This window comes from Rana temporaria, chromosome 4 (genome assembly GCF_905171775.1).
Source record: "Rana temporaria chromosome 4, aRanTem1.1, whole genome shotgun sequence".
Lineage (NCBI taxonomy): Eukaryota > Metazoa > Chordata > Amphibia > Anura > Ranidae > Rana > Rana temporaria.
In genome coordinates this window covers 140,118,099-140,190,187 of record NC_053492.1, presented here as the reverse complement: position 1 = coordinate 140,190,187, position 72,089 = coordinate 140,118,099, and positions in this window count along the sequence as shown.

Sequence of the window (72,089 nt, the reverse complement as noted above, 5' to 3'; positions counted from 1 at the left end):
GAGTGGCTATGGGACTCATCTGTGAATGTCCTTGAGTTTCCCAGCCAGAGCCCAGACTTGAACCTGTTTGAATATCTCTGGAGAGATCTCAAAATGGCTGTGCACTGACACTCCTCATCCAACCTGATGGAGCTTGAAAGCTCCTGTCCCTGGTGCTGCAGGAATGGTGAGATGTGGGGGAATTGCATATGTGATGGGGAGGGAGGTATCTGGGGAATGTGATCAGAGTGGAGGGATCTGGTGGGCGATCTTTGGGTGTCAGGGGCCGTGATCAGAGTGGGGGGTATCTGGGGGTGTGATCAGAGTGGGGATATCTGGGGGGGTGTGATCAGGGTGGGGGTATCTAGGGTTTGATCAGGGTGGGGTTATCTAAAAGTCCACAGGTTAGGGGGTGCAAATTATTTGCCTTGCCCTGGGCGCTGACAACCCAGGCTATACCACTGTCAGGGACAGCCTGTGTGAGCATGGACAAGAACACACTCTGTGCTGGTAATTTTTGCCATCTTAGGAGATAGCAAGAGAGGATGGCTAAGTTTCTACATACAGGGAAATTATGGGGAACAAACACAGCCACACCCTAAAAGAAAGTAAAAAAAATAAAGAATTTTGAGATTTGGAGGCTGAGAGCAATTGGAGATTTTTGTTTGTTTAAGGAATACAAGCTTGAACAGCATTTGTTTTTGCTTTTTTTAAATCAGACTTTAGTTTCACTTTTAGGACTCTGCACACTTCAGCTCAAAAAAAGCTGAAACTTGTACTTTTTTGGACTCTTTTGTACATTTTTATTGAACTTCTCTGAGCTCCTTTGAGCTTCTTTGAGTTTTGTTGAGCTCTTTTGAGCATAAGTGTGTTTTTTTTTTCACAAATCCTCCCCTCAACTAATTTTTTTTTTTATTTACGTTTCATGCTCTTTTGCGCTTTTTTTGCGAATTTTTGCGTGTTTTTGGGCACTTAAGCGCCTTTACTGCTCGAAAACTCCTCTCAAAAATTCAAGTTTGGTGGGGGATTTTTCTGCCTGTAAGGGCTCTTTCACACTGCAGCACAAAGAAGCGGCTCCTCAACTTTTTTTAGCTCTTTTTTTTTGTCTGAAAACTCCCTTTCATGTTAGATCACAAAATTAGTCAAAAAGACACCAACACAGGATGGACTGTGGGTGCATATAGTAATGCAGTGCCGTGTCCTGTAATTATATTTGGTCAAATGTTGGAAGTGAAAAAAATACTTTTTAGGCACCAATTATATGAAAAATAGAAAATATTTTAATTAACAAATTAATACAGAACATAGTTTAAAAAGAAAGAAAAAAAATCCAGTGTAGCTACAGTGGCAACAAGATTTTCCAATAAGGTTTCAAAAAGTATCAACACACATCACAAAGGGCGTGTGTGACTGTATTGAGTAGTAGGAAGATTGTTTACCTCTACATATTTCGCAAAGACCACTTCTTCAGGAGCTAGTATAATCTCTAAAAAGAAACAGACCATTATTGATTTTCATTAAAAAAAGGAAAATAAAAAAATGAGAAAGACAGTATATCAAATACATTGTAGTACATCAAAAGAATGAACTATTCAGGATATTTGAGTGACCCCAGAGGATACCCATGCTAGCAGTCCAGAAGAACACTGCATGCAAAGTACAAAGTAGGGAGGATGTGGGGACACACCAGGTAGTATATAGTAGGAAAAGAATATCCCATAGAAAAAGTGTATGGGTGTTTATTGGTTATGAAAGGGAGCCCACATCAAAAATGTTTATACTGAGCCCGCAACTTATGAGACGGGAGGAAAGGACCAGGGAAAGTGCGTGTGCATATGGCAGTAACAAGCCAAACCAGCCGCTAGACATGCAAGAATGATGTGGAAAATATAAATGTCTACCGTGTCCAAATGCACAGCGTGCTTAAAAGTTTAAAGTGATTAATAGTACGTGGCTGTAGCTTCCAAATAGAGCCTTGTATAATGTTTTAATAATAGGATTCTGTCATCTAGAGAACAATATAAATTAAATTATGCAGAGAACAGGACCCATTGGTTGATAATAGCTGTCAATGTACACGTTTTCACCTATCGAATGGCCAAAAATTGTATAGATAACGGCAATACCAGGGCTTTTTTTCAGCTGGAACTTGGTGGAACTCAGTTCCACCACCTCTGTCTCAGGCCCTCTGCTCACCACTATAACTTGTAATCACAGAAGTCCAGCTTCTGCGTTTATAAGTGACAGCTTGTCGTCCAATGACTCCAACAGATCTGATCTCCTAAGTGGCTCCCACTGAGTGCAGGATGAGGACAAGGGAGATGCAGGTGCCTGGGGTGCAGTGCAGATCCTGAGCCCTCCACTGGATGATCTCCTTGCAAGTGAGAGAGGCAGAGCCACCTACAATGTGCAGGGAGGTACTAGAGCCGGCTGGGCGTTTCAGCCTAATACAGCAAGACAAAATATGTGGGAGATGGTGGAGCTTTTAAGCAGGAAGGGTGAAGATGGAGGCAGTGGCGGTGGGGGGTTACATGCAGAGGTCAGAGCTGAAGAGGGGTTAAAGTGAGATATGAATTGGGGATGCAGAGGTAAGCATCTGTGGAAGAAGACTAAGCTCTGCACTCTGTGTGTTACGCACCCCTGAACTCTGCATTCTGTGTGTCACGTACCCCTGAATTCTGCACTCTGTATGCAGCGCACCCCTGAACTCTGCACTCTGCTGAAATAAAAGCTTGCATGCTTGTAAAAGTAGCTTTTTTTTAGCTGCAGTGTGCATAAGCCCTTAGTACATATCCCTGTAAACTCCTGAAAAAGCGGTCGTTTTTCGGCATGAAAAAAAAAGACATTTTTCAGCATGTCCAAAAAACGAAGTTTTTCCAACTTCATCATTAAAACGATGTTGCCTACACACCATAGTTTTTAAAAAATTATCTAGCAAAGCGCGGTGACGTACAACACGTACGACGGTACTTTAAAGGGGAAGTTCTATTCGACTTTGGGCTGATTTAGCTGATTCCTTGTTAGTAAAAGACGATTCGCGCCTTTTTGTCTGTTACAGTGTGATGAATGTGCTTACTCTATTATGAATGGTAGTTTTACCAGAACGAGCGCTCATGTCTCATAACTCGCTTCTGGGCATGCGCGGGGTTTAAACGTTGTTTTAGCCCACACACGATCATTTTTTACAACCCGAAAAACAACATTTTAAAAAAGCGTCATTAAAAATGCAGCATGTTCGAATTTTTTTTTTGTCGTTATTCAGAAGCCGAAAAACGATGTGAAGCCCACACACGATGATTTTAAATGACGTTTTTAAAAATTTCATTTTTTTTCATGCCGAAAAACGTGTGTATGCGGCAATAGTGTGTATGGACACATTGGCTAACATGAAGGGGTGTTTCCAGGCAGAAAAAAATTTGAGCTCAATAAAGTTTAAAAGCCTGTAGGAGCCGCTTCTTTGCGCTGCAGTGTGCATGAGTCATTTTGCTGTGGTAAGAATGATTGGACAAAATGGTTGGACATTTGGCAGAATGAATTTTTAAAAAGCAATATCGGGGAAAAGATAAATATATTTGCGTATCAGCAAGTAAAGGTGAGTGCACACTATAAGAAAATTGGGCGAACGATCTTCTGGTTTTCCTCGATGTTTCACAACAAGTCAAAACTAAGGAAGATAATACTGTATGAAAATTCTTGTACAACAAAGGCTTTTTTTGTTGTTGTATGAAAACCATACAAAAACAGTACACATTAAAGTGGATGTAAACCCCTTTCATTAATTTCTGACAATAAAAAACAGCTGGAAGTTTATATCGGAGTGGGTGCATAGAGGTAGATTAGCAGAGAGCGTGTCTATTCACAGCACAGCTCTGCATTTTTCTTCATTCCTCTGCCTATGTGGAGGGGGTGCCTTTCCTTAAATCATCTGTCACACAGTGTAAGCCAAGACTCCACACCCAGTAGTGAAACAGGAAGAACGATTTCTATCACAATGTTCACTTTCTAAACAGTGTATAAAGCTGAAAACAGCAGATATACATGTAGCACTATCCCCTTAGGAGCTGCTGGATTAGATTTGGGCCTTGCTCGTTACCTCAACATTTGTTGTCCAGGGGAAGAAAGTCTGTAAAGAACTCCAATGTCTACACAAGTTGTAACCTTTAGCTGTTTTATTTTTCTCATAACTTGCAAGAAAGTAGAAGGATGGAGGAGCAGGGAAAGGTTTAGGAGCATAGTACAGATCACTGGGGAAAATTCTAAGTCCCAAAAAGGTCACTCACCACTTCCTCTCGAGTGGGTTTGGCTCACCCGGATAGGCCCCTCTCACCTGGCCTAGCAGCCGGAATGATGCACGAACAATGATCCGTAACAGTCTCTGCCACAGACTAGTTGCAAGCAAAAGTGAACAGTCCGGAATCCTCTGTCACAGGATTTGGTACCCGAACTTCCAGCTATACAGTTTAAGAGCCTTTAAGTCGACCCGGGGAAAATTGTAGGGTAACATGGATTGTAGATCATCCCTTAATAGAGTCACCAGGCCTATCCCGAGTCATCAGCCTTCCGCTTGATCCCATCCTGGGCAGGTCCTCCCCTGGTTTTCTCCATTAAGTAGCTTCCTATCGTGAGATGGACAGCTCAGGATTACTCAAAATCATAGGCACCAGTCAGAATGGCTGAGCCTACATGGTAGAAGTACAGCCTCTGGCCCACAAGGCCCCGAGGCTAAACGACCATCACAGACCTCGAGCCAGGAGGGCCTCAAGGCAGAGCCTCTCACAACAAGGCGTCTGCCCCTTAAGTATTCTTCCCCAGCATGCCCAGCGGGGAGACCACTCCCACTGGGCTGCTCCCAGGAAAAGACACCTAATGCACCATAGCCTGCCTGAATTCCAACATTGGGCGGTGGTGGTATCGACACCTACATGCAACAGTGGGAAAATCCCTCCAAGCACAGCCACAGCCAGAACAGAGGCTGATTTTGTATCAATCATCAAAGTCTGAGCCAATTATCAGCTCAGATTTAACATAGCATCAGGAACAGGGCACTACATACAAATAAAACGTATGTAGGGAAATTTGTCTCTGCGTTTAACCACTTGACATCCGAGCTATAGCTGAATGACGGCTACAGCGTGGACCTATATTTCCGGGAGGCCGTCAATAGATGTCCTCTCATTTACACGTGCCCCCTGCAGGGAGGAAAAAAAGCTGATCACAGCTTTTGTGTAAGGGACATCGGTCCCGAAGAGGAAAGAGGCACATCCGCCTCATCAGTGCCCACCAGTGCCTCCTTCCAGTGCCCACAGTGCCCACCAGTGCCATAAAGTGCCACCTTTCAATGCTCAAGAGTGCCACCTATCAATGCCCACCAGTGGTCCCAATCAGTGCCTCATTAGTGACACCTAGCAGCGCTGCCTATTAGTCTCACCTAACAGTGCTGATCAGTGACCATCATTGCCACCTATCAGAGCCCATCACTGCCAACTCTCAGTGCCCATCACTTCCAGCTATCAGTGCCACCTATCAATGCCCTTCAGTGCCACCCATCAGTGCCACCTCTCAGTGTCACCTTTCAGTGTCCACCAATGCTGCCTCTCAGTGCCCACTAGTGCCGCCTATCAGTACCCACCAGTGTCGCCTTATCAGTGCCAATCAGTGCAGCCCATTGGTGCCCATCAGTGCAGCCTATCAGTGCCCATCAGTGCAGCCTATCGGTGCCCATCAGTTCAGCCTCATCAGTGTACATCAATGAACTAGAAAAATTAACCGTTTGCAAAATGTTATAACAAAATAAAAAAAGGTTTTGTATTTTTTTTTGGTCTTTTTAAAAAAAAAAATACAAAAAATTAAAACCCTATTTGTAGGGATTTTTTTTTTTTCATTTGGGTACAGTGTGCAATTGTCATTAAAAGAGTGACTGAAAGCTGAAAATTGGTCTGGGCAGGAGGGGGTTTTAAGTGCCCAGTAAGCAAGTGGTTAATCTGAGGCTATTCACTTCACTGGGTATATGAAAGGGTTTACACTTTAAACAAAAATTGTTTGTTCTGTTCACATACATGAACATTTTTGGAATTTGTTCCTTTTGAAATTTTGCAGCTATATGACTTTTGGTCTTTATACACATATAATGAAGAACAATAGAAGGGTGCTTTTATTATTACAAAAATAAATAGCAAGATGTTTACGAGTAGTATCCTCTTATGTCTTTCTGACCTGAGCTTGCCCATTCCAATAAATAAGCATTATTACCAAGGTGCATGATTAGCTGCTGGATGGTTCTAGAATATGTATTTTCATGTCAATACCTATAATATTGTTTTCATTTTTCATTAAGTTGAAAAGATCACATGAAATCACAGTCATGTCATCACTGTCATGGTTAATGGTCTCACATAACAAATAATATGCAGTAATTATTATCCAGCTTCATGTACAGAAGTTCATTAAAACATAGATTTCCATTTCCCACTCCATTTCATATTATTATAATTAAATAATTAAACTATGAGATGCATTTTAATAAGAGCAAATGTACCTGAAAGAAACATTTTCTGCTATGTAATTATCATCAGTAGAATTATGATAAAATAAAATAAAATAATGTTTCCCTATGCAGAAAACGACTAAATAAGATTAACATTTTAATGTACAGTTTCACACTGTGGTAACAGCAACCCTACACTTTAGGTGTCAGTTTATTTACTATTATTACCTGTTACATGGCCAATGATAATATCACTGGAGTGTATCTAAGATGTGAAGAGTTTTAAAATGTATGCATAAATTCTATTACATCCAATGCTACCCCAGCATCCAGTCTCCATGATATGGTCTGTGGGATCTTCAGCTTCTGGGGGACGCCCGTTTACCAGTAATTATCCTTTCTGGGTGCCTATCCATGGCAGTATACCTGTGATAGAGCTCCACCTCGACTCCTCTCTCAGGACTAGTTAATAGCATAAATTAAAGGCACAGACCCTCCCCCAACAGTCTCCGTTCTAATTATACGCGCTTAACGATCCCCTGTCATAAGGGATCAAGGAAAGTCGGTAAGGAGCCATCATTATTCACTGGTGGAGGATTCATCACTTTTTTGTTTGGACACGCTGTTTTCATCAGATTTTGGATCTTTGCACAGAACACGGGTGTACAGCATATATTGACATAGCATTTATGGACTATAATTTTGTATATTTTTTAATATAGTATTCATATATACTGATTTCTATGCCAATTTTTTGTTTTCTGCAACATATCACTATTGACATATGTTTATTATTTGGTATTTTTTATGGCAATTGATGTTTTTCACTACTAATTCATTTCATGTTATCATAAATCATTGGTCACATATCTACATATCACTGTTTTGTTCCTTTGACACTCTTTTGGTGATTTTTGATTTTAGTTTTCACTTGGTTAAGGGGTAGCGCAATTTTTTATTTTCCAAAATGGCATTAGTTGCAGGCTTCCTGGCTTTTAGAAGTGTTGATATGACTCCTGGGGAACACCCTAGGGACTCGAACCTTTGCCTCTCAACCTCCAGATTCGAAGCTTCAACTTCTGAAAGTTTGGATGAACTAGACTGCCCTGCGACAGAAGTTGAGGGAGAGGAGGGATCCTGATTGGAGAGCTCACACTGAGGCGCATTGCTAGAGGAAACCAGGGTCTCTTCGGCCAATACGGAAGTACTGCCACCACCTGGACCGACTCCCTGATGAGCCTCAGGAGAAACTTAAATATTAATGGCTGGGGAGGAAAGGCATATGCAGTGTTGAACCTCCAGGGGCTCGACAGGGCATCCACTGCCTCAGCTTGTAGATGCAGCAGCCAAGAGAAGAACCCGTCCAGCTTGGCGTTCTTCGGGGAGGCAAACAGGTCTACCTGAGGGGATCCCAAATGCTAGCAATCTGATGGAAGACATGGGGGTGGAGAGCCAGGTTTCTTGACAACTTGTCTGCTTCCTTGTTCAACCTGCCCAGAAGATACATCGCTCTGGGGTCCAGGAGGTTCTTTTCTGCCCAGAGCATGATCGGCTCTACCTCCTTGAGGAGTGACCTGCTGCAAATGCCTCCCTGCTTCTGCAGATAAGCGATTGCTGCCCTGTTGCCTAGGCATAGAAGTATTCTCTAGCGTCTGATTTGGGGTGCCAAAGAGGTCAGTGCCTAGAAGGCTGCCCTCATCTCCAAGACATTGGATACCACTCCCTGGGTGGAACAGGACCATCTCCCCTGTATTCTGGTTTCCCCACAATAGGCTCGGATGCAATTGTGATCCAGGGAAGGGAGCCTAGGTGACAAGGCTTGGAGAGGTTCTCTGGAACGGTCCACCAGTGAAGACTCCTGCGCATTACTCCCGTCAGCAGGATCATCTGAGATAGTCGTTGTTTCTTGCACTGCACCAAGAAACCCGTCTGAAAATCACTCAAGTGCCAATGGGTCCAAAGGACCATGGGTATGCAGGAAGACATTGTGCCAATGAGGCTCGGGTATTGTGAAGCCATCAGATACGGGATCCGGATGACCTTGATCATTCTCTCGATGGCAATCCTTACCTTCGGTGGTGGTAATGACACTATCCCCTCCTGAGTGTCGAACATTGCACCCAGTTAGATCATCTGCTGTGTTGGTGCTAGTTGACTCTTGTTGGAATTTATCAGCCACCTTAGCTCTTTTAGGGACTGTAGAAGAATTTCCCGGTGACATACCAACTGATCTGGATTGCTTGCTAGGAGGATGGCGTCCAAATAGTGGTATATCCTCAAGCCCCTCTCCAGCAGGGGAACCAGAGCAGATATTAGTATCTTGTTGAACACCCTGGGAGAGGTGCACAGGCCCGAAAGGCAGGGCTTGAAACTGTAGGTGGTTCCGTCCCACTGCAAATCTCAGATATTTTTGAAATGCAGGTGAATTGGAACGTGTAGGTACGCATCCTGAAGAACAACTGAAATCATCCAATCAGATGGCTGGACTGCCTGAATAATTGTCTGCAGGGACTCCATTTTGAAGCTTTTGGGGCAGATATACCGGTTGAGCCTCTATGGATCTATCACAGGCCTCCATCCACCTGTCCTCTTTGGGACCAGAAATAGGGTGGAGTAGAAGCCTGCAAAGCGCTCTGCCAAGGGAACCTGAACAGCCGCCCCCTGAAGCTGGAGTGACGGTATGAAGTGTTTCAAAGCTTGAGCCTTCAGCGGAGAGGATGGAATCTCTGTTCTTTTGAAAGAATTCCAAAAGTGCCCCCATTGAATTGTTGACAGAACCCACGGGTCCTGGCAGTGGGTGGCCCAGACTGGAACAAAGAACTTTAGCCTGGCTCCCACCGGGAGCGCCTGGGCTAGTCTGGCGTCAAAAAGACTGCTTCTGCGCCGGTGGAGCTGGAAGGGCCTTCATCTTCCTGTTCAGAAAGGATGCCTGAGTGCCTTACCAAGGTCTTTTGTTGTCTCTGGGCTGCCTTGATTGTCTAAAATCCCTTGGATTTGACTGGCGGAATTTAGAGGAACCGCCTCTGAATCCTCTCATTCTTCTGTCCTGGGGGAACATACCAGACTTTCCTCCTGACAGCCTGGAGATATTGTTATCCATTTTGTCTCTGAATAGTGCTTTCCCATCAAATGGGATCTTGCACCAATTGTGTTTGGAGGATAAGTCAGCCGTCCAGGGTTTCAGCCACAAGGCCTTCTTTGCCATTACTGAGTGCAAAATGGATCTCGCCGAGCACCTAATTGTGTCAATGGCTGCTACCCCGACAAAGTCTGCCGACAATCTAAGCTCTTCCAAGGCTTTAATTATATCCTCCTTGGGGACGTCCTGACGCAAATCTGTCTCAATATTTTCTGTCTAAGATCTGATGACTTTTGACACAGAGGTGAGGGTGATAGCTGGCTTACATGCTGCTCCCGTGGCTAAGTAGGTCCTCTTCAGCTCCAAGTCGATTTGCCTCTCTAGAGGGTCCTTGAAGGAAGCAAAGTCCTCCATTGGTTGAGTTATATTCTTTGAGAGTTGCACCACTGACACGTCTACCATGTACACTACTGAGCCCTCTGACCCACTCAGAGGGATCGATGCTGCAAACTAGGAGTACTGAATAGCACTGGCATTGGACTCACAAGGACTCAGAACAGCAAGGTGAGTAGGGGATCCACTCAACAGCAATGTGAGATGTAAGACCGCTGGGCCAGGACATAGAATGCCAGACCTCCAGGGGTATAGACCGCTGTCAGCGTGTGAAGCTTCCCTCTGCACTGTTAGGAGAGAAAAAAGTCATTGGATTGAGTGGGCTGACAAACATGTTTTTGGGACCCGCCCCTTTGCCAATGTCATCTACACTGATTTACACACATATTTAGCTTAACATAAGATTAATTTTGCAAATAAATCTGGTGTTTTCAATCGGTAGCTTGTGCTGGCACTGTCACCTTCTGTATTATACATTCATTGAAAACATTGTGACAATTACTGTTGTAAAGTTTTCTGTGGCTGCATAAGTCAATTGAGCTGCATGGAACAGACATTTTTAAATTAATTTCAACTTTAACGCTGTATTTTTATTTTTATTTTTTAGACAGGAGCGTCAATACTGGACAGACAAGAAAAAAACATGCTAACAGTCAACTGTTTTTTATTCCACTAATGTTTTGTTTAGTAAATACGGGACAAAGAGACCCCAAGTAATACAAGTAATTTGTAGTAAGAAGTGAAGAATACAGCTCATTAATTGGCTCAGCTCACCAGACAGTAAGCATTTGAATATGGTAAAAGTACCGTATGCAATTGTAATTCCACATTGTAGGCATGTTTTTGTCTACTAAATTTTAATTAACTTGTGCACTTTTCTTCTCTGATTTAACTCTAAATCAGTAAGGCCGAAGAGTAGCTATGAGTGGCACAAATTCAATTTTGCATCTGGAGAGTTTCATTAAAATGAACGTTCCAGGCTGAGTCATGATTAAAATTACTATACTGTTGCACTGCAGACACAAAATATATCAGAAAATACTTCTGTTACAATAAAAAAAAAAATCAACCCTTTGTGCAAAGGGAGTCCCAATTCCAACTGAACACTGACTAAAAGCTTTGAGTACCCCATCAAGAAACTTTACTCCCATAATCTTACTAATCTCTTCCCCACCACCTGCAAAATACTGGTAACAGAGGTATATGGTTGCACTAAATGACACATGCACATAAGCATTACCTTATAGTTGTTGTTTTTTTTTTTTTAAATACAGTTTTATTAGTATTAAAATGGGCATAAACATCAATGCTGATGAAGGCATGTGCCTGGGTTGTACATATTCAGTGAAGAAATTGATAAGTCAAGGCCTTTTCAATATAGCATGCACACAAAGTATTACAAAGATATTTGGTAGGTATCACAAACTAAGTAAGACCCCATACACACTATTATATTTTCTGCAGATTTTTGTCTTCAAATTTACCAAAACCATGTAGTGCAAGGGCCTGCCTGATTGCATACAAATTGAAACTCTTATGCCGTGTACACACAATCATTTTTCTCGTAGATAAAACTGTCATGTTTTCTCTTGGACGAGAAAACCAGCCGTGTGTAGGCTCTCCAGCAGTTTTCCCAAACATGTTCTAAATTTTCTCGTCGCTAATCTCAGCATTTTTTTCCTCAGGAGGTTTCCCATAGGGAAACACTGCTAGGCAGCCTACATACGGCCGGTTTCCTCGACCAAGAGAAAACCTGTCAGGAAAACCGACCGTGTGTACATGGGGAAAAGGGACCAAGCCGATCCTCGGTTTTACCACCGCCGAGAAACCCAATCGTGTGTACTCGGCATTAAGGTTTGACCTCATATTATATGGTTTTGGTAGATCTGAAGACAAAAATCTGCAGAAAATATAATAGTGTGTATGGGGCCTTAATCACAAACTGTCCACAGAAATAAGTGCCAGATAATGTAGAAATCCCATATAATTAGATTGCAATCAATTGAGAAACTATAAAGACCTAAAACAATAGTGTTGTGTGCTGTCTGAAATATAGGGATGGAAGGGTTCCCTACTGCATTACAGTTCCAATCCTCTTGGATAGGATAGTCATCTACCTATCATTTAGGAGATACCATATTGTGTCACACTTCACCTTTTGGCCTATAATCCACCTCCTCCATATTCCCAGCAACAGGCCCATTACCTGGAATAAACAAATGTCCAGTTAATTTGCATTTGAAACCCTTTACTGCAGAACTCAGACACCATGTCAGTACATCAAATGTAGACCGTCAATAACACAACATCCCGACAGAAGTGCAGAACACACTATCTTGTTAACCACTTCACATCCCACATATTGTCATATGACATCCGCAGGAGGGATCTCCCGTCCTGGGCTGGCATCATATGACGTCCTGGGCTTCCCTGCCATTTAGGGGGCGTGCGCGCATGCCCACCGCGTCGCTCGGGAGCTGGTATGCAATGTCTGCTGGGCACCCGCGATTGCTGGTGACACAGCCAAGGACGTGGATCTGTGTGTGTAAACACACAGATCCACGTCCTGTCAGAGGAAAGGAGACTGATGGTGTGTTCCCAGTACAGAGAAACACTGATCTGTCTCCTCCCCTTGTGAGTCCCCGCCCCTACAGTTAGAATCACTCCCTAGGATACACATTTAACCCCTTGATCGCCCCTAGTTTAACCCCTTCCCTGCCAGTCACATTTATACAGCAATCAGTACATTTTTATAGCACTGATCGCTGTATAAATGTGAATGGTCCCAAAATAGTGTCAAAAGTGACCGTTGTGTCCGCCGCAGTCGCAATAAAAATCAGATCAGATCACCGCCATTACTAGTAAAAAAAATGATAACAATTTTATAAATCTATCCCCTATTTTGTAGACGCTATAACTTTTGCGCGAACCAAACAATATACGCTTATTGCGATTTTTTTACAAAAAATATGTAGAAGAATACAGGGATGCTCACTATCCCCACTACTATTTGCCCTCCTTATTGAACCACTTGCGCAAAAGATCAGATCTGACCCCACTTTTACAGGTATAGAATTAGGAGGCCCCCAACACAAAATATGCCTATTTGCTGATGATATCCTCCTATTTCTCTCATCCCCTCAAGTGTCAGGCCCTAATCTCATTCCAATCCTTAATCATTTTGCAACATTTTCAGGCTTAGTAATCAATCCAAAAAAATGTCTAGCGCTGAATATATCTCTTTCAAACATAGAACTGAGTTCAGCCAAAATAGGTCTCCCATTTGCATGGCCAGAAAGATGCATCCCTTACTTAGGGATACGTCTTACTGCATCCATATCAGATTTATTCTCATATAATTATCCCGCAATTCTAAAACATATATCGAATTTAATGAATTCATGGACCCATCTCCCATTGTCATGGTTTGGAAGAATCAATGCAGTCAAAATGACGATATTACCAAAACTTTTATATCTCTTTAGAGTGCTACCCATCCCATTACCTGCATATTACCTGAGGATAGTACAGAAGAGAGTTTCATCTTTTGTCTGGGGTTCTTCCAAACCGAGAATAAAAACACAAACGTTATACCTCCTCAAAGTAAAAGGTGGACTCGGGTATCCCAACTTTGCGCATTACTACAGAGCTGCACAAATAGCAACACTCACTAAATATCATGCACAACAGGAAACACCACTCTGGGTATCAATAGAAGCAATTGAATGCGATCCCATTCCACTATCCAATGTGCTGTGGGTCTCCCCCAAAGTGCGCAGAAATATACGAAACCCCATTATTAAACATTTACTTTCCCTTTGGGATAGATTAAAATAAAAAAACAACTACAATCTCCTCACAATCCATTGTTATTATTCTATAAAAATCTGGCATTTTATCCTGCATGGGTCTCTCCCAAATCTTTTAAGGAATGGGCTTCTAGGCATATCCTGTGCATGTACAAATTTGTAGACTCCACATCTTTCATCCCATTCCTGACATTATGTGAATTATATGGTATACCGCAAACGGAATTATTCAGATACCTCCAAATAAAAAACTTTTTTATGCCTCTAATAACTTCTTCACCTTTGTTAACCCGCTTGTCTATTTTTGAAAATATTTGTAAAAAAGATCCGCATGCTAGGGGTACAATATCTGCTTTATATCCTCAGTCACTATACAATTCAACATGGATAAACTATCCTATGTCCGAAAATGGGAAGAGGATCTAGAATCTGAACTAAATGCTGCTGATTAGAATCAAATATGGTATAACACAAAAACAGCCTCCCCAAACGTACTCGCGATGGAGGCAAATTATAAAGTATTAACAAGATGGTACTTAGTACCGGCTAGGGTAGCAAAATATGTGCAAAATTATTCTGCACAGTGTTTATTTTATGCCAAAATGCTTGCCACACGACTGATCAACATCATGCCCACATTGATTCATAGAGACCAATCTGGATTTACATCGGATAGGCAAACGTCAGACACCACTAGGAGGCTGATTGATATCATTCCCTATGCAGAATCCACCAGAATGCCTTCTCTGCTCCTATCGTTGGATGCAGAGAAGGCGTTTGATAGAATCCACTTTTTATACGTAGAAACTAAACACAGGTGTGTCACGAGAATGAGGCCTACAGTACATTGTAAGGAATTAGTCAGGAAGAAGCAGAAGCGCATAAAATCAGCCTTTGCTAAAAGAGTTTTATGAGATGTAAAACACGGGTAGAATATCTACTGGCTACAGAGAAAAGCACAACTTCCACATGTGAGCAGTATCCATTTTTACTGCATGAAAATACCTTCCTTTGACTGGATTTACTCTGTAGCAGTGCTGTTTGCGGTACAATTCTGATATCTTCAAAACCGTGCCACTTTGTGTTGAGAGAAGTTATATAGGTGACTGTGCTGTGTCTACAATACATAATTATGCCAGCTCAGCTGACGGGGGAAGAATTTGTTGTGATTTATCTGCAACAAAAGTATTCATACGATGACTAAGGCACCGCCAGGAAAGGTATTCTTATGTAAATATATGTGTTAAAATTCTGAATAACATCTGCAGAGACCTAGAAGAAAAATGACAGAGCTTTAAAACTTTGTGGGATTTGTTCAGAAAGATAATTTTATTAAAATATGTCAGAGCAATGCCTCTCCTATAGTCCTGAAACAAGATGCTGTGTATTTCTTGATAGAAGTTTGTGGAGTGCTGAGAAACGCAGAGGTGTAATAATGTTTGTCAGGTTCCTACAGTTTAAACCCTTTGGCTGTTTTTGTTTTCAACTTGAAGGAAAATATATGCAGGCAGAGTAGCACTGATACATAAAATGAAGATGATAAGCCACAGGCAATAATGAGCATATGCTAATAACAATAAGATGCCAGGCAAATCATTTGTCAAACAACTTATTGTCTTGCTCCTAATTGATCCAAGTAATTTTGGCAGCTGGGATGTAAACCAATTTCAGAAATAGGTACCTTTATTATATTGATAGTCTCTATGCCTGGCCAAATCTCATCGGAATTCCGATGGAATTCCATCAGAGAAAAATAGAACATGTTCTATATCTAAACTCCGATGGAGTACATCAGAATTTCCAATGAAAAAACTCTGATGGGGCTACACACGATCGGAATATACGATGGAATAAGTCCGTCTGACTTTTTCCATCGGACATTCCGATCGTGTGTACAAGGCATTAGGTTCACAACCACTATATATGTACACCACTTTGCAAAAGTCTGAGGCAGGTGTGGAAAAATGCTGTAAATAAAGAATTATTTCAGAAATAGAAGTGTTTAATAGTTTATTTTTAGCAATAAACAAAAGAGAAATCCAGGTCAAATCAATACTTGGTGTAATCACTCTTTACCTTTAAAACAGCATCAATTCTTACACTTGCACACAGTTTTTGAAAGCACTCAGCAGGTATGTTGTTCCAAACCTCTTGGGTAACTAACTGCAGCTCTTCTGTGGATGTAGGCTGCGTCAGATCCTTCTCTCGCTTCATGTAATCCCAGACAGACTTGATGATGTTGAAATCAGGACTCTATGGGAGCCAGACCTTCACTTCCAGGACTCCTTGTTCTTCTTTACACTAATAATAGTTCTTAATGACATTGGCTGCATGTTTGGGGCTGTTGTCCTGCTGCAGAATACATTTGGGGAAAATCATATACCTCCCTGATGGTAAGGCATGATGGATAAGTATATTCCTGTATTTCTCAGCATTGAGGACACCTTTGACCCTGACCAATTCTCCAACTTTATTTAAAGAAATACAGCCCCAAATTTGCAAGGAACCTCCACCATGATTCACTGTTGCCAAGGAGACTCTCATTATTGTACAAAAGTTTTTTTGCTACAGCCAAATATTTCAAATTTTGACTCTTCTGTCTACAGCATAGCTGCCATTTTTCTGTTCCCTACTTTCTATGTTTTCATGCATAGGACATATAAACAAGGTTAAGCCACTCAACAATGTGCTACTCTCTGCGAAGGGCTGAAGAACAGTACACTAAGGCCCCATACACACGGGAGGATTTATCCGCGGATACGGTCCAGCGGACCGTTTCCGCGGATAAATCCTCTCGAGGATTTCAGCAGATTTGAATGCGATGGAGTGTACTCACCATGGCATTGAAATCCGCGCCGAAATCCTCTGGCGATGACGTGTCGCGCCGTCGCCGCGATTATGACGCAGCGACGTGCGCGACGCTGTCATATAAGGAATTCCACGCATGCGTCGAATCATTACGACGCATGCGGGGGATCCCTTCGGACGGATGGATCCGGTGAGTCTATACAGACCAGCGGATACATCCGTTGGGATGGATTCCAGCAGATAGATTTGTTTGGCATGTCAGCAAATATTCGATCTGCTGGAATCCATCCCAGGGGAGAAATATCCGCGGAAACAGATCCGCTGGAGTGTACACACCATAGGATCTATCCGCTGAAACCCATTTGCTGGGATTTTTCAGCGGATGGATTCTATCGTGTGTATGGGGCCTAAGGAGAATAAGCAGGCAACAGTGAAGCATGGTGGAGGTTCCTTGCAAATTTGAGGCTGCATTTCTGCAAATGGAGTTGGAGGTTTGGTCAAGATCAATGGTGTCCTCAATGCTGAGAAATAGAGGCAGGAATACAGGGGACCCTTTGTAGTAGCTACTATCCCATCTCTCTCCTAAACATATATTTGACATGTTTCGCTAAAGCTTTGGAAAATCGTTTATCGCTACTATTACCTGATCTCATCCACAGAGATCAGGTAGGTTTTGTCCCTGGTTGGGATGCCAGGGACACCACCACCAGGACCCTTCATCTTACTTTATATGTTCATAAACATCATATGAAAGCATGTCTCCTCTCATTTGATGCTGAAAGGCTTTTGACAGAGTAAGTTGGGGGTTCCTGCGCCTGTTTCTTTTATTACTGATCCCTTTATTCTCATCCTCCAGGGTCTGTACTAGTGATTAGTTCTCTATCAAATCCTTTCATGATATCTAACTGTACCAGACAGTGATGCACTTTATCACCTCTACTTTTTGTTATTGCTATATAACATTTGACACATCCCACCCTGATTGCTTTGCCATTTCCAGACAGTCCCTATCCCTTCCTAAATGTTTTTTTTTGTACCCTTTGCACTTTCTCCATTTGGTTTATATGGAACATGGGATTTTCGTGCTTGTGTTACAAACCCCTTACGTATGCCAAATCTCAGGGAGGCATTGGCTTACCTGATTTTGAACTATATCACTTTGTGTATATTTACTGTTAGGCCCCGTACACACGACCGAGTTTCTCGGCAGAATTCAGCCAGAAACTCGATCGGAGCCGTATTCTGCCGAGAAACCCAGCCGTGTGTACACTTTCGGCTGAGGAAACCGACGAGGATCTCGTCGGGCCAAATAGAGAACATGTTCTCTATTTCCTCATTAGTCAACGGGGAAACTTGGCTCGCCGAGATCCTCGGCGGCTTCACAAGGAACTCGACGAGGAAAACAATGTGTTTTGCCCGTCGAGTTTCTCGGACGTTTGTACGGGGCCTCAGAGTGGTAAGGATGTGAAATTCTCTTCCACAAACAGTGGCTTCAGTGGGGAGCATCGATAATTTCAATACATTATTAGATGGGCACTTTAACGACCATACAAGGGTGTACAATGTACTATTACCAACCTCATCAACTATGTAACTACAGGGAGTGCAGAATTATTAGGCAAGTTGTATTTTTGAGGATTAATTTTATTATTGAACAACAACCATGTTCTCAATGAACCCAAAAAAACTCATTAATATCAAAGCTGAATATTTTTGGAAGTAGTCTTTAGTTTGTTTTTAGTTTTAGCTATTTTAGGGGGATATCTGTGTGTGCAGGTGACTATTACTGTGCATAATTATTAGGCAACTTAACAAAAAAAAAATATACACCCATTTCAATTATTTATTTTTACCAGTGAAACCAATATAACATCTCAACATTCACAAATATACATTTATGACATTCAAAAACAAAACAAAAACAAACCAGTGACCAATATAGCCACCTTTCTTTGCAAGGACACTGAAAAGCCTGCCATCCATGGATTCTGTCAGTGTTTTGATCTGTTCACCATCAACATTGCGTGCAGCAGCAACCACAGCCTCCCAGACACTGTTCAGAGAGGTGTATTGTTTTCCCTCCTTGTAAATCTCACATTTGATGATGGACCACAGGTTCTCAATGGGGTTCAGATCAGGTGAACAAGGAGGCCATGTCATTCGTTTTTCTTCTTTTATACCCTTTCTTGCCAGCCACGCTGTGGAGTACTTGGACGCGTGTGATGGAGCATTGTCCTGCATGAAAATCATGTTTTTCTTGAAGGATGCAGACTTCTTCCTGTACCACTGCTTGAAGAAGGTGTCTTCCAGAAACTGGCAGTAGGACTGGGAGTTGAGCTTGACTCCATCCTCAACCCGAAAAGGCCCCACAAGCTCATCTTTAATGATACCAGCCCAAACCAGTACTCCACCTCCACCTTGCTGGCGTCTGAGTCGGACTGGAGCTCTCTGCCCTTTACCAATCCAGCCACGGGCCCATCCATCTGGCCCATCAAGACTCACTCTCATTTCATCAGTCCATAAAACCTTAGAAAAATCAGTCTTGAGATATTTCTTGGCCCAGTCTTGACGTTTCAGCTTGTGTGTCTTGTTCAGTGTTGGTCGTCTTTCAGCCTTTCTTACCTTGGCCATGTTTCTGAGTATTGCACACCTTGTGCTTTTGGGCACTCCAGTGATGTTGCAGCTCTGAAATATGGCCAAACTGGTGGCAAGTGGCATCTTGGCAGCTGCACGCTTGACTTTTCTCAGTTCATGGGCAGTTATTTTGCGCCTTGGTTTTTCCACACGCTTCTTGCGACCCTGTTGACTATTTTGAATGAAACGCTTGATTGTTTGATGATCACGCTTCAGAAGCTTTGCAATTTTAAGAGTGATGCATCCCTCTGCAAGATATCTCACTATTTTTGACTTTCTGAGCCTGTCAAGTCCTTCTTTTGACCCATTTTGCCAAAGGAAAGGAAGTTGACTAATAATTATGCACACCTGATACAGGGTGTTGATGTCATTAGACCACATACCTTCTCATTACAGAGATGCACATCACCTAATATGCTTAATTGGTAGTAGGCTTTCGAGCCTATACAGCTTGGAGTAAGACAACATGCATAAAGAGGATGATGTGGTCAAAATACTAATTTGCCTAATAATTCTGCACTCCCTGTATATGTAACTCGGCAGCCCTGCCTTTATGCACATTGGAATGGTTTCCCTGCCCACTGGCCAAAGCTTCATGGAGCAAGATCTCTCCCCTTTTGATTGAAGGCTTTACCGTGGGGTTTTAAAGCGGTTGTATACCCTTTTGAACCACTTGCACCTACAGGTAAGGCTACATTAAGGCTTACCTTTAGGTGCTTGCAATATCTCCTTAACCACTTAACCCCCGGACCATATTGCTGCCCAAAGACCAGAGCACTTTTTGCGATTCTGGTCTGCGCCGCTTTACCTGACAATTGCGCGGTCGTGCTACGTGGCTCACAAACAAAATTGGCGTCCTTTTTTTCCCACAAATAAAGCTTTCTTTTGGTGGTATTTGATCACCTCTGCGGTTTTTATTTTTTGCGCTATAAACATAAATAGAGCGACAATTTTGAAAAAAAATAATATTTTTTACTTTTTGCTGTAATAAATATCCCCCAAAAATATCTAAAAAAACATTTTTTTTCCTCAGTTTATGCCGATACGTATTCTTCTACATATTTTTCGTAAAAAAAAATCGCAATAAGCGTTTATTGATTGGTTTGCGCAAAAGTTATAGCGTTTACAAAATAGGGGGTATTTTTATGGCATTTTTATTAATATATTTTTTTTACTAGTAATGGCGGCGATCAGCGTTTTTTTTTCGGTACTGCGACATTATGGCGGACACTTCGGACACTTTTGACACATTTTTGGGACCATTGGCATTTTTATAGCGATCAGTGCTATAAAAATGCATTGCATTACTATAAAAATGCCACTGGCAGTGAAGGGGTTAACACTAGGGGGCGGGGAAGGGGTTAAGTATGTCCCTGGGTGTGTTCTTGCTGTGGGGGGGTGGCCTCACTAGGGGAAACACTGATCCTCTGTTCATACATTGTATGAACAGAAGATCAGCATTTGCCCCGCTGACAGGACCAAGAGCTGTGTGTTTACACACACAGCTCCCGGTCCCCGCTCTGTAACGAGCAATCGCGGGTGCCCGGCGGCGATCGAGCCCGCCGGGCACACGCACGCGCCCCTAGTGGCCGCTCAAAGAGCCGCCGTATAGCTACGGGCTCTCGCCCAGGAGAGCCGACCTGCCGCCGTAAAATGACGGTGGCTGGCCGGCTAGTAGTTAACCTACATGGTTAAGGAGATATTTGCAGAAAATCGGGCACCGCTGTCTACGGAACATGCGCGCCTTAGACAACAGCGCAGGCACACTGAGAGTGCCGGCTCTTGAATGGGAGCCTACCGGAAAGTGCCGGAAATGTACACATGCACAGGAATTGTGCCGTTCTGCGCGCATGAGCGGGAGTGACGTCATCGCCGCTCCGGCCAGCCACAGCGCCGGAGCGGTGATACCCAGGAGTCACTCTGGGTATCATGACGGAGGACGTATCCCAGGACAGCTGCGGGGGGCTTCGATCTAAGGTAAGTAATTGATAATGAGTTAGTATGCTAGTCATACTAGCTCATTATGCCTTTGCCTTGCAGTGTTTTTTTTGTCGTTCTTGTTTTCTGGGTATACAACCGCTTTAAATATAATTTCCAGAAGTTACAAAATGTCTTGCCCCTGACTCTGGCTAAACTTTGAACCCAGTATAAAGCTGGCTTCCTTCAGTGTTTTTTTCTCAGACTTGTCCCCTATGACTCCCTTAGTTGATACAAAGAGTAGATTGTACTACACTGGGTAGTGACATGGCGGACTTTCAAGGGCAATCACAGGGACATTTTTAGTTATAAAAATAGAGTTTAATTACAAAATTATAAATATACAAATAAATTTCATTTCAATAAAATGTTGACAAAAAAACATAGATACATATTTGAGCAATATAATCGTCTCGCCGACGCGTTTCGCCTCACGGCTTCTTCTGGACGAGTTGTAGGATTTTATAACAAGAAGGTATTGCTACTTGCATGTGTCTGAAAAAAATTATACACTTGTAACATACAGACAACATAGAAACACAATCCAATAAAATATTGAGAGCCAACATGCAACAGAAGACTCAATGAAATACCAATTGGCGGGGCGTGGCCTGGCCGTGATCGGAGATGGCAGCTTGAACGGAGAGCTCCCACCGCCGCAGAATTAAAGCGGAATATATTTGCTCCGGTAAGAGGACTGACCGTGCCGACTCATCTAGCTGAAATCCCTGATCCCCGGTGATCAGAATAATACCAAACCCGACTTTCAATTCAGGATTTTTGGCGGTGATATTGTGATCTGAACTTTGGTACCCAGACCCGCATGGGGATCATTGGAACACAATCTACCGGTATTATCCCGGTCCCCGTACATGATGGAAAAGGGGCAAATACAGCGATTCTTCTATCACAATCCCCCAGCCTTAATGACCTTCTCTCAGTATCTGCAGATATCAAATCTACCCTCACAGCTGCCATTGCGGACTTAACCCTGGAAATACGCGCAGTTACAGCGCGAGTACAGGAGGTGGAGAAAGTTACTGCGCAACAGGGAAAGGCACTGCGTCATGTTAATAACAAAACCGATGCCAATACAATGCGCCTTAGAGATATGAATCGCCATTTAGAGGATTTGGAAAACAGAAGCAGGAGGCATAATGTGATAATAAGGGGTCTGCCCGAGACAGTGGATATGGACCAGCTTTCCCCTGTGGTTACGGGAATTTTTAACAATTTACTGGGTCGCCCTCCACTCACTTCTGTTCACATGGAACGTATACATAGAGCGCTTCGTCCAAGGGGCAGACCAACGGATCCCCCTAGAGATGTAATTTGCCATGTAGACGACTTCCAGCTTAAGGAAGGCATTCTTAGAAATGCGAAGCTCAGGTCAAAATTTGCTTTTGAGGGTCACCCTATCTCCTTTTATCAAGACTTGTCCCCCATAACACTACAAAACAGAAGAGACGTGCGACCCCTGTTAGAGAAGCTGCGTGATAAGGGAATAACATACAAATGGAAATTTCCATTCGGTTTGCAGGCTAGTAATCAGGGACACACGGCAATACTAAGATTTCCTGAAGAACTCCAAGCTTTCTGCAAATCGATGGACATAAAACTATTGGATCTGCCAGATTGGTACGCCGATTTCCGTATCGGGAGCCCCGCCAAGGAAGTTGCTAAGGATGACTTCATGGAGACGACTCATTCAAGATTCCGGAGACGACGATCCCAATCAAACGATGGCAGAGCTTCATCATCTGCTGACGCGAACATAATTCCACGATCTGCGACGTCACCGAAAGCCAGAAAATCAAGAAAGGAATATTGATTTAATGTCATGTTTTTCTTAGTCTCCCCCTGTCATATTTAATGCTCCCAACCCCTCTCTCTTTGTCCATCTATTTTCTGAAACATCTTCAAATGTGGAGTGGTGTATCGGGACCTTCTTTCTAACTATATTTCTATTCTGTTTATCTGGGATTCTTAGACCTAATAGTCATGATTTATATGAAACATGCTTGATAATTGCTGAATTCGGAGTTTAACTAATGAACCTATTTATTATTTATTAGAACACAGTTAAGGTATTTGATTTTGTATTCCTTGCTGGGATATCATAAATTATATCCGGATCGACATAAAAATGGATTGTCGGTGTGTGATAGGATTTCCTAAGCAATGATTTAATCTACTTGTTATGAATTCTTACTGTTGATTTAAGTTCAAGGTTAGTATTTACTCCGCCTTATGTGCACACATTTTACAGTAAACACTTCTGTGGCGGTGGATGGCTGTGGAGTTTTGGTTGCTAGTTTTGTGATTGGCTTTGTTCCACCCCCGGATAGCAATTGTCTCTGTCTACTTCTCCCTGTGAGAAAAGGGCAAGAGAATATTGCTACACTTCATTTTCTATCATTTCCTCCTGTAGGAAGGTTTTTGATAGTACTGTTCTTTTTTATTAGATACCCCCCTCTTTAGATCCCTCCTTTTTTTTTTTCAGGGGAGTGAGTTCTGTTCGCTCACTTCCCATTCCATCCTCCCCCTTTGTCCTTTGACTGATCCCCTTACGTTTGGTCTTTCCTGCCGCATATCCCTTTGACGAGGGGTATGTCCTCTACAACTGGCAATAAGGTTGTTCCGGCACGAAAAATCAGACTATATTCTATTTACATAAAAGGCCTTAATGTACCGGAAAAGAGGTCGAAACTATTATTACTACTCAGAAAAACTAGATCCGATATAATATTTGTACAAGAAACACATTTTAAGACTGACAACTTTCCAGCATTTAAAGACAAAAGATTCCCTCATATGTTTCATGCAACTAACCCGGATTCCAAGAGCAGAGGCGTTTCCATTTTAATATCAAAATACTGCCCATTCCAAGTTTTGGATACTAAAATGGATATGGAGGGCAGATACATATTTATAAAGGGCACACTATATAACAAACAAGTAACTTTAGGTAATATTTACGCCCCTAATAGACTTCACGCCCCATTTTTTAAAGATGTATTAGAATCCCTTGAATCTTTTGCTGGTGGCATGATTATACTGGGTGGGGACTTCAATATAGCTCTCAATCCCCTTCTAGACACGTCATCAGGCTCTTCCAAAACACCATATAGAACACTGAATCTAGTCAAAAAATTGATGCACCGTTTATCATTACATGACTCATGGCACACTTTAAATCCTTCTACAAAAGACTATACTTACTATTCCCCTCCGCACAACTGTTATTCAAGGTTGGACTACTTTTTTATTTCCCAGGGGGACCTGGAATCCCTAATCGACACATCCATAGAGCCCATGGTTTTATCGGATCACAATCCCATCTCTATATGTTTGACGATGGAGGACAAGCCTGCTCCACGAAACACTTGGAGACTGGATACTTCATTACTCACTGACAAAGGAGTGGTTCAAAAAATAAATTCTTTGCTTTCATTGTACTTTAGGGAAAATTCTACACCTGATGTGCATCACTCGACAACTTGGCTGGCCCATAAATGTGTAATTAGAGGGGAGTTTATTTCATTGTTGGCAAAACGTAATAAAGACAGAAGGGAACATATTAAAAACCTCACCGATAGAATTGAGACTTTGGAAAGAAGTCATAAACAATCCCTTACTTCGGATATACTCGAGGAACTGACTAACACCAGGAAGGAATTGCTTGAGATATTGAAAAAATAAATAAAAATAAATAATGTATATTCACAGAAATTCTTCTATGAATATGGCAATAAGACCGGTAGGCTCTTAGCCAACTCACTGAATACATCAAAAAGGAAATTTGATAATATTCACTCTATAATGGATAAAAAGGGTAAGAAACTCACGAGTACTTCTGATATCACCAAGCAATTCCAGATTTATTACTCGGATCTGTATAATCTAAATTCTATGGATCCAGCCAACAAATCAAAATCAAGAACTGAAATGATTGCTGAATTTCTTGCATCCTATTGCCCTAATCCTATTTGTCCGGAAGTAGCCAAGGATTTGGATAAACCATTGGAAGTATCCGAAGCCCTGGTTGCTCTTGATCAACTTAACATAGGTAAAAGTCCGGGTCCTGACGGGTTTCCTGTCAACTATTACAAAACCTTTAGTGACGTCATAATTCCTAATTTTGTATCGGCGTTCAATTCTCCCCCTGCTCAATGGACATCTTTTCAAGACCTACTTGAAGCTCATATAGTGCTCATTCCCAAACCTAATAAAGATAGTAACCTAGTATCCAATTACAGGCCAATTTCACTCCTAAATGTGGATATCAAGTTATACGCAAAAATTTTAGCGAACCGCATCTTACCCCTTTTAAAAGATTTGATTTCATTAGATCAGGTGGGCTTTACTCCGGGGAGGGAGGCTAGGGACAATACCACCAAAGCCCTATGTATTCAAAACTGGCTTTTAGAAACGCAGCTTCCTGGGTTCATGCTCTCCCTTGACGCAGAGAAAACCTTCGACAGGATTGCTTGGGATTACATGCACGCAACTTTGGGGTTTTTAGGCTTTGGAGATCGCATGTTGCAGTTCATAAAACTTCTTTATTCATCCCCAAGGGCAAGGATCAAGGTTAATGGATGTCTGTCGGAGGCTTTCTCTGTGTCGAATGGGACATGTCAGGGATGCCCATTATCGCCGATTATTTTTATTTTGATACTAGAACCTTTTCTTTGTAGAATTCGATCCAACAAGGATATAGTGGGAATAAGTGTTAAAAATAAACAATACAAACTAGCTGCATTTGCCGACGATGTGCTGCTATTTCTGTCAAAACCCATAATTACTCTCCCCAACCTACTAAAAGATTTTTCAATGTTTACTTTTATATCTAACTTTAAAATCAATTTGGCTAAATCGAGAGCACTTAATATAACACTGCCCAATGACGAGGTGGCACTATGTAAACAGAACTTCCCTTTTATTTGGGTGGACAAGGAACTATCTTACTTGGGCATTAATATTTCTCCGGATATTAATAACTTATACAATGCTAACTTCTTACCATTATTGAATACAGTCAGATCAGATTTATTGAGATGGGACAAAGGTATGTTTTCATGGTTCGGTCGTGCGAACATACTGAAAATGAATATTTTACCTAGATTTCTATATCTATTCCAGACTCTCCCCATAACAGTTCCAGGTTCTTTTTTCAAGTCATTTAGACGGATTTGCCTAAACTTTATTTGGGGGGGAAAACAGCCACGAATTAAATGGGATAAATTAACCACACCAAAACTCATGGGAGGCATTGGAGTCCCGGACTTACGCAAATATTATTGGGCCAGTCACTTGTCCAGGATAGTAGATTGGCATGTGCATGTTAATTTGAAGGATTGGATTTATTTAGAAGAAATCTCTTGCCTTTTAAATGTACCTATAAGTCACTTACCGTGGACCATTCCTAAAAAAATCCCTAGGAACATCAAGTCGCATCCTGTAACGGGAACTTCCCTGAAAATCTTTAGACATTTGTGCAAAGCTATGGATTTGTCCTCAATATATGGACCAATCACTCCTATAACCCATAGCCTTGAAATTTATTTTCCAAAAACTGGCTCGATTCATTCTGACACTTCTTCCACAAAGAAATACAGGGCGGCGGACTTCTTCAAAGACCGTTCTCCCATTTGCTATGAATCTTTTAAATCCTCCAATCCTGAATGCAATATATCCGATTTACACTTTAATAGAATCTCTGATTTTCTAAAGAAATTAGATCCTGTGTATGAATGGTTTAGACCCAAAACGCTGTTTGAATCCGTCTGTTTGAGTGGTTTCCCTCAGAAACACCTAATATCTCTTTTACACACCCTTCTTAATTCATCCACTGACCTCCAAGCAGATTCCACAAACCTCAAATGGGAAGAGGAACTTCAGATATCAATAACATCTGAAGATTGGTCAACTATATTCAGACGTATGCACAAGGGCACGTTAAACGTTTTGACTCAGGAAAATGGGTATAAAATTTACTCGAGATGGTATAAAACCCCGTCAATTATTCATAAATTCAGTCCAGAAACATCCCCGCTGTGTTGGAGATGCAATAGTGCACCTGGTACTTTGTTACACATCTGGTGGAAATGCTCCGCTTTAACCCATTTCTGGAAAGAAATCCATAGATTGATTACACAAATTACCACTTATGAACCTGATTTTACTCCAGAACAATTTTTATTACACCTTTCTAGCCTCTCGCATTCCACCTATAAGAATACCATAGTTTTGCACCTAATTAACGCGGCGAGATTATGCATCCCCATTAAATGGAAACAAAATACACCACCTACAATTCCCGACTGGATCCACAGGGTTAATCACATTGCCAGCATGGAGGAACTGATACACCAGTCAAGAGATTCTTCTAGTGTTTACATAGATAAATGGTCATGTTGGTCACATTTTGCGGAATCTGCCGAATATAGTATTTTGTTGAAGTCATGAACATTAAACAAAGTATTCTGTCTTTTCAATGTTGAGGAGAAAGAGTTTTCTCTCACCTATTATAGGAAAATAGTAGACCAGTTATAGATATTCTGTTTTTAAAGGTCTAGACTGAATATACACCCTTCTCTATCTTACTCTCACACCTTTCCCTATGTAGTCCTTGTTTTTTTATTTTTTTTGTTATGAATAACAATACATTTGATGTATTAAACAGAATTCAAAAAAAAAAAAAAAAAAAAGAAATACCAATTGGGTTGGTGGCCATCCGCATCCATATCAGATCATTGGAATCAAAGGTAGAAAGGTACCAAATGATAAGTTGGTAAACTGTTGAAACAGAGATAAATAACCAAAAACAGAAAGAAAATATATACGTATATATATATAGACACTATATGCATGTATAAGTGCATACTGTTGTATTTACTTGAGCAGATAAAAACGGGGCAATGGAAGACCTACCCAGATGAAAGGAGAAGAGAAGATCTCCTAATGGTGTGAGGGGCCACAATGGTAATAAATTGCTGGTTCTAGGAAAAAAGAATAAATGGGTGTATCTGTGTATAGCCTGACAAAAGATGAATAAAAATATATATAGATAGCAGCAAAATGACTATTAGATATCAAATATCAAAAATGGCCCATTTACCTGAAAGTAAGTGCAGAAAAGCAAAAACCGGGACCAGCAAGGCAAAAAACAGGTGGAAAAAACCTGGAGGGAAAGCAGATTCCGTCACCAGGCAGCCACACTGCACTGTCCAAACAAAGGGCAGACCGGAGGGTTTAGAAGCCTGTATAGAATATAGCCAGGGTCACCAATAATGCACAACAGATAGAAACAATAAAAAGATAGATAAACAGAACAAGCTCACAGCAGTCCTAAATAGAGACCTGGATAGGGAGATAGAATTACCTTGCAGCCTTAGAGGTAGTGTGTGTCCCGGGGGGGTAGCAGCCTGTGCTCCGCGCCGAGAGGACAGCTGAGACTGGCTTTATAAAGGCCTGCATCCGTGGACGTCTCACCTATAAAAGACGTGATGACGTCATCATAATCGCGCCGGAATCAGCGGCGCATAAACACCAGGGAGAATCAGCTGATAAGGCCGAGTATGCTCTGACCGATGAGCACAGCAGTGTGATCACTGACACGAGCGGCCGTGCCCACCCATCCCATCATTCGTAATGGACTGGGCGTGGCCGTGGGCGGGGCGGCATCGATCACAGAGTCAAACCCCGCCAGCCCCCAAACTTAAGCATAGGCAAATCAAGGTGGAAAGCGGTATCGGCAGGCCAGCATAGACAGGGAGATAGGTCAGAGCAGAAGTTTGGAAGACTAATATTAATTCAATGGCCTAATAGTGACAGGAAATGAATCGCAGCAAAAGAGCACAAGGCAAGAAATCCCCATTTCTAGTAGCTCAGTTATATCTTGGTAGTGTCTGATATATATATATTTTATTTTACTCTGCATCACAAAAAGTGATGGCTATATAAATACAACTAGAGTCCAATATGGGTGCAGTATTTATAGTTAGCCACAAGATGGCAGATAGAAAACAGGACAGAAAAACCTGTAACAACAAACAATGGCAAGAATCGAGGCCCCGGTTGCATGCTGATGGTCAATAGGACTAAAAACAGAATTTTTTTTACAGGTATTACAACAACTAGATATTTCCATATTATATCCATTCCCTGATTGGAGATATTAGAATTAAATTATCTCACATCCATAATTATATATACATATGCTGTTTTTTTTAAAAAGAAGAGAAAAATATACAGAAAAAATCAAACTGAGAGAAAAAGAGAGAGAACAATAGTGTTGAATGACTTCTCCTATGTCATCTTATTTCCCTGATATATTGACATCCACGTATTCTGAGGAGTCAGTTACGAGTACGAGATCCTATTCCTTATTCTCCTACATAAATAGGCACGTTTCTAAGGTAGAATGGAGGTAACGTACTCCAACACTGGATAAATCAACAGGGTATTCGTGGGAAGGATATATTAGGGAGCTCAAAAATTAGTTAACCACCTGCAAACAATTAATTTGCATGGTGGTTACTAATGATACAAAGTATAATTAGATAGTCAAAAAAGATTTAAAGCTTAGGGCATCATTAAGGCCTGGGAATTGATTGGCGTGTAACTTATGAATCCAACGTGTTTCGCATTGTAAAACCCGTTGATCGAAATTACCCCCTCGCGGGTCCTCATATACACTCTCCAAAGCCGTAAACTTAAACACATCTGGTTCGTACTTATGCCTAAATGCTATGTGATGGCCCATGGTGGTGTTCAGTAGGCCGTTAGTTGCATAGTAAGTATGATCTTTAATCCGTTTCCAAAAGAGTCTTATCGTTTTACCGACGTAGAAGCAGCCACATTTACATAGGATTAGATAGACCACTCCCTTTGTTTGACAGGTAATGTGTTGCCTGATTGTATGTTTTTGTCCATTCGGGAGTCGGACGTCAGTACCTACTATCAGATACCTGCAAAAATTGCATTCCCCACACCTGTAGAGGCCGGGCACCTCACGCTTTTTGTCACTGGATCTAGTATAATTACTAGTGACCAGATGGTCGCGGATCGATCTGGCCCGTCTGAAAGTGATTTCGGGGTTTGGCCCAATGTATTTTGTCAGCACTTGGTCAGATGTTAATAAATGCCAGTGTTTCTGTATTACTTTGCGTATTTCTACATGTTGGTTAGAGTATGTTGTAATTACTCTAGTAGTGTTTTGGTTGGTTAGTTTATTTCTGCGTGATAAGAGATCACTTCTTAATTTACCGTTAGCTTTAGCAAACGCTCTTTTTAAACATTTTTTGCTATATCCCCTTACTCTCAGTCTTGTATATAAAAGGTCTGCCTCAGATTTAAATTTTTGGTCGTCTGAGCAATTCCGTCTGAGTCGTAGATACTGTCCAAACGGTATGCTCTGGACTAGAGACTTGGGGTGAGCACTGCTGGCATGGAGGATGGTGTTTCCAGCCGTAGGCTTCCGGTATAGAGATGTACTTAAGTTGCCATCTTCTGAGATGTAAATGGTTACATCTAAGAAGGCCAGTTCGGTCATGCTTGAGTTCATCGTGAACTTCAAGTTGTAATCATTTTGGCCAAGTTTGGTCATGAATGTGTTAAGGCCTTCTGATGATCCCGTCCAGAGAAGCAGGATGTCATCAATATAGCGGTGAAAAAGGGGAAAATACTGCGCTAATCTAAAAATATCAAGTGAGCAGCCACATAAGCAATATGACAAAAATTGAAAATAAAATAGTGGGAAAATATGCAGCGCTGAAAATTCTTATAAAGAACAAATTATGCATCAATGTAATGATAACACAGTAACCTGTGAATAAGTGTCCATTTGAAACAACCAACACAAAAAGAAAACACAAAAAATTGAATAAAAGCAATATGGGGCTTGCTATACCTGCACCCCATATTGCTTTTATTCAATTTTATACTGAAGTGATCACTTTCATGTTGTTGGTTTTATTTCAATAAAACCTACCCTCTTTTACCTGCACCATCCGGAGCATTGTTTTCTTTCTCTTCCCTGCATGACTTGCTTGGATGCAAAGTTTTTTCAAAACTCCATACCAGTGTGCACCTTGCATCAGTGGACACCACTGTTCGCATCACCAGTTGGCGTTTAAAGAAGCGGACCCTCTGTTCCTGTTCACGGATTCGAGTTTGAGCAAGTACACCTACGGTGAGGTTCCAGTCCAGGCTTACAGCCATCCAACAGGATACCCCGTGGTGAGTCTACTACTGTACCATCATCCAGCTGAGCAGAGCCGAGCGGAGCCCTTACATGCCTTTGTGATCTGTTGTCGCTGACAAGCAGATCCACATCATCTGGTAAGAGTATTCCATCTATTTCTGATTCTACCGTGCAGAAAGTTTTTCCAATGATGAGGATGTGGTCATACACCCCCTATTGATGGACTTTTTCTTTGTGTTTTCTTTTTGTGTTGGTTGTTTCAAATGGACACTTATTCACAGGTTACTGTGTTATCATTACATTGATGCATAATTTGTTCTTTATAAGAATTTTCAGCGCTGCATATTTTCCCACTATCAATATAGCGGTACCAACTCAAAATAAACGGTAGCAGATCAGAAAAGCTATCACTGGAAAAAAGTTCTCGTTCCCACCCCCCCAGGTACAGGTTCGCATAGGACGGTGCACAGCATGTGCCCATAGCGACCCCCTGTACCTGGAGGAAGTGGGACCCATCGAACGAAAAAATATTTTTAGTTAAAATATGACCCAAGAGTTTAACAATGACATCATTGAGTTTACAAGATTTCGGGCCTCTTTCAGTCAGAAATTTCCTAATTATTTCCAAACCCTTTGTGTGTGGAATAGAGGATTACAAAGCTTCCACGTCAATTGAGACGAGGAGGCATCCAGGGGGTACAGTGAGGCCGTCTAGTGCCCGTAATAGGTCGGGAGTGTCCTGAATAAAAGAGGGCATGGTGTTGACATGTGGTCTGAGATATTCGTCTACAAATTTGCTTGCACGTTCAGTTTTGGAGCCTATGCCGGAGACAATAGGACGACCTGGTGGATTATGCAAGTTTTTGTGCGTCTTCGGAAGTGAATAAAAGGTCGGGATTCTGGGGTGAGGGACCTGGATGCCATCAAACATGGATTTGGTGATCAAGCCCTCGGAGAGGGCGGCTTGGATAGTATCGTTATATTGCTGGTTGAATCTATCGATGAGATCGACCGGTACCGGTCTATACCAGTCCCTATTTTTGAGTATATCCCAGCACATGTTGCGGTAGTTCAACCCATTCATCACCACAACATTGCCGCCCTTGTCCGAGGGCTTGATCACCAAGTGGGGGCTATGGCTAAGGTTAGCAAGGGCCTGGATCTGGGCCGGGGTAAGGTTTTTATCTGGATGTAAACAAGGAGGTAGAGATTCAATATCCTTGATTGCCTGCATCAGAAAGGCCCAAACATTGGGATTCATCTGAAGTGGAGGAAATTTCAGCGATTTTTTCCTAACTGCCTTCTCTAGAGCATCTAAATCATTTTGATAGCGATTGAGTTGTACTCGCTGTCCTGTCGCTTCCTCGGATTCAGGTGAATCCTCCAGTACTGAATTATCCTTGTTTTCTTCTAATAGAAGGACCAGGGTTTTTAAGGCATGGAAATCCGCGACCGTAAATTCCTTCCATATATCCTGTTGTATAAAGTCCGTTTGTCGTTTACATCTCTCACTGTCGTACATAAAGTTAAATGTAAGTTTACGCGCGAACAGGTAGAGATCTTTAGTTAGTTCAAATTTATTAAGTGTGGTGTTAGAACAAAAGCTGAGACCAAGACTAAGGAGGTCAATTTCTATTGAGCTTAAAATTTGAGATGATAAATTAATTACCTCCAAACGAGGACTATTATGTGTGATACTGGTTGAGTCAGATGTATTCATGGATAAAGGTGTTGTAGCACTGGAGGTGTCATGTTGGGCAGTAGTCGGATGGGTGTGGGAGATGCGTGGAAAAAAATGATCCATACGTCACTTTGGACCATCCCTCACTTTCCCCTCCTTACTGGCACTACCAAGGGATTTGGCCATATTTTGAGCTGTCTCTATGATGTTTTGTCGTAAGTGGTCATCGGGTGTCGATGGTTTAGAAAAAGTAGAGAGATTCTCAGAGGAGACACCCGGTGCAGAGTGAGGAAACATGGAAACAGTGTGTGTCCCTACCGTTACTAAGTCTCGGTTGGATGTATCCGTTTGGATATCAGTATTAGCTCCATCTGACACGTCTGTGATGTGTTTTTTACTCACGGTGCCCGATTGATGCCCACCACCTTGTTGTTGTCGTTTCCTGGTCTGCCGGCCTCTTGATCGTCCTTGGTCGCTGAATTTTGAATTCTGTGAGATGAGAGAATTGGCAGAAGAGTCAGAGTCAACGTATTTGTCTTTCTCCTTGTTCCTATCTTTCTGATTAGGGCCCTTTCTGTTTCTATTAGGTCCAAAGGTCCTATGACCACCACGTTGTCCATTGGCATTTGGCCAATTATAGGCATATTTACCTGCGAAAGCTAGTTTGTCACGCGATAATTTTTCTTCTTTTTTGTTTAATAATTCGCTAGTAAAGGTCTGTATGTGTTCCTTAAGTCGTATGTCATAGTTACCAAATTCAGGTTTATTAAGTATTTGGCTATTTTCATCATAGATTCTTTTTATTTCGCAGTCGACTATTTTTAATTCTTGCATGTAATATTCTACCATTAACTCCATCATTTTTTTGGAGCACATATACAGGTTCTCTTCCCATCGGGCCTTGAGGTCATTATCAATGGCCCAGATATTTGGGAACACCTGCACCCTTAATCCTTTAGGGTTCAGTCCACTGGTGATGTACTGTTCAAAATATTTTACATGCCAGAAAAGACTCGATTTACGTTCGAATGTTTGCAAGAGTTTTTGGTAAACTATTTCGTATTCAACCTCGTTGGACTTGGAGGTGGAACATGTTTTCTGAATCCCTATCATGAAATCCTCCCAGTCATTGCCCGAGAAAGTAGCCATTGTCACAGATACGTAGCTAATATAGCTCGGTCACACACAGGTGTAGACGAGCTATTGGGATAAGGAATAGATAAACCTAAGGTTTATTGAAAATAAGTATATTAAGGGATATGACACTATTGTATTTATAAAGAAAAAAGAGAAAAACCAATATGTAACAAAATAAAGGAATAAAGAGAGGGGGGGGGCCGAATCCTATTATAGGGATAACGTACCCACGAGTGCAACAGGACAAATTGGTGTTTACCACCCAGAATAAATTCGAAAAAAGGGGGAGGGGGAATAACATTTAAGCACTCACATTGGCCCACATCCGAAATAATGATTCAAAGAGGAGATTGTACTCTCTATATCTAATTATACTTTGTATCATTAGTAACCACCATGCAAATTAATTGTTTGCAGGTGGTTAACTAATTTTTGAGCTCCCTAATATATCCTTCCCACGAATACCCTGTTGATTTATCCAGTGTTGGAGTACGTTACCTCCATTCTACCTTAGAAACGTGCCTATTTATGTAGGAGAATAAGGAATAGGATCCCGTACTCGTAACTGACTCCTCAGAATACGTGGATGTCAATATATCAGGGAAATAAGATGACATAGGAGAAGTCATTCAACACTATTGTTCTCTCTCTTTTTCTCTCAGTTTGATTTTTTCTGTATATTTTTCTCTTCTTTTTAAAAAAAACAGCATATGTATATATAATTATGGATGTGAGATAATTTAATTCTAATATCTCCAATCAGGGAATGGATATAATATGGAAATATCTAGTTGTTGTAATACCTGCCGATACCGCTTTCCACCTTGATTTGCCTATGCTTAAGTTTGGGGGCTGGCGGGGTTTGACACTGTGATCGATGCCGCCCCGCCCACGGCCACGCCCAGTCCATTACGAATGATGGGATGGGTGGGCACGGCCGCTCGTGTCAGTGATCACACTGCTGTGCTCATCGGTCAGAGCATACTCAGCCTTATCAGCTGATTCTCCCTGGTGTTTATGCGCCACTGATTCCGGCGCGATTATGATGACGTCATCACGTCTTTTCGACGTGAGACGTCCACGGATGCAGGCCTTTATAAAGCCAGTCTCAGCTGTCCTCTCGGCGCGGAGCACAGGCTGCTACCCCCCCGGGACACACACTACCTCTAAGGCTGCAAGGTAATTCTATCTCCCTATCCAGGTCTCTATTTAGGACTGCTGTGAGCTTGTTCTGTTTATCTATCTTTTTATTGTTTCTATCTGTTGTGCATTATTGGTGACCCTGGATATATTCTATACAGGCTTCTAAACCCTCCGGTCTGCCCTTTGTTTGGACAGTGCAGTGTGGCTGCCTGGTGACGGAATCTGCTTTCCCTCCAGGTTTTTTCCACCTGTTTTTTGCCTTGCTGGTCCCGGTTTTTGCCTTTGTGCACTTACTTTCAGGTAAATGGGCCATTTTTGATATTTGATATCTAATAGTCATTTTGCTGCTATCTATATATATTTTTATTCATCTTTTGTCAGGCTATACACAGATACACCCATTTATTCTTTTTTCCTAGAACCAGCAATTTATTACCATTGTGGCCCCTCACACCATTAGGAGATCTTCTCTTCTCCTTTCATCTGGGTAGGTCTTCCATTGTCCCGTTTTTATCTGCTCAAGTAAATACAACAGTATGCACTTATACATGCATATAGTGTCTATATATATATATATATATATGTATATATTTTCTTTCTGTTTTTGGTTATTTATCTCTGTTTCAACAGTTTACCAACTTATCATTTGGTACCTTTCTACCTTTGATTCCAATGATCTGATATGATGGCCACCAACCCAATTGGTATTTCATTGAGTCTTCTGTTGCATGTTGGCTCTCAATATTTTATTGGATTATGTTTCTATGTTGTCTGTATGTTACAAGTGTATAATTTTTTTTCAGACACATGCAAGTAGCAATACCTTCTTGTTATAAAATCCTACAACTCGTCCAGAAGAAGCCGTAAGGCGAAACGCGTCGGCGAGATGATTATATTGCTCAAATATGTATCTATGTTTTTTGTCAACATTTTATTGAAATGAAATTTATTTGTATATTTATAATTTTGTAATTAAACTCTATTTTTATAACTAAAAATGTCCCTGTGATTGCCCTTGAAAGTCCGCCATGTCACTACCCAGTGTAGTACAATCTCCTCTTTGAATCATTATTTCGGATGTGGGCCAATGTGAGTGCTTAAATATTATTCCCCCTCCCCCTTTTTTCTCCCTTAGTTGATAATTTAGCTTTCCCTCAAGGGGTGGGCATCTCTTCAATAGGCCCCTACCAGAGATTGACATGGCCTGTAGCACATACTTTCCTTTGATCTTGGGGTGGAGGTCCTGTGGCATTCCTTGCACAGGGACTTTACTTGAGAGATTGGCTAACGTATTCTCATTTGTCAGCTTTCGTTAGGAGATTGTGTTCCTGTGACCAAACAAGACATTCGCTTACGTAAATCAAGAAGCTGTGATCTCATAGTGAGACACCTACTCTCTGCATTCTATACATTTCTTCAAGCTACTTGCCACAGCTCCAATCCCATGCAAGCAGTATAAAAAAACAGCATAACAACATACAATTTTTGTGTGCACATGATTGGATAATGGAAGTTAGCAGAACTTCCTCTCATTTACTATGCTTGGTGCAAATGATCTGGCAGAGTGCAACTGCACTTGCAAAGTGTACAGTATTTTGGCCTTTAGTAAATGAACTCCATAGTTTTAATGATAATGGTCCTAGTTTATTTTTAAGCAAGAAACCTTAAATGTAATCTGACGTTACCAATACTGCTATTAGCCAGCAATAGCTGATTATCTACTCTCCGGCTCTTTCCAAAAAGGGGTTCCCACTTTTGAATTTTCCATGTATGGTAAAGAAAGCTACCTATCAGGCCGTGTACACACGGTCAGTCCATCCGATGAGAATGGTCCGATGGACCGTTTTCATCGGTTCACCGCTGAAGTAGACTAATGGTCTGATGTGCGTACACACCATCAGTTCAAAAACCGATCGGGTCAGTGTACTAAAACACACGACGTGCTGAAAAAAATGAAGTTCAATGCTTCCAAGCATGCGTCGACTTGATTCTGAGCATGCGCGGGTTTTGAACTGATGCTTTTGTGTACTAACCATCGGTTTTGACCTATCGGTCAGCCGTCCATTGGTTCGATTTTAAAGCAAGTTCTCTTTTTTTTGACCGAAGGACAACAGAACGATGGGAAATACACACGGACGGTTTGGACCGATTAAACTGAACTTCAGTCCGTTTTCATTGGTTTAGACCTATGGTGTGTACGCGGCCTAAGAGTCTGGCATGTTTTATGATGACCACTTCTGCAGCATACATCATATTACATAAATGCTTGGACTCCCCCTATTAACTTAGGTACAATATTTTCTAGTCTTAACCTGGAGGCAGTTTAACAATGAGGGTGATCTTGGAACAAAGCCCTCTAGCGCTGTAAATTCAAAGCTGAGATGGCCGACAAGTTTCCCCTGTCTTTCTCGCAAGTTCGTAAGCTCCAGGTATGTGATTGGCCAGAGCCACGATGACGTCACTTCCGTGCATGCACGTGGGAGCCCACGGTTCCTACACTAAGCTCTGAAGTTCTACCAAGGTATGCCGGACCATCAGAACGTATGCACTAGTGATGTCACTGGCTGCATGCAGGGTGAACATCTCCTAAATGGTGCACAGGTAGGAGATAGGTATTTTACCTACAGGTAAGCCTAATTATAGGCTTACCTGTAGGTAAAAATTACCAAGCGTGATTTACAACCGCTTTAACTTGTTTTAAACTGTTTTTTTTTTACATTTCTTTAGTTACTTCCTAGTTTCCATCCCTAGACAAATGATGCCATACATCCCTAGGAGTCTTCAGGAGGGAAGGAGGGGTTTTTGTCAGCTAAGCACGCCTTCATGCCTGAGCTAAGTACAGATGAATTCCAGAAAATAAATGCTACATGAATCATCTGCCCTTACTCAAGATGTCCACGGCCAGAAATGCTAGGGGGATGTTTTTCTATGTAATTTCTCAGCAAAATAAATCATGGAGACAAGGGTGGATGGGTGGGGTTGCTTTGGATTTAAAACATGAATTAAATAGTGCCTTGTTTTGTGGTGATCAGATACAGGGGCAGATCCACAAAGAAATTATGCCGGCGTATCTATTGATACGCCGGCGTAATTTTAAAATTCCTGCATCGTATCTTTGTTTTGAATCCTCAAAACAAGATACGACGGCATCTCGGCTTGATCCGACAGGCGTACGTCTTCGTACGCCTTCGCATCTTAGATGCAATTTTTGGGCGGCCGCTAGGTGGCGTTTCCGTCGTAATCCGCGTCGAGTATGCAAATTAGCTATTTACGGCGATCCACGAACGTACATCGGCCCGGCGCATTTTTTTCTGTTGTTTGCATTCGTCTTTTTCCGGCGTATAGTTAAAGCTGCTATATGGTGGCGTACTCAATGTTAAGTATGGCCGTCCTTCCCGCGTACAATTTTTTATTTTTTGCGTCGTTTGCGTAAGTCGTTCGCGAATAGGAATTTGCGTAGAATGACGTCACCGTCGTAAGCATTGGCTGGTTCCAGTTTAATTTCGAGCATGCGCACTGGGATACCCCCAGGGACGGCGCATGCGCAGTTAAAAAAAACTGTCGATTATGTCGGGTCACAATGTATTAACATAAAACACGCCCCCATCACAGCCATTTGAATTCCGCGCCCTTACGCCGCGAGAGATACACTACGCCACCGTAACTTACGGCGCAAATTCATTGAGGATTCAAACCAACAAAAAGTAAGTTACAGCGGCGTAGCGTATTTTAGATACGCTGAGCCCGGCGCAGATGTATGTGGATCTGGCCCACAGTGTAGTTCTACTTTAAGCAGCAGCTAAATGCAGTAAGTTGAACCTCAAATGAGAATCTAGGAATTTGCTGACTTCAGAGCCAGAAGCTTTGCAAACCCACCATAGGTACTCTTATGCCACGTACACACGATCGGAATTTCCGACAACAAATATTCGATCTCAGATTTTTGTCGGATTTTCCGACCGTATGCATGCTCTATCGGACATTTGTTGTCAGAATTTCTGACAACAAATGTTTGAGAGCTGGTTCTCAATTTTTCAGACAACAAAATTTCTTGTCGGAAATTCCGATCGTCTGTATGCAATTCCGATGCACAAAAATCCTACGCATGCTCAAAATCATTCAACTTAATTTTTCTCGGCTCGTCGTAGTGTTGTACGTGACTGCATTCTTGACGTTTGGAATTTCCAACAACATTTGTGTGACCATGTGTATGCAACACAAGTTTGAGCCAACATTCCGTCGGAAAAAAATCCACGGTTTTGTTGTCGGAATGTCTGATCGTGTGTACTCGGCATAAGTCACTGACTCTTTCCAGTAGTTAGGTTTAACAACCATGAACAAAACTCAAACACCATTTATGAATCTCCAATAGCTTTAGGGTGAATTCAACATAATGTAATGTAAGTAAAACATATTTAATCCCAGGTAATGGTATGTAAGCCTTTTTACAGTCAAAAGTGATGTTAGTAATTTGTTCCAAATATGTAGCATTCATAGAAAGGTGCTTAGAACAGTATTTCTACTAAGACAGAAATTAAACACCAAAAGGAATTTTTCAGTTCACTGTTTTGCAATAACCATTTAAACACACTGACCATCAGTCAGCTTCATCGGTTAACCGATGAAAACGGTCCATCAGACCGTTCTCATCGGATGGACCGATCGTGTGTACAGGGCTTTAGTGTTTGAAGCTGAATCCGATATGCATAGTGGTAGATCTTGCATTTACTCTCAACATGTTTTGCGTACAGGGCGCTTCATCAGGAGCATAAAGGTGGATCAATCGAATCTCAAAGAGTCGATCCAACCACTGATTGTGTGGTAAAGAGTGTACAACGCTTTTAACCTAACCAGCCTCCTGGACATGTGGTAAGTACTCGTTGTGTCTAAAGGTACAAAGGTAGGACTATGGTACAAACTGTTGGTAAACAGTATATGTAAAAGGGCATAAAATCCTTAACCGGGATCCCACTGGCAGACCTTGGACTGAAGTAGACTCCAAATGGCAGATTGCCAATTGGCCAGACAGTAGAGGGGAGGTAACCACCTCAACAGCTACCGACAGAAAAATAAATCTGTCATTACGTAGAACAATGTCTGATCATAACAAAGTTGAAACAGCCAGGAAAAGAGACCAGCAAAAAAACGGAGGTCCATGCATAGGCGCCGTGATCCCGTGTGTAACCTTTCCCGCCAAAAGTCCAATTTATTAGTCCATTAATTTCCAATAGTTCCCTGGAGGTGCTGGTGGATCTTAGCAGGTGGAAAAGCAGAGACATCGTCAAAAGCCAGGCTGGGGGTCAAACACAGGAAGGCAGTCAGAAGCAGGAGGTGTGGTTGTGATCAAGCTGGGGGTCAAACACAGGAAGTCAATCTGGAACAGGCAAGAAGCAGGTCCATTAAACTATTTTTATCTTAGTGCAGACTTCTAGGAACATCAGTGAGTCACACAATCAGGAAATTACATTTCTGGGGGGCATTTCATACATCATCAGTGTACAGAACATCTCCAGGTTTCCAAATTGTATTGCATTTTACAGAAAATGGCAGTGTTGCAGATTTTAAAGGAAAGGTACATTTAATAGCATGCAGTTACAACATGACTTGTGTAGCAATTGTATTTGATATATCTATCTATATATATATATATATATATATATATATATATATATATATATATATATATATATATACACACACACAGAGTAACTTGGTTTGAGAGCGTTTATATATATATATATATATATATATATATATATATATATATATATATATATATATATATATATATATATAATTGTTTTTTTTTACTTTAAATATTTATTTATTTTTATTATGTTTTTTCTTTAGTTCTGCCTTAAGTTTTGTTTAATTTTTTTTTCTTGCAGAACAATTGTATTATGTCCATGCAATAAAGTTCCACAGGACTATGCAAGACAGCTAAGTACAGATGTACTTTACAATTGCAAACATTCTTCAAAATCTTGTAGCTATACATTATTAGCAGCTCCATCCTGTTATATAAGCACATCATTTACCCATTGTTTTCCTTTACATTTTTTAGCTGCAGAAAACATCTAAAGTAATACCATGCAAATGCAACTATTTGCATTTGCATGGTATTACTTTAGATGTTTTATACTAATACTGTATAGCTACAAGATTTTGAAGAATGTTTGCAATTGTAAAGTACATCTGTACATAGCTGTCTTGCATAGTCCTGTGGAACTTTATTGCATGGACATAATACAATTGTTTTGCAAGAAAAAGAATTAAACAAAACTTAAGGCAGAACTAAAGAAAAAACATAATAAAATTAAATAAAAATATTTAAAGTAAAAAAAAACACCAATATGTATATATATATATATATATATATATATATATATATATATATATATATATATATATATATATATATATATATATATAAACGCTCTCAAACCAAGTCTCTGAAACCAGGGTTTTACTGTACAAACAATCGTTTTTTTTTTCTATCGGTTAGGTATCCATCGATTAAATTTAAAACAAAATTGCTTTTTTTTAACCTATGGATAATTAACCGATGGGGCCCACACGTTCGGTTTGGTCTGATGAAAACGGTCCATCAGACCGTTCTCATCGGTTTGACCGATCGTGTGTACGCGGCATAAGAGTTCTATACCTTCTTGACGCTATGTGCTTTTATGCCATGAATGTATCTGTATAAGTACAAATGTATCTCTTACTTTGTGTTAGATGCACTGATATCATATGCTGATACTGTTTCATGAAATTATGTATACAAGTTCCTATTTATAAAAAAATGTGTATTGTTATAGGCCTATAATACACAACTCAGCGCCTACTAGACTCCCACCTTTCAGAAGAACGGAAAGCAAAGAGATTGTTTACTCCAAACAGAATGTGGAGAAAACCTATACAAGCTGCCGTTTAAAATACACAAATATATAAAAAAAGTATTCATAACTCAAAATTGAAGGACAATCCCTCTAAAAGCAGAATACAAACAGCGCTAGTGTTAAATATAAGGTGACTAACAACACCAGTTAGTACAGATAGACAGATAATAAGTCCCAGGTGATTTGAAGACAATATTCGTATAGATATAATGTCCGAATGATGGTGTTTAGAGGAGATAAAAGTCGTGCACCATCCACCGCACTCACAATCCACCACATGTTGGGAGAAACGACCCCGCAGGGGTTCAAACTCACCAGAGATAAAAATCAAGCAGACCCTTCACAGTGATTGAAGATATAGCTATGAAGATTGCTGACATATCCGTCTCATAGGGGAATCACTTCTTATAGGATCAGCCTCAGATGTGAATAAATAAACACAAAGATGCCATCATAGCGTAATTCTGTTTAATACACATCCCCTCCTTCAAGAACCCCCCATAAAATGTACGTACAAAAAATATATGAAAATGAGCAGAGTAAATAACTTCACCCAGTCCTTTGCAGAGAAGCAGTGTGTTTGACCACAATCCCCAGCTAGTATGCAGGTGGAAGAGCTCTCTTGCTGGATCCCTTAGTGAGGTATAGATGTCATGTCTGGTTACAGCATAAGCTATAACCCTTACTAGTTTCGTTGCTTTGTGCAACTTCTACGGAGGGTCCTATTTATGCATTTTTTACAAAATAAATATTTATAGATCTTTTACATTAACTACCTGTACCGCCAAAAGTCCAATTTATTAGTCCATTATTTTCCATTGTCACTTTTGTTGATACATTAAAATTAGTGCATTCACAGTGATTAGTCGCCCTGTGATTATATGCAAGTCTGGCAAGACCTGTCTAAATCCAGGGAACTATTGTCTACGACCGCCTTCTCTGCTCCGGGGTGTCCACTTTTGGAACCATAAGACTTCATCGGCAGGCAACCCGTGCATCTCTGGGCAGAGCACCCTCTGTCTCCAACTCCAGGGGTACTCTGCTCTCAGCCACAAGGGGAACCCTCTTGTCACCTTAGCCTCCAGCCTGGTATGTGACACTTCAGGATATATACTAGAATTTAAAAACATATATAAGATAAAAATTATATGATACTAACTGACACTTTGTGGGAACTAACTAACTGCCACTGACATCACCAGTGACACTGTTACAGTGATCAGTGCTAATAAAATGCACTGTCACTGTACTAATGACACTGGACAAGAAAGGGTTAACATCTAGAGCAATAAAGGGGTTAAATATGTGCCTAACAAGTGTTTATGTGTACTGTTTACTGGGGATCTAGTTGTTTTTGTTCCCTGCTTAGCAGGGAATGAAAAAAAGCAACTACATCCCCAATCACTGAACACAGGTCTGCGTTGTTTACACTGACAGAGCTTTGTGTTCCGTGAAGCTCAGAGCAGATAGCTTTAAGCGCCACTATTTTTTCCTATTTTTCAATTTTGATAAGAGTTAAAATACTGTTCACATTCTATATTATTTAAAGTGGCAGCTCTACCTACGTGGGATATTCTATTCTGAGGCACAGTGGTGGGCGGATTGAACTTGATAACCAGCAGTTTTTAAATACAGTAAAACCTTAGTTTGAGAGTAACTTGGTCTGAGAGCATTTTGCAAGACAAGTAAAAATGTTTTAATACATTTTTACTTGATGTACAAGCGATGTCTTGATATAAGAGTAGCGTCATGTCATAACTGGGTATAAAAGAGAAGCGAGGCACCTCTAAGTGTAGCAATATGTTTACATTTAATGAAGGTACAACAGCAACATATTGCTACACTAAGGGCCCATTCACACCTGAGCGTTTTGTAGCCTGAAGCATGAAGCTTCAAAACGCTAGAGGGGAAAAAATCCATTATTCTCAATAGAGATGGTTCACATCTCCACTCCAAAATGCCTGAAGCCAAACACCTGAAGCTCAAAGAAGTTCTGGACCCTTTTTTGTCGCTCAAATTGGGCTGATTTGGGCGTTTTTTTAACGTTTGAAACTAATGGAAACTCTCGATTCAAGCGTCTAGCACGACAACGAGCGTTTCATACGGGCATTTTGTCGTTTTAATCTGCTCAAGTGGAAAAGATTTTATATAGGAAATTACATAAACATACACAGGAAGTGCACATATCACCATTTTTTGGGATTGCCAGACATGGAGGCCAGCAATATGGAGTGGGAAGTGGATGAGACAGTATGTCTTTTAGATCTGGAGAGCTTTATCAGAATGGTAAAGCAGCACCCATGTCTGTACGATTCCAGAGATCCATGCTACAAACTTTGAGCGAGCAAGAGGAAGGCATGGAACCAGATTGCCAGCCAAGTTTTCACAAACTGGGCAGACCTAACTGCCTGTGTGAAGGATGATAAAGGTAAACCCCTGCAAACATAACTAACCACCAAAATGACCATAGGGAGATAATAGGATGATTGTTATTTAGTACAAATAACAGAACCAGAAAAACAGTACTAGCTTATGCTTATATTCCTATGCATTGCTTACAAGATCATACATATGAGAAAACAGAAATAGATGTGCAATTGCAGTTCACTATGGTCATATATGTGTACAGACAAATTGCATGTGTGTAGGAATGTGGCCAGGATGAACTGGAATGGCACATCTATTGTTTCCTTCTTTTATATGTGTAAGCACCTAATGCAGGGGTCTCCAAACTGTGGCCCGAGGGCCAGATGTGGCCCTTTGCTAGCCTTTATCTGACCCTTGGGGCACAATTCCTCCCACTAACATGAGGCACTATTCCTCCCATTGACACCAACAATGGGGCACTATATTATCCAATGATACCAATGATGGGATACTATTCCTCCTACTAATAGAGGGAATACTCCTCTTCCTATTGACCACCAACCCTGAGGCCATATTTGTTCTCTCTGATGCCAGGCCCGTGACATTTTCTTCCCTTGCTGGCCCCAATCCGGCCCTCCTAAAGTCTGAAGGGCAATAAATTGGCCCTTTGTTTGAAAAGTTTGGAGACCCCTGACCTAATGCATAGGAGTATGAGTATAGTATTGTCAGCATGTCACAAATACATAATGGTACACTCTGACCCCTAGTGGATATTGTATGGATACTGCACCCAAAGATAAATATATATATAAAAACAAAAAACACGAGACTTCTCAATACATCAAAATTTTTATTAATTATTCAGTACAGCATAGTATATGGTTGTTAAGAAAAAACTGAAATGGTAAAATTATTCAATTGCCTCAAGCTGCCATAGGACCTCTCCTGCTCCTCCCTGACATGTGTACCTTGTCTGCTTCCATGAACACCAGTCCAATGAGCTCTTTCCATGTTCTGATGTAATGGGTCCTCAAACTCAAATCCATCCTGCTGTCTTACAAAGTTATGCAAGGCACATGCAGCTTTAACAGCACAGACTGCATTTTGCATGTTTAGAACAATGGGAGTGTGTAGGACCCGCCATTTGTTTGCCAAAATGCCAAATGCACATTCGACAACTCGACATGCTCTTGTTAGTCGATAATTGAACACACTCTTCTGTACAGTTAGATTGTGCCCCGAATAAGGCCGTAGAAGATGCTCACTCAGAGCAAAGGTCTCATCCCCCACAAAAACACTGGGTAGGGGAGGGCCATTTGTGCCCAGGAGTGAACTGTTTGCCGGAAGGTCCAGACAATTGGTATGCAGCATTTGTCCAAAAGATGAATTCCCCAGAATAGTAGAGTCAGCACTGCTGCCATACAACCCAATATCTATGTAACAGAAGCAATAATTAGCATCAGCCACAACCATTAAAATACTGGCTTCCACTACCCATGGGCTTTATGATCCGAAAATGTTTCCCATCGATTGCTCCAACGCAATTGGGGAAGTTGCAGCGTTGCCAGAAAACTTCTGAGATCTGTGACCATTCCTCTGCTGTAGGTTTCTTAAAGACAATGGCCCAGATTCAGGTAGATCCGCGCAATATTTGCGTGGGCAAAGATTTTGCTCTGCGCCCACGCAAATATTTCTATTTGCCCGCGATTCACAGAGCAGTAGCTCCGTAAATTGCGCGGGCGCTATGCTAATTAGCCCTGCGTAAGGGCGCCTAATGTAAATGATCCCGCCGGGGGCGGGAATCATTTAAATTAGGCGCGCTCCCGCGCCGAGCGAACAGCTCATGCTCCGTCGGGAAACTTTCTCGACGTGCATTGTGGCAAATGACGTCGCAAGGACGTCATTTGCTTCTAAGTGAACGTGAATGGCGTCCAGCGCCATTCACGAATCACTTACGTAAACAACGCGAAATTTAAATTTCACGAGCGGGAAGGGCGGCTATACTTTAGCATTGGCTGCTCCTACTATGAGAAGGAGCAGCCTTACGCTAAAGTCGCCGTACGGAAACTCCGTACCTTGCGTGCGCAGGGCCCGTGCAACTTTTGTGAATCGGTGGTAGTATGCAATTTGCATATTATACGCCGATCACAATGGCCGCGCCCCCTAGCGGCCAACGCAAGAATGCAGCCTGAGATATGAAGGCATAAGGAGGCTTATGTCTGTCATATCCTAGGCTGCAGTCCGCGTAGCGATGTTCCTGAATCAGGGGCATTCGCTACGCGGGAGCAAAACAGCTATTGCGCCGCGCAACCTATGGTTGCGCGGGCGCAATAGCTTCTTGAATCTGGGCCAATATCCTTCAACACAAACCAAATAGCAGAGCAGGCGTCACGGACGATGTAACTTGCTGTCGATTTTCCAACACGAAAGGCATAGTGTAGACTTGCTAACGATTGTCCGGTTGATAGATACCTACAAAGAAATAAATATATATATATTTGTATTTGTTTTTTAACAGTTAAAATGCTCAAAATGAAGTGGAAAAGTATACGTGATGCCTTCACTCGACATCTAAGACTGCAAAGGGAATTTAGGAGTGGATTGACGGCGTGTGCCCCAAGAGATTACATGCATGCTAGGGAATTGGAGTTCCTTCAGCCATTGCTGGCTTGGGGGAGGTAAGCTATCATCTGAACTAATGTCATTAAACAAAATGAAATAAGTAAGTTATAATAATAAATTTTTATTTTCAGTACTGAAAACTGCTTGGAGGAAAGTACTCCAAACAACGATTTGGACACAGATGCTAACAGTCAGCAAGCAAGCCAAGCATCAGGTGATCAAGCGGGCCAAGAGCCAGAGAGACAATTGTCGACTCCATCACGGTCTACATCTGTCACACCTGTGGGAGACGAGAAGTCCAGGCCACCAATTTGTGCTTGTGTACCTGCTAGAGCAACAAGAAGGAGGGCTCCAGAACCTGATATCAATTGTATGTTAGACATCATGGCCCGTATGTCTGAAAGAATGACCAGCAACAGGTCTCACGTTCAGGTTTCTGCAAGATGTCTGGAGGGGCTGAAGTAGAAGGTACCATCAGAAATCCAGGCAGACATGTTGGCAGGTACCATACATTACATCGTGACTTTCATTCCACCAACCACCACATATAAATCCTCTGAGCCTCCACCACACTATGGTCCCTATGCAACTCCCCCCCGCCCTATCTGCCAGCACCACATTTTTTAACCCTTCGTCGGTTTTCATCACCACATTCTGCCACCCACCTTCTTCGGGCAAACACCACCACCTTCTACTTACCTTCCTCTGCCAACACCGCCACCTTCTAATTACCCTCCTCTGCCAACACCACCACATTCTAGTTACCTTCCTCTGCCAACACCACCACCTTCTAATTGGCAGCATAATGAGAATCCCTCCACCTCCAGCTGGTCACATTATGGCCATGCTATGAATGTGGTGATGTCACCTGATGAGCAAGAGAGCTCCTCCCAAACGGAATCAGCTTTAAAAAAAAAAATGTTCTATGAGCTACGTTAGCTCTATTTCTTTTTTTTTATTGTTGAGCTGTATATGTGAAGAACGAACATAAAAAGTTATATTTCAATAATATTTTATATATTTAAAAAAAAGTAACGTTTATTTTTGGCTTTAAAAACGTGTGTTTGGTGTTTATTTGATGCATATACAAAAATATTAATTAATTAATATTGGGTTCTTCATTAGAGTCTTTAAAAAAATTAGAAAAAAAATAATTACCTCAGTGTGATTAATTGGTCGTTCCACAGGGGGTATACCGTTACGTAAATATGTGTCCATTCATTGCAACCGACTACTGAGTAAACCTAATAACTCATCAAAGCTGTGATCAAAAATAAAAGTGGGGTTTAGTGGACATGATAAGAAAGGAACAATGTCAAACATCATGAATCCAAGTAATTTTGACTAACCTTTTTATGGACATCCTAGTGTAGTCCAAAAATGTATCCTCATGATCACGTAGGTCACTGTACATGACCCATGAGCAATTACGGGGTGGATCCAGTATCTGCGTGCCCTCTTCTTTCTCCTCTCTCTTTCATACAGAAAATATGACAGTGGCTGCTGCCACAAAACACGCCATCTCATCATCACTCATCTTAGCAGAGGACAATACAAACACATGGAGCAGAAAGCACAAAGAAGAACCGGAAGAAGAATATTCACCCAGGAAGAAGATAAAAAAATCTAAAAACATAGCAACAAATGATGAAAGAGATTTTTCCTATTGGCAAAAATAAAAAACGACGAAGTTCAAAAATGTCGGAAAACGTTGTATGCAAACGCTCAAAAACGCTACGCTCAGGTGTGAATGGGGCCTTAGAGGCGTCTCTCTTCTCTTTTATACTCTGTAGCTCCTAATGGATTTTGCTTCTAATCCCCTTGTGGATGCTTCCATTTGTAAACGGAAATTGTATGGTTATACTACGTATCACATTGCTATAATCTTTTTATATGGACTGAAGGACTTATCAATAAATTGTTGTGGAATAAATCATTTGAGTTTCCATTATTTCTTAAGGGGAAATGCTTTGATATACAAGTGCTTTGGCTTAAAAGCTTGTTTCTCCGAACGAATTAGGCGCGCAGTCCAAGGTTTTACTGTATATGTGAATGCATTACAACTGAATAGCTCAGAATTCTTCCCTCTCCTCTTCCAGTCTGAGTGCCGCTTTACTGGTAATTAAAAGAGGCTGTAACCAAGTCAAATCCAAGTATTGATAAAAGGCTCACTTAATTACATTTTATAATTCTTGTTGGGTACATAACTGCATTTACTTTGTGTGTTTTTTTTTATACATTTTATCTATTAATATTTCAAATACACAGGCAATGTGGGAATAAGCATGGGAATAGATTCCTTTCTTTTTTTTGAAAGGACACCTTTAAAAAAATCAAATGTAAATGACCATTTGGATGAGGGCCCTGATGATACGATACAGCATTGTTTGCAAAGATATTTGAATTATATAAACCAAAGTGAACATTCAATATATTATCAAGAATAAAAAGAGAATGAAATAGCTCTTTCTTAAAAGCGTATGCAAATGAACATTCCACGGGGAGCAAATCACCTTAAGGCTTGCAGCTGCATTCACATGTAGCATTATGTTAATGAAGTACTGTTCACATAGCTCCAGAGAAAACTTGGATCGCAATGTGCGAATACGTTTTTTGTTTTCGCACAATGTTTAAAAATGCATAACTTATTCCAATAAAAAAAACAGTTCCAGTCATTGATAAATATTGTAAACAATATTGCATTAATAATAGAAATCCTTGCGAAAATTTGAAAAAGTGCTAAAAAATTCATTTTTGGAAATGTGTAAAATAGGTCAATACCTGTGAGACAAAGAACTTGATGGATAGAGTAATATAATTCCATAGACATCATTATAAGAAAATAACCAGAGATAATCATAGCCTGAACACAAGAGACAAACAAGCGTATAATGAGAGATGGGAGCCTGGAAGGAGAGAATGAAAATGTTATACAATAGTTCATATACAGGACTTGGCAGTTGGAACAAGAACTGCATTTGTATACACGAGAATGAATTCCAATAATGCAAATAGTTTTTAATGCTGGTGGAAGAAGAATGCAGCTTGTAGCAGTCCAAAACATAAGCAAGGGCTGGTGAAATGATGGAAAAAGTACGGGCTACTTTGAAACGGGGTCACAGTTTGAAAACCATAAAAAAAATTGAATGCCATCAGCTACACTTTAAAGCAGATGTCCGCTGAAAAAAATATTAAAAGCCAGCAGCTACAAATACTGCAGCTGCTGACTTTTAATATTAGGACACTTACCTGTCCTGGAGTCCAGCGCCGTTCGCAGCAGAGGACGAGCGATCGCTCATCACTCTGCTGCCCCCCCGCCATCCTCGGTGAGGGAACCAGGAAGTGAAGCGCTCCGACTTCACTGCCCGGTTCCCTACGGTGCATGCGCAGATCGCGCTAGGCCTGCCGATTGGTTCCCACTGTGTTCTGGGAGGTGAGTGTTCCCAGAACACAACGGGGGGGGGGGACGGGAGGTTGACGTCATGCCCGCGATTTACTAGAGAGTGTGTGTCCGGAAGTGGGTGCAGACGGGTATCTGCACCCCCCTGAAAGGTATCAAATGTGACACCGGAGAAGGGGGGGGGGTTCCGATCAGCAGGAGTTCCACTTTAGGGTGGAGCTCCGCTTTAAATATGTTAAAAGGCAAATTAGTACTGTTCATGATACTTTTTTAAAAGTACACTAACAATCAAATTTTCATATCAAGCTTTTGGTGCATACCCCCTTTTTCTAAGGTCCAAGCAGTACTAATAAACAAAGTTTTAGTAGTTCATTCATTACTAGGGGAGCAGCAATTTCCCCGTGTTTACAACCCAACAGCAGCTGTGGTAGTGGCAGAGCCACAATCTAAAAATATTGAAGCAAAGAAGAGGGGAGTAGAGTGCTGTGAAATGGATTTCCTGGGATTCCTGGATATGAAAACCCATCTTTTGAGGACCCCCTCATTAGTACTCATTACCTTCTACACACCTTAGCCCACCCTGTGCCCCCTGAGCATCCCATACTGGCCTCATGTCTATCCACTGCTTACCCCATGGCTCTTCATCAGAGTTAAGAAGGAACCCCTAACTGCAAATCCTCAGTCTAGCATACTATTAACTCTTCCTGCCTCTTCTTTCTTCTCTCCTCCAGGAGTCAAAGAGTGAAGCTCTATCTCAGCCTTTTACACCCACTTTATGCTTTACCTGGTCTACTTTGTGGCCCCTGGACAGAGTCCCGTTGGGGCTTTCAGTGAAGATTGTTGGTTAGATGCCTCATTAAATCCTTCCTCGATGTGGCCCTTGCATTAGCTGTCTTTTGAGCCCCCTCACCTATCTTCCAATCTTTAAAGCCCCTCCATTTTTGAGGGATCTCATTGTAAAGTTGCAGTCAGGTGTTTTATTAAAGACTGGGAATTGCATAGGACAACTTGGAACTGCAGAGAGATGTGGGGAATGTAATCACCACATGGAGGCTTTACACCAAGAAACTTGGTGGGACTTCAAGTCCTAGGAAGAAGGTCTGCTAAAGATAGGACAAAAAAGGAAGGGGGCTGGGCACAGGGAGTCTTATGTGGAGGTGGAGAAAGATATTGGGAAGACTGCTGGGAGATGCATAGGACTACTTGGAGCTGCAGGGATTTGTGGGGAATTTAGTCACCATTTAAAGGCTTTACACCAAGAGAGACTTGGTCGGACTACAAGTCCCAGGTAGAAGGTGTGCTGTAGAGAGGATGAAAGGGGTAGGGGAAGCTGGGCTCAGGAAATCTTATGTGGAGGGTGAAGAGATGTTTTTTGGACTGTTGAGTGAGAGACACTGTTTACATCCAGAGGATACGTGATATTGGAGCAGGATTCTGCTGTTACACTTAGGCCGCGTACACACGGTCGGTCCATCCGATGAGAACGGTCCGATGGACTGATGGTCTGATGTGCCTACACACCATCAGTTAAAAAAACGATTGAGTCCAACGCGGTGATGTAAAACACAACGACGTGCTGAGAAAAATGAAGTTCAATGCTTCTAAGCATGTGTCGACTTGATACTGAGCATGCGCGGGTTTTTAACGGATGCTTTTGCATACTAACCGTCGGTTTTGACCTATCGGTTAGGCCGCGTACACGCGGTTGGTCAAAACCGATGGAAAGGGACTGAAGGACCGTTTCATTGGTCCAAACCGATGGTGTGTGGGCCCCATCGGTCAAAAATTGTAGAACTTGCTTTCAAATTCAACCGATGGACGGTTAGTATGCAAATTCAAACAGACGGTTAGTATGCAAAAGCATCGGACCGTTCTCATCGGATGGACCGACCGTGTGTACGCGGCCTTAGGCGTCTATCGGTTCAATTTTAAAGCAAGGATAACTGATCGATGGGGCCCACAGACCATCGGTTTGGACCGATGAAACGGTCCTTCAGTCCGTTTCCATCGGTTTTGACCATCAGAGAGGTGCTTACTTTCTAAGAGATCATTGCTACAGAGTCCAGAATGGGTCCCATCACCACGGATATTGCAGGAAGCATCCTTTGGGTATTCAAGGTTCTGAAAGGGAGAAGGCTTCACAGCAGACTGCATAGTTGTGAGAGGCCATTGGACACAATCGTGTTACCCTCACTAGGGACAGCAGCACCCTAATTTGAGATTTAGCTTGTGGATTTTTAAATGTATTTGAGTGCTAAAAATGCAGGACCCTAGGCCCCAATGCTAGCCAACATCTAGTACCAAACTGGCCAGTGGGAGTGGTTGTAGAGAGACTCTAAGACCTTTCAGCCTCTAAATGAGTATCACATATATTTAGGGCCCCCTAGAGTCAGTATTCAGGTACTCAGGTGGGGTTTGGGTCCAGAAGCACTTGGTTCATGCATTGTTTTCGTTGTATAAATTAGCTTTATTTTATATTTACGGTTGCCCTTTTTTGTTGCCTTGTTGGGTGTGTAGCCCAAACAAAATTTCCCTTTTTCAGCCTTGGTATGTCAAAGGCTGGTGGCATTGCTGAAAGGGGTCCTTGCTATTCACAATCAGAGAACCCTATAGATGTGTATAGGGGTGTGCCTGTGTGCCTGGGGATTGATGACAACTTGGTGATTGTGATCTACCCATCGATCACAGGCAGGTGTCAGGTAGACTGTGATCCTTCCATGTCGACCCCCAGAACCAATCTGTATTTTCCTCCCTCAGCAGCCGAAAGTAGAGTTAATCTCCTCTTTCTCCCACCAGCACTAAGCTGCCACATGAGTAAAATACAGGGGATCGGTACCAGTATATGCCAAACTTTCTTTCCCTGTTCCTTTTCTTTTTGCTGCCCATGCTCCATTGTGTGCTCCCTTCCTCCCCCCCCGCACCACTTCCGGCTTCCTTTCCTCTTCTCTCCTCTCACTCTGGCTGCTTTAGGGGACCGTTTCAGGATGGAATTTACCAGCTCCTTCCATTTCTAAATGAACACAATGACTGATCGATATCAATCACTCCCTGTGTTTGTTCAACTGATACTAAACAGAGAAGTGTTAATTGCCATAATTCATCCACATTAATTATATACATATAATGCCACTGTATTTATTTATTTTTGTCACATTATCTTTCCATGTTCTTTGGCATCTGCTAGGAAAGACCATTGGGAAGGACTTTGATTACTCTGCTGATATACTGTATGTTCTTTACAGTGTGAATCTGTCTTGCCAGCTGTACCAATCACATGACAAAAAAGAAAAAAACTGTTTCAAAAAAAGGAATTTGAATTAGGTTATAAATATGAAAAAAAAATGGTTTACAGCTCCTAATAAATCTTTCTTGAGCATCAAATGTGTAATTTGTGTGCATTATTATGGTGTAGGCAGAGTGAAAGATGATTGACACTATTTTAATTTTCTTCCGACATCAGCTGCATCCAAGGCTCTTTTTTTACTTTACAGGTATTAGCAGTTACATTTACCACTTGCCTACTGCCCACTTTTACTCTCTTCCTGCCCAGGCCAATCTTCAGCTTTCAGCGCTGTCACACTTCGAAAGACAACTGTGCAGTCATGCTACACTGTACCCATATAAAGCAATACAAGTGAAAATGTCCATCACAATGGAAAGAAGAGTATCACTGTAAAGATATCATGTAGCCGTTTAGACCATCACATGGAAATTCCTTTCAAGTATGGTATGATTAAATATGCTTACTGGAACTGTAGAATCCGATTGTCAGCGACAACAGATCAATTAAGTATGGATATCCCAATTGGCAAGTAGACTCATCTGCCTGGAGACTCTCTGTGATGTTAGCCAGGAATATAGCCCATGGACCCGACAGCCCATGGCTGAAAATCGGTCTCGTGTTAGTGTCCCAAATGTGCAGAGGAAACTAGCAACCCAAGAAATTCACAACACTTTCAAGTAGTAGTAAGCAGGTTCAGGTAAGTGGGACCCCTTAAGGGTGATAAAGGGCACAATGGAGGAACTAAAAAAAAAAGTTTATCCACTGAACATGGAAAGAAAGAAAACGGTGCTCTAATTGTGCATTAAAAGTGATCACAGTTCGAAATAAAAGCAATATGGTGAGTGGTGTACCAAGCCCAATGCTTTTCGTCCGACTAGGACTTCAACTGGGGCAGTTTGTGGATGAACTGGACACTCCTCAGCATAACAAACTTCCTATTCTTTCACTGTCCAGTGCAGCTGAGGCTGCAGAGAAAGGGACTGGGATATCACTCTCATTTCCCTTCACATCCACTTTTCTTGATTTCAGTTCACCTTTTCCCCACCTCACCTCAGTATTACTCCCTTACAGCCAGAGCAATCAACCACACACACCTGCTAGCCCTGTATACATTCTGAGGCCTTGTACACACGACAGAGTTTCTCGGCAGAATTCGGCGAGAAACTCGGTCAGAGCCGGATTCTGCCGAGAAACTCTGTCGTGTGTACACTTTCGGCCCGATGGAGCCGCCGAGGAACTCGTCGAGAAAATAGAGAACATGTTCTCTATTTTCTCGTTGTTCTATGGGAGAACTCGGCCCGCCGAGCTCCTCGGTGGCTTCAGGGCTGAACTGGCCGAGGAACTCGATGTGTTTGGCACGTCGAGTTCCTCGGCCGTGTGTACGAGGCCTGAGTGACTTCCAATCATGCTTATATACAGTACTCCCCACAGGCATGGGATCTTCATCCCCATGACTAAGCTCCAAGGGGGTGGAGTGAAACGAGTTTGAAGTGTGGCCTGGCGGGAGCCTAGGCTGAGGTTGTCTCTCCCATAACCATCACAGGACACCAAGGATGTGCGGCACCAAGGAATCCTTCCTCTTTAATCCTTCCTGTTTAAACCCCTGGTATTTCACCAAAGTCCCCCAAAGGCTCCTAAAAAATTGTTAAAAAATAAATAAATAATAATTATATTATATATAAACAATAAAAAAATGAAATTGTAAAACAATAAATAATTTAAAAAAAATACTGACACCATTCTGTGCTCTACTGACACCATTCTCTGCCCTATTGACAAAGTCCACTGCCCTACTGACACCATCCACTGCTCCACTGACTGACATCATCTACTGTCACCAAAATCTGCCCTACTGACACATCCACTGCTCTTCTGACACTGTATACATACCCAAATACGCATACGTATTTGAGCTTTGGGGTGCACACCCTAAAACAATAGGCTGCACACACCTATGGGGGACCCATACATCAGCAGCTCCTTCACAGAAAAGTTCTGCACTTATTTCTGGCCATGGTGTTACTTGTGTGTTTCTGCTATGTAGTCTAACTGGTATAACTATTTTACTATAATCCTCCCTTACAGTAGGCTCAGATGAAGTGTTAGCTATCTGTCTATATTCTATGTATTGTATATATAAGAAGAATTCGATTCTTTTTTTAAACGATCCTTTGTTTCTAGGTTTATGTGTGTCCATTACTTGTGTAATTAAGGAGCACTTTGTGGGTACACGGACTACGACATATGAGTGTGGTGTATACTGTAAAAAGGCTCAGAGTCTATTAATCCACATCCAATAATCTGCATTAAGTAGGAGCACCCACTTTTTTGCCATGGTATGCTGCATGTGGCACAGGTCTTCTCCAACTCTATGCCAAGGTTTCTATCTTTTTTTAAGATCCAAAGTTGGGGGGTATGTCACAGCATTATGCTGTGTTACTGCCAGGGCCGGTGCAAGGATTTTTGCCAACTCAGGCGAAGGTGCATTTTGCCGCCCCCCCCACAGCACGCACGCACATCGCCGCATAGTGCCGCAAAAACGACAGTAAAGTGCTGCTAAAATAGTGGCGCTTTACTGCCGACGGCGCAACGCCCCAGTTTGAAAGTAGCCTAAGTCATGTGCCAGGCACATGACCAAACAGATGCATCCTTTTACATTATACAGCACCCTGCACCTCTTGACCCTTTTTACATTACACAGCACTGCACCTCTGGACCCCCTTTTCATTACACAGCACCGCACCTCTGGACCCCTTTACATTACACAGTTTTCCGCACCTCTGGACCCCTTTTACATTACACAGCCCCCCTCACCTCTGGACCCCTTTTACATTACACAGTAATGCACCTCTGGACCCCTTTTACATTACACAGCCCCCTGCACCTCTGAACCCCTTTACATTACACAGCCCCCTGCACCTCTGAACCGCTTTTACATTACACAGCCCCCCGCAGCTCTGAACCCCTTTTACATTACACAGCACCCCACCTCTGGACCAATTTTACATTACACAGCACCGCACCTCTGGACCCCTTTACATTACACAGCCCCCCCGCACCTCTGCACCCCTTTTACATTACACAGCACAGCACCTCTGGACCCCTTTACATTGCACAGCATCGCATCTCTGGACCACTTTGCATTACACAGCAACAATCTGCTCCCCTAGACTCCTTCAGATTTGCACAGACACCCCCCCAGCTCTGTCAGATGGAGAGACAGTGAGCAGCGCTGAACAGAGGGCAATCACCTGCTGGTTTACTTATGTTAGCTTATGCAGCTCTCTACTCAGCACTGCTCACTGTCTCTCTCTCCCCTGCATTACAGGAAAGTTTTGCTTACCTTGCTGGATTCTCCAGTTAAAGAAAACCAAACTTGGCGCCGCCGCGCTGTAAACACGTCATGGGCATCATATCACATACGGCCAATCAACACACCACAGAGAGAGGCACAGTGCCTCCCACTTCGCCGCCCACCAATCATGCCTAGCCTAGGAAAAAAATGTCCCACTTCACCTGGGCTCCTACGCCGTTATCTGTTTTTTTCAGCCCTTCTGCCTGGTTGTCTGGTGTTCCCCGCCACCCCCACATCGAGGGAGACTGACAGTTTCACCAGCCAACCAGGCAGAAGGGCTGCAAAAACAGATAACGGCGCAGGAGCCCAAGTGAAGTGCGGTGCCCTTGCCGGGGCTATAGTGCGGGAGGCGGCCCGGCAGGCCGCAGCCATAGGAGGACAGCCCGGGTTGGAATTCTTTCAGAGCAGGGGGCTTTTTTTTGGCGCCCCCCCCCAGGGCCGGCGCTGGCACCGTAAGGCAAGTCCCCATGTTGCCTTGCGCTAACGCCGGCCCTGGTTACTGCATATATGCAGTAACAATGAGCTGGCACAACCTGCTACACATGCACAACAAATCCTCACATATATACAGTATGTGCTCTGCTTGTATCTCTATTATACTGCATGAATCTCCCTGCCCCCTTCTGTACAAACGCCTCACAAAAGCAGCAGAAGGGGAGTGGAAAAGTGCAAGCTGGATGTCATTGCTGTTTTTATTTACTGTAGGTACATACATGCAAAAGATTATCTACTTTGCTCTATGTGGTTCAGAATTTACCACAGTGCAATGCATCCTAACTATTTTATTACACAGGATTTTTACAATCTACAGATACTTACAACCCATTAGCAGCCACGACAAGCAAGGTACTGCTCAGAAAAAAGATCAGTGTCAAATATTTTTTTCCAAATATGTGTGCAGAGTATTTGGTATTTATCACTGGATTATTTGCTAGAACAATTGGGTTATCACACTTTAAATAGATTGTATAGGATAAAAGTTGAAGATAGGCAAATACATGAATAATTTTACTAATGAACTATACCCTCTCGACTGTGTTTCTGTCCTTATACGAATAAATCTTAATGTAATAAGCATCAAAACTGTTTAGCTCATCGTGTGGCCTAGAAACCTTGACTGTTTTGCTTTGACCAGTTCCTCTCTGTTGCATGTTGTGGCATAGAACATACGCAGTTCTAAGTTTCTAGTTTAAAGGTTCACCCTTTCCAGAAAATCACCTATGCAGTCAAGGGGACCCAGCCAGTAGATATAAAAATAAAAAAAAGTTACAGTTTTGTAAAATGTTCATTAATATTATTTTCATACCTTTAGGTCATTTGGGCCTCCCTGGAGTCTGGACAAAAACTCTCAGACCCATGCACTTCCTTATTGTTGGGACACTAAAGCCCTGTACACACAATCGGATATCTGATGGAATCTAATCCGATGGATTTTTTTGTCGACTTTCGACTTTCATCGGTCTTGCCTACACACCATTAGTCAAAAATCCGACCGTGCCAAAATGCGGTGGCGTAAAACACTAAAAAAATTAAGTTCAATGCTTCCGAGCATGCGTCGACTTGATTCTGAGCATGCGTGGATTTTTCTCCGATGTAGTTCCACACAGAAAAGAAAAGTCCATCGGCCTGTTTTAAATCGGACAAACCGATCGTGTGTACATGACTCAAAACTGTTGGATGCTCACTCCCAGCATTTCAGCAATGAAAACCAACTCTTTTCATCTTCCAATAACAAGGCAGGATGTGGGGTTGCTAACTGGAAGTTTTTCATCCAGCTTCTATGGGGGCCCAAATGGTCTATCTATATATATGTAAATATATATATATATATATATATATATATATATATATATATATATATACACACATATATATATATATATATACAGTGCTTTAAGTGGGCCGGAACGCGGCGGTACTCAATATATGCACCAATATATTGCAAACCATAGCTGCTATGGTTTGCAATATATTGGTGCATTTTCTGCTAAAATTACATAAACCAGCTGATGATGTCAGAAACTAAAAAAAGAGAAGATAAAATGGGCACAAAGCATGACAAGGGACAGACACCACAGAAAATAGATAGAATAATGGATGTTATTCATCAGGGTATTTTCATGTTCAGTATTGGGGGGGGGGGAGCACCGGCGCCTAATAGAGTACCGGCACCTCTTTTGGCCCACTTAAAGCACTGTATATATATATATATATATATATATATACACACATATACATACATACGCACATATATATATATATATAAACAATATTAATATTAACATTTAGCAAAACTGCTTTTTAATATCTACTGGGGCCCCTTGACTGCATGAGCTATAGCCTTATAGAGCCCAAAGACTGTCAAGCTTTCATATGATTATCATTAGTTAAAGTGGAGGTTCACCCAAAAACCTTTTTTTTAACATTAGATTGAGGCTCGTTTTGTCAAGGGGAATCGGGTGTTTTTTTTTACAATCAAAGCAGTACTTACCGTTTTAGAGATGCATCTTCTCCGCCGCTTCCGGGTATGGGCTGCGGGACTGGGCATTCCTACTTGATTGACAGTCTTCCGACGGTCGCATACATCGCGTCACGATTTTCCGAAAGTGGCCAAACGTCGGTGCGCAGGCGCCGTATAGAGCCGCACCAACGTTCGGCTTCTTTCGGCTACTCGTGATGCGATGTATGCGACCGTCGGAAGCCTGTCAATCAAATAGGAACGCCCAGTCCCGAAGACTATACCCGGAAGCAGCGGAGAAGATCGCTCTCTAAAACGGTAAGTACTGCTTCGATTTAAAAAAAACTACCCGATTCCCCTTGACAAAATGAGCAAGGTGAACTCCCGCTTTAATGCTTTTGCATGCAAAGTTAATGATGCCAACATAATGAATTCTTGACACTAACCAACAGTTTAAAGTCCCTCATCCAAAACAAAAAAACTCACATTAAAGCGTCAGAAGTTACTATTGTGAGGTAGAAATGGTGTTGATCATAAAAAAAAAGAATTATTTCAGGTCAAGTGCACTAAAGAAAGAATATTACTGCTATTTGTGTCTGGTAAATAAATACATTTCAAGATTTTATGAAGGTTCTACAGCAGATTAAATGGGTTCAGCAGGGTTGCCAATTGCAGGTTTTATCACTTTTCATAGCAGCAGCCTGGAACTTTTTCTGTGTAAAACAGAGCAGCATATAATTTCTAGAGTTTTTTTATATTGAACATTTCTGTCTTTAGATGTATTGAGAGAGAGAGACAGCGTTTAAAGGATAAGTTTACCTTCGGGAACATGTGACATGTTCCACCCGTTTTTAGGGTGGACCATGTAACATGTACCCAATCCTGCAGCTGGTCCCTGGTCCCTATACTCCCTGTGACAGCAGGCCGGGGATCTTCACGTCATACCTACTGTGCTGTCACTATTTGAAAAGAGTTGGGTCAATCCAGGTGCTGCCCACACAGCCTCATTATTTATTCACAGAGTTATGTGAATGAGTGAACTACAAGTACCTTTCAGCTGCCATCTTGTAGTTCTCAATGAACTACCAAGCAGGGCCGGAGTGGGACTCATTTTCAGCCCACTTTAGTTCACGACTATTAAAATAATGTAATTAAAACCTCAAAATATAAGTTTGCAATGGCGCACTGTTCTCTACAGCCTGTAATTCATAGTATTTTTCAAAAAATATTTCCAATTCAGGGCAAATATAGTAACCTAAGTTTTGCTTCACAGTGAAGATTTATTAGAACAATAAATAACAGGACCCTCCTCGCACCTCTGTACCCTCCTCATACCTCTGTACCCTCCTCGCACCTCTGTACCCTCCCCGCACCTCTGTACCCTCCCCGCACCTCTGTACCCTCCTGTCACGGAAGCATGAATCAGACGTACAACAACAGATAAATGAAATAGGAAGGCTTTATTAAAAACCAAACAGCAAGGTTAAAGTCCAAACGGATGATCAAACAGTGCAGAGTCTTCCACCGGAGCCAGGGATCAGGAGCCAGAAGGATAGTCCGAACAAAGCCAGGGATCAGGAGCCAGAAGGGTAGTCCGAATGAAGCCAGGGATCGGAAGCCGGAAGGATAGTCCGTGGAAGCCGGGTCGGTAACCAAAGCAGCAGCACAATCTCAGGAGCATGTGAATACAAGAGGACCAAGCAGGGAAATGAAGCAACAGACCTCCTATATATGTGCAAGGCATCCAGCTCCTCCCAGTGGGAAGGAGGAGCCGCAGGGTGTGGTAAGTTATAAGAAGCCCAGGTACCAATATGGCCGCCAGCACATGTCAGATGAAAGAAGTATGGAGAGAGGTAAGACCATGACAGTACCTCCCCCTCAAGGGCCCCTCCTCCGCGGCGCAAAAAACAGTTTCTGGGGGAAGCGCGCGTGGAAGGCTCGGAAGCAGGAAGGTCCACAATGAAGTCCATCCCAAGGTGTGACCATGGGCGCTCCCCAGTGGCGATGGGTTGCAGAAGGCCCAACGGAAGGTGCCGAGGGGACTTACTCTGGGCACAAACAGAGCATGCCGCTACATATGCGGCGATGTCAGAACGTAGAGAAGGCCACCAGAACAAACGTGAAACAGCCCAGGACAGCTGATTCTTTCCAGGATGCCCCGCGGTCTTGGAGTTATGGTAGATTCGCAACAACCAAGTGCGCAACTCCTCAGGCACAAAACATCTGCCGTTGGGTCTCCCAGAGGGAGCACCAGATTGGGCCGCCAAAATCTGCTCTACAAGGGGAGAGGTCAGGCTGGTGCGAATGGCGGCCAGGATCTGATTAGGAGGTATGATCGAAGTCGGTACCGATTCCTCCATGGACAGCTCGGAGTATTGACGTGATAAGGCATCCGCCCTGATGTTCTTGGAACCGGGTAGGTAGGAGACCACATAATTAAAACGTGATAGGAACAGAGCCCATCTGGCCTGACGGGGTGTCAATCTCTTGGCCTCAGAAAAGGTAAGTCAGATTCTTGTGGTCCGTCAGGATGAGAACCGGAACCACCGAACCCTCGAGCAAATGCCTCCACTCTTTGAGAGCCTGCACGATGGCCAACAACTCTCTGTCACCAATCTGGTAGTTGCACTCCGCGGGAGACAGTTTCCGGGAGTAAAACCCACAGGGAAGCAGAGAACCCTCTGGTGTCCGACGCTGAGACAGAAGGGCGCCTACTCCCGTCTCAGACGCGTCCACCTCGAGAACAAAGGGCAACCCAGGGTTGGGATGAGACAGTATTGGAGCCGACACAAAGGCAGATTTTAGGGCCTCAAAAGCCCGGATGGCCTCGGCCGGCCAGACCTGGGAATTACAGCCCTTCCTGGTCAGATCCGTGAGAGGCTTGGCCAGCATGGAGAAGTCCCTGATGAACTTCCGATAATAATTGGTGAAGCCCAAAAAGCGCTGCAGGGAACGAAGACCACTGGGCTGGGGCCACTGTAAGACAGCCGAAACCTTCTCAGGGTCCATGGAGAACCCCTCCGCGGAAATGATGTAACCTAAGAAGGTTACCTGGGACCGGTGAAATTCGCATTTCTCAAGCTTACCGAACAGCTTGTTCTCTCGTAACCGTTGCAACACTCGCTTGACATCCAGAATGTGGGCCTCCATGGATTCAGAATATACCAAGATGTCATCCAAATAGACCACCACACACTGCTGCAACAGGTCACGGAAAACATCATTGATGAATTCCTGAAAGACTGCGGGCGCATTACACAACCCAAAGTGCATAACCAAGGATTCATAATGACCGGTCCTGGTGTTGAACGCGGTCTTCCACTCGTCACCAGCCTTGATCCTTACCAGGTTATATGCCGCCCTCAGGTCGAGTTTGGTAAAGACCGTGGCCCCTTTCAGGCGATCAAACAACTCGGAAATCAAGGGTATCGGGTATGCGTTCTTGATCGTGATGCGATTAAGGCCCCTATAGTCGATGCAAGGCCTCAACTCTCTGCCCTTCTTTTTCACAAAGAAAAATCCAGTCCCTGCCGGGGACGAGGATTTGCGAATAAGACCACGGGAAAGCGCCTCCTTCACGTACTCCTCCATGGCCTCATTCTCCGCAACCGACAGTGGATAGACCCTGCTACGAGGAGGAACGGCACCAGGTTGTAAATCTATGGCAGAATCGTAAGGGCGATGCGGGGGTAGGAACCCAGCGCGCACCTTATCGAATACATCCCGGTACCCCTCGTATTCAGGAGGCAACACAGTCCGAAGAGGTACACAACAACTTGACAGGCCCATGGATGCAACTAGCCCCACACTGTGGTGACCACGAGAGGATCTCGGCCGATCTCCAATCGAAAGTCGGATTATGCTTCTGGAGCCAGGGCTACCCCAAGACCACCGAGTAGTGTGGAGACGAAATGACCTGAAGGCAGGCCGACTCCCTGTGAACGGCCCCAATGGCTATCCCCACTGGAAGGGTCTCATGAGTCACGTGCGACGGCTGGAGGGGTCTGCCGTCTATTGCCTCGAGAACCAGCGGGGAAACTCGAGCCTGCAGAGGAATGGAGTTGGCGGCAGCGAACTTACTATCAATGAAAAATCCACCAGCACCAGAGTCCACCAACGCCTGGGTCGTCACTGAGCCCCCGACCCAGGAGAGAACAACGGTGATCAGTGGTTTATCAGCACGGGAAACCGGGGACGAAGAGACTCCACCCAAGATCTGCCCCCGACAGGATCTCAGGTGCGAGCGTTTCCCAGACGGTTCGGACATGCCAACCGAAAATGCCCACCGAGACCACAGTACATGCATTGGCCCTCGCGTCTCCGGAATGCCCTCTCCCCCTCGGACAGGCGAGCAAACCCCAGCTGCATGGGTTCACCCCCAGGCAAGTCAACTCCAGGAGGCGTGGGAGGCACGGGTGGGACAGCAAACGTAGGCGCCAATCTGTTAGGAGACCTCCGCAGGCTCTCCTTAAAGGAAGGTCTCTCCCTGAGTCTGGTGTCAATCAAAATCAGGAAAGAAATAAGAGCCTCGAGCTACACTGGTAGGTCCTTAGCCGCAACCTCATCCTTCAAGGCATCCGAGAGACCATGGGAGAAAGCAGCGACCAGAGCCTCATTATTCCAGCCCACCTCTGCTGCCAGGGTACGAAACTCAATGGCGTATTTGGCTACCGATTGTGAACCCTGTCTGACAGACATAAGGAGCTTCGCAGCAGAGGCAGAGCGAGCCGGTACATCGAATACCTTCCGAAGAGAAGCAACAAAACCGGAAAACTCGGCAACCACCGGATTGTTGTTCTCCCATAAGGGGCTTGCCCAGGCCAAGGCCTTGTCCGAGAGCAGCGAGATCAAGAAGCCCACCTTTGATCTCTCAGTGGGAAAGGCATGTGGCAGCAACTCGAAATAAATGCCCACTTGGTTAAGGAAACCTTGGCACTGAGTTGGCTCTCCCCCAAAGCGCTGCAGAAGGGGGGCAGAACCGGTCATACCCCGAGACACCGCAGGCACAACAACAGGTGTCGGGGTAGACTCTGGCGCAACAACCGGAGCGGCAGTAGGAGCGGACCCAGGAGCGACAACCGGCCTATCGGCAATGGGAGCGAGATGAGCCGTGCGTGCAAGCAGGGTTTGCAACGCCTGAGAGAACTGACCCAGCAGGTGATCCTGCTGATCCAGTCTGGCAACCAGCATGGGTAGCGAAGGTGGCCCTGTACCGTCAGAATTCATGGCTTGGTCCTAATGTCATGGAAGTATGAATCAGACGTACAACAACAGATAAATGAAATAGGAAGGCTTTATTAAAAACCAAACAGCAAGGTTAAAGTCCAAACGGATGATCAAACAGTGCAGAGTCTTCCACCGGAGCCAGGGATTAGGAGCCAGAAGGATAGTCCGAACAAAGCCAGGGATCAGGAGCCAGAAGGGTAGTCCGAATGAAGCCAGGGATCGGAAGCCGGAAGGATAGTCCGTGGAAGCCGGGTCGGTAACCAAAGCAGCAGCACAATCTCAGGAGCATGTGAATACAAGAGGACCAAGCAGGGAAATGAAGCAACAGACCTCCTATATATGTGCAAGGCATCCAGCTCCTCCCAGTGGGAAGGAGGAGCCGCAGGGTGTGGTAAGTTATAAGAAGCCCAGGAACCAATATGTCCGCCAGCACATGTCAGATGAAAGAAGTCTGCAGAGAGGTAAGACCATGACCCCTCCCCCAATATCTGTTCTCTCTTTACCCTCGCCCCACATATCTGTAACCCCCCACCTTTGTAACTTCCTCCCCCACACCTCTGTTTCCCTCTGTACATATTGTAAATTACAATATAAACCTGACAGCAGAAAAAAGTTTTTTTATTTTTATTCAGGTTGGTTACTGGGTGCACTGAGTCTGCTGCCTGTTTTTCCCCTACCTGTGCAAATGTCTCATCCGCCCCGGGCGCTGCCATGTATCCTGCAGACACTTTGCGGGGGTGGCACTGGCACCAAGCCGCCCCCCCCGCACGGAAAAAAGACCCCCGATTCGTCCTTTTATTTAATCGGCTCCCGTGGCCACCTTCCGGCTCCCTTATAAATTTAGCCCCCGGCGCCGCGGCCTGTAGCGTGGCACTTGCTCCAGTGCCGGGACAAGGTCAACCAGCGCCCAGGGCGAACATGCCGAGCTGCGCCCCCCCCATAACCAATTATCTTACACACACAAAATATATATATATATAGTGCAGAGGTCAGAATTGGATAAATTACAAAATACAAGGTACAGTGGTAGAGTATGTACAGTAATATACAATATCACATACATGTGGGACCAAAATCCCTGTGCTGCAAAAACATTTTGTGAAGGAGATAAGAACACACTCCTGGTACTGTAAAATACTATAACATATAATGTGAATAACTCCCAAATATTCAAATAACTCTAGTCAAATTCTTATGGTTCATTTGTACACAATTTGGTTTTGGAGTTACTACAAAACTCCCAGCACTGCAAATCAAACACACAGTGCAAAGTACTATTAAAGTGCACTATAAACAAACAGTCCACTAGAGCAGTGGTCTCCAAACTGCGGCCCTGGGGCCGGATGTGGTCCTTTGCTTGCCTTTATCCGGCCCTTGAGGAATAATTCCTGCCAATGACACCAACAATGGGGCATAATTCATGCCACTGACATCAACATTGGAGCACTATTCCTTCCAATGATGGGGCATAATTCCTTCCACTGACATAAAAAAAGGGGCACTATTCCTCCCAACAACACCAGATCGGACATTGTTAACTCCCACTGGGCACAGTTTGGCCCCCCTGAAGTCTGAACGACAGTAAACTGTCCCTTTCTTTAGAGAGTTTGGAGACCCCTGCACTAGAGAGCAAGTGCTCTTGTGTGGATGGGGGAAACCCCCTCACTGGGACATTGTTTTCTGACAGCAGGGACTCCCCCCCTATCAAAATACACTGATCAGCACTGCTTCTTTTTGGCTGCAAACAGCTAATTGAACAAGGATTTCCAGCAGAAGTGAATATAACAATTGGTTTCTGTCTAACAGAGAGGATTACACACCAATCAAAAATTCAGCCCCTGCTGAACCCAATGAATTCTGATCTGTGTACTCAGTTTTACCTTGTACTTTTCTTCAGTGGGCTCTCTGCAGTTCTGTTACTGGTCCCCTGCAGCTCCTGTGTCAGTTAGGAGTGACAGTGGTGACACTCCACCCTCCACTTTGGACCATACAGGGTTAATCTTCCTCTATATGTCACAGGGAGGAGGAGAAGAGCACTAGAGCTGGCTAAAGCATAGAATTAAAGCGGAGGTTCACCCAAAAATCCACTTTTTGACATTAGCTGTAGCATACTGCTAACATCTGCAGTATGCTGTTTTTTTTTTTTTTTTTACTTGTACTTATCGTTATATGAGCCCTTGTTTTCCGGCTCTGAGCGGAGAATCCTGCGGGGAATGGGCGTTTCTAAGCGAAGAGGAGTTGATTGACAGCTGCTAAGGCGCGTCTTGGCCTCTGTTTAATCTTCAACTGCCATGATGCTGCACATGTGATCAGTTATGACACCAGTCATTGGATGGTTTGACAGATTGGTTGAGAGCACAACCAATGTGACAGTTAGCATTCCCGGCATGCCAGGAATGTAACTGCTTTTTCAAACTGTTAAATTGATGGGTTTACTTCCGCTTTAAGGATGCTGGAAAGTTCATTTTGAGGGTGAACCTCCGCTTTAAGTAAAAAAACACTATACAGTACCTCCATTCTCACACCCCCCTCCCCCACACTGCCAGAGTGGACTTTCTTGAAGTTGGGCTGGGATAAGAAATCACATCCTTTGCTGTGTAATGCTTACATTCTTCAACAGGTTAGGTTAGGAATTAGTGTAACATTTCATAGATGTAATCCACATACACATTATATCTTATTAAAAATCATTATTTTTAGAAGATATAAAGTGTATGTCGATTACATTTATAAAATGTCACACTAATTCCTAACCTACAGTATTCAAGAATTTTACTTTCACTTTCAATAAACTTGTACTGAAAAGTGCAGGGCACGTTTGTAATCACAGTATGGAATGCAGAGCAGTCGGGACTCACATAAGAAGAGGATCCAGTCTGTCACCCGTGATTTACATTATCTTCACTTTGCTCTGGAGGAGAACTCTGCTGTATACTGCTGGGCGGAAACCAAAGATCCATGCTGCAGTGTTGTGAGTTTCTCTTCCTGGTCCACCCACATGCACTGGGACTGTACCAACTCCAACTCAGGGGGGGGGGGAGACTTATAGGAACTCAAGAAGGGAGCCTGGAAAGGCGTGCAACTGCTGCCGCAGAGCAGTGAGCAGGAGCAAATAATCCTTGATGTAGGCAGGTAACAGGGGCATACAAGTTTTACAGCCATATTTTGATATTTTGTGGACAGATTTTTCGAACCGGCCCACAACCAGACCAGCCCACCGGGATACTTCCCGGTTCTCCTGATTGGCCAATTCGGGCCTGCTACCAAGGCACTATTTAATGCTCTAGTAGTTCATTGAATCTTCCTGTGTTTGTGAAACTGCCTGTCTGTATGATGTATGAGCAGACAACCATTACTGACAAAAGTAAGTAGAGAGCAGTGCAGCGCAAACCAATATTAATAAAGTGAAATAATCCACAATAAGTCCAAAAGAAATAAAAGATCCAGCGATCCAGATTCTTAGGAATCTTCACCAAGTGATATTAGGCACACCAAAACTTAGAAAGTGATCCCTCCACCGATAAAGATGGGTACTCTCACCTCAGCAATAGACCACTGTATTACCAGATGGTCAAATGAGCAGGTACAATTCAGCAGAGAAAACCAGGGAGCAAAGTGATGATTCAATTCCTCATAATGACAGCCAAAGACATGGACCGGAACATGCAGGGAAAAAAACAATATCTAAAAGCTTCCGCTGGGTTCAATTGCTTTAATTCAATAAAAACATTCACAGGCTACTCACACATTAGCCGGTTCAAAAAGGCATACGATGATAATGGCATCAAAGAGTTCTTTAGGACAGCAGCGAGCGACATGTAGTAAGGCTCCTGACCCCCGGACGCGTTGCGTTTCACAACTTCCTCAGCAGGGCGGACCATTACTGACAGTCTGTAGGAGTCCTGCATGGCTTAGAGATGTGCGGTTCATTTTATACGAATCAAGAATTCTGAGGTTTTCTTCTGCTGCTGAGTGAGGGCTGGGAAAATTACCTTTTTTAATATGGGATTGGGAGACTGGTACTGGTAGTCGAATGGAGATTCAGAATCAGACAAAATAAGAATGTTTGTTAATATTGTTTCATTATTGTCATAATAATTACGATTATTCGTTATGATGAAGTTAAAAACCCAGGAAGTCAGCACAGCACAGGGATGGTGGGATCCCCTCATAATGAGCACAGCAGGGGTACAAACCCAGGAAGTCAGCACAGCACAGGGATAGTGGGAGCTCCTTATAATGAGCACAATACAGGGATGGTGGGAGCCCCTCATAATGAGCACAGCACATGGATGGTGGGAGACCCTCATAATGAGCACAGCAGGGGAACAGCCCCAGGAGGAAGTCAGAACAGCACAGGCATGGTGGGAGCCCCTCATAATGATCACAGTAGGGCACAGCCCCAGGAGGAAGTCAGTACAGCACAGGGATAGTGGGAGCCCCTCAAAATGAGCACAGCAGGGGTACAGCCCCAGGAGGAAGTCGGCACAGCACAGGGATGGTGGGAGCCCCTCATAATGAGCACAACAGGGGTACAGCCCCAGGAGGAAGTCATCACAGGGATGGTGGGAGCCCCTCATAATGAGCACAGCAGGGGTACAAACCCAGGAAGTCAGCACAGCACAGCGATGAAGGGAGCCCCTCATAATGAGCATAATGAGTCAACGACTGCCATATTGAGAAAGGTATTTTTTTATTTTTAAATTAATCATAACGAACGTTCGTAATTGTTATGAAAATTTTAGGAATCTAACGAAAATTTGTATTTCATACGAATCCAAATTGAATTTCGAAATACAAAATAACGGCTAATAGTAAACAGAACGAAACAAAACAAATTTATTGACGGCACACATGTCTAGCATGACTTACCACGATGTACTGCTTTCCAGGCTCTTACAAAAAAAATATATGCAATTTTTTTTTTTACCTGCAATGTGCATTTTTTTTTCAACCACTTCAATACCCAGCCATAGTAATATGACGTCCACAGATGGGATCTACCATCCTGGGTGGACGTCATATTACATCCTGGGCTTTGTGGGGGGATATCTGAATGATGCCTGCAGCTAGAGGCATCATTCAGATATCCTTCTCTTCTGCCAGCGATTCTGCACACAATAAGAATGATCATAGCGGGGGCCTGGAGAAAGAATCGTCCGGCGCCGGTGTCTTGTCACATGTCGAGCATAGAGATGACTGGTGGCCATCGGAGGCCCGGGCGCAATGTGATGACGTCACAACCGGGTTCCCAAAAGTAAACAAAGACGCCATTGCGGCTAGTAAGCATGAGATCCATAGGCACACCCAGGCACACCCTAATCACCCTGTGCAGCACAGATTTCCCCTACTGCCCTGGTTCCCCCTCCTTCCCCCCACAGCTCTTCCAGTTTTACTACTCTCCTCTCCCTCCAGCTGTTGCTGCGGGAATGTTTTAGGATGAGTGGGGGAAGGGGCTGGTAACTTACCAGCCCCTTCCTGTTCATAGTGAGTGATCGGTACTATGTGTTTGATCTTTGGGGTGCACACCCTAATACAATAGGCTGCGCACACCTATGATGAGATCTGTGAATTGTTTTTTACAATCTCATGATTTCCAGCCTGGAGGAGAGATGTGGGGTCTTAATGAACCTGCATCTCTCCATAAAGAGGACCTGTCACACACCATTCCTTGTTTACATTCCTTTTAATAGGAATAAAAGTGATAAAAAAAATGTAAAAAAAGTGTAAAATAAATAAATAAGTAAAATAAAAAAATGTATAATATTTTTTTTTTTAAAACGCCCCTGTCCCCGGTATCTTGTGCTCAGAAAAGAACACACACGTAAGTCCCGCTCACATATGTAAACTCCATTTAAACAACATATGTGAGGTATTGCCGTGTGTGTTAGAGTGAGAGCAACAATTCTTGCACTAGACCTCCTCTGTAACTCTTAACTGGTAACCTGTAAAAAAATTCAAAGCGTCGCCTATGGAGATTTTTAAGTACCGAAGTTTGGTGCCATTCCATGAATGTGCGCAATTTTAAAGCGTAACATCATCTTTCATATTTTACAAACTTTACTTTTTTGTTATTTTTTAATTAATGAAACCATTTAAAAAAAAAGGTGCTTGAAAAATGATTGCGCAAATACCGTGCAAGATATAAAGTTGCAATGACTGTCATTTTATTCCCTAGGGTGTCTGCTAAAAAAAAAACATTTATAACGTTTGGGGGTTCAGAGTAATTATCTAGCAAAAGAATGATGATTTGTACATGTAGGAGAGAAGTGCCAGAATAGGCCCGGTATGGAAGTGGTATAAAAGCCATGTATTGAAGTGGTTAAGCAAATAAACGTATCCTTTAACTGAACCATATCTTATTCAAATAGAAAAAAAAATCACAAAAGGAGGGCATCTTGTACTTTTCAGGTACTCAAAGGACGCACAGTTAAAATCTTTTTACAGGGAGTCCTAAAAACACCTTGTTAATGCCTCAACATGTTTCACAGGATTGACTTACTTCCTCAGGTCACATATAAACTTCAGGATAGAAGATAGAATGTAGAGGGAGGATAGGGGATAGGTAGGGAAATGAAAGGGAGTGTATATGTCCCATCGGATCGCCCCTGGGGATATGGTCAATGACCTACTGAGGTATTAGCGATATATTCATATATTTATCCCACGGTCCCCAAGTTGTCTCAAACCTGCTAACTGTATCCTGTAAGATACTGAGCATCTTCTTCTGGGCTATGATCCACAAGATTTTCTTTTTCGCCATGGACCAGGAGACAAAGGGTTGCTTCCAAGCTCTTGCTATTATCTATTTAGCTCTCAGAAATATAACGTGAATGAGTCGCCTCTCCCTTTTGGAAGCCTTTTCTATAGGAAAGTTTAACAAGGCTATCTGAGGAGACTTGGGAACCCAGAGTCCTGAAACCTTTCACACTATAGAAATGTTTTTGTTCCAGAAGCCTTTGATTTTGCGACATTCCAACAAAATATGTATCATTGAGCCTGCATGAGAGCAGTCCCTAAAACAGAGGGGTGAAGCCAAGGGGTAGAATTTTGCTAACCTTGAAGGATACCAATGCATGTAAGCAAACGAAAAAGCTCTGTACCAATCCTCCAGTTCCCATTCCTGGGAAAGATCTTTCTCCTAT